The 72,089-nt window shown below is 37.3% G+C and overlaps 1 pseudogene; it reads left to right on the top strand.

Annotated features, from left to right (window-relative positions):
* Positions 1 to 23,871: 23,871 nt before the first annotated feature.
* Positions 23,872 to 67,870, top strand: LOC149177210 (geranylgeranyl pyrophosphate synthase 7, chloroplastic-like; annotated as a pseudogene).
* Positions 67,871 to 72,089: the final 4,219 nt, after the last annotated feature.

Raw genomic sequence — 72,089 nt, 5'->3', positions numbered from 1 at the left:
GTCTATTTTTTAGTTTTTGTTTTCATTGGAAGCAATCAAATCTAGCTAAGCTATAGAGTAAAAAATGAATGAAAATTTGCAAATAAATTTGTAAATTTATGGAAATTGTTGGAATTTGCTGAAAATTGAATGAAAATTGCTGAAAATTTGCGATTGAATCATAAGAAACTATTGTTGCATAAACAAAGTCACTTGAATCACCCATTCCTTCCCTTCTGCGTTGTTTCTCCCTATCCGTTGCAGATAACCTTCTGCGTTGTTTCTCCCTATCCGTTGCAGATAACTCATTCTAATTAGCTCTCTATGTATCAAAATTTGCAGAGGCAGAGGTCGGACAAAATTTGCAGAGGCAGAGGTCGGACAGGTTGTTGCTGTTGCTCATGCTCCACTGTGCAGAAGCGAATGTTCTTGCTCATGTTCCAGATTTCACAGAGGCATAGATTTTGTAGAGGCACAAATCAGAGAGAGCCCAAGAATGTTGATTTTAAGAATGTTCAGTCTTGCTTCTTTCATTTTAAAGCAGGCAATCAAAGTCGGTTGCTCTCATGCATTTGGAAATTTTGACACGGCAGGGAAATTTTGACACCGGAGGGTAGGCATGGTTTGACACGACTTGTCTCCAGACTGTACTTTAATGTGAATTTCAACTTATACTAATACCCAGTACCGGTTGTTTATGAGCTAGCATTTAATTTTATCGACTAATGCTTACATTAGTTCACCAGTGCCAAAATGCCAAGCAACTAGCTAGTTTCAAAATATGTCGAGCAAACATATATGATATGGTTTTTGCCTCCCCGCCTCGGGAAGAGGCCAAATAAGACTCCGAAATAAAATGGAGTGTAAAATACATAAAATATGTCCTGTCCATTAAAAAACTTTGGGTAAAAACAGTTGAACTAATGCTAAGTTCGAAAATTTCGATGCATTGCCCGATGGCAGGGACTAATAAATATCTCCACCCAAAATATATATACATATATATATATATTAAAACGAACCTTTTAAAGAATATCTAAAAACATAAAAGTTCATACATGACCTAAAACGAATTTCATCTCCCAAAAGAATTATTTTAAATATATAGTTTTAGAGATTCTTCATCAACCTCACATTCTGGAATAACTTCTAACAAAACCATTTTTTTTATAAAATAAATTACCACGCCGACCGCTTGCTTGCAGCGGAAAAGGTGTAACTAACAATCGTGGCTCTTGGCTCACATTCATGTTCAGCGAATAATTTGGCTAAAGGTTGGAAAGATAGCTTCTCTCCAAAACTGCTTCTCACGGGTCTCTGTGCAAATAGCACAGCGAGGGTTCTTTTATGGCTGTGGCTCTACGACAATGATGGTTGCAACTCACAAAAGAAATGGTGGTGGATTTGCAAATCAGAAAGGAGTAGCTACATAGTGTAGCAACGGCTCTCGAGGCTACTCACTCTTAGCAGAAAACTTTGGCTCTAACAGCGATGGCTATGGTGACTGTTATCGGAGGTTGCAGACTGCTACTTCAACGGAATATAATAAACAAACTACGGCTGCAATTTACTGTCTTTTCTCTTTGCATTCTTTGGATTTAATACCATTTTAATAAATTGATAGTGGAACCACATAATAACTCAATCACACAATATATGATTAAATATATTGAAGATTTCTAACATTAAATAGGCTAATCTTAACTCATAGATGTATCACTGACACTTTTTAAATTTAGAGTCTATGTAAAGTAGCCGAAACTATATTAAACTTACTCAAAATAACTAACTGATATTTTATGTGTTGTGCTTTACTTCTACGTCTGCTATACCTGCACAAATGATATCGTTGAATGATACGAATGAATAATAAAAAGTGGTTCTAATACGGATGGATGCCTTCATTTCTATCGATTTACAGTTATCCATCCTTCACAAAGGATATCGTTGAATGATACGAATGAATAATAAAAAGTGGTTCTAATACGGATGGATGCCTTCATTTCTATCGATTTACAGTTATCCATTTGAGGGAACAGTTGTGGTAATTTCATTTGGAAGTTTTATAGTGTAGTATGGAAGGTGTAAAGAAGTAGAAGTGCATTATGTTCAATTCAATTCTGAATAAGAACTTAAAAATGGGAAGGAAAATTTGAATTGTTATGGGAGTAAGTTTTTAATTATTTTTATTGTTATAAATTTATAAAAGGAATTGTATGGGACGAAGTTGTAGAAATGATAAATCAAGTTTTATAGAAATATATATTATATAATAATCTCTAGAAACATAACATCAGAATTTTTTTTTAATCATAATTTATTTATGTGTTATAGAGGGGATTGAAAAATAGTACTCCCTATGGACAAGCTAAGAGAAAAACTAATCTTTAATATAAAATAAAAAATAAGGGTGAGGGTTTTATAAGCAACTATGATAAATCTCTTAAAATCATGTCTAAAATTAGAAAATCGATGGCATATGTTTGTTAAATATTATAGAAAGGTTTTCATAGCAAAACTACGTGCCTACAAAAATCAATGTGCAAGGATACATATGAAGAAGGTATGGTACAATTGCATGGAACAACATAAAGGATGGATTTGGGCTATCTTATTATCCACCTTTATTTTATTTTTGGTGAGAATTATATGGGTAAGATCTTGTAGTTCGTAGGACATGTGTGGGTTTTAATGGGATCAGGAGCAAGAAATATTTTCATGTTATATCTAGAACTTAGAGAATATACTCTTTCACCGTATTAACCATTAGAAGTTAAAAAAAAATATGGACTTTATTTGTTGCAATATTACAAAAAGATTTGTATAACATATAAGTACATTGTTACATAAAGTGATGCGCTAAGTACATTATTACCTAAAGTGATACATAAATGATATATGTGTGGCTATTGTAAAATAGAAAGTTAGAACACAAGCAATGGCTTTGGCATTTTTTAATCTTTACTTTTCTATTTTTTGCGAGCATCATATGATGAAAATATTGAAAATTGTAGAGGAGGTATGGAGTAGAATGGATCTAATTGAATGAGCCTATGCTATAATGTGATTAATGGATTTCATGTCAGGAAATAAAAGAGAATATTGATGCGGGAGCATATGACTCAGAGGGGAAGAATCTTCCAAATTATTCCAAAAATCCAAAAAAATTTACAGGCAAGGGAGTGGGGTCCTTTAGCCTGCAATTTCTATGTTTTTTTTAGTTAAAAATTAGAATAAATCTAGCAATAAATCATGCTAATTGTAACAGAGCTTTCAAGCTTTAAATCACCTGTAAAGCATGCTTTTCTTGTATTGGATAAGGACGAGAGTGCCTATCCTTAATTATAAATAAAATGGCAGCAAAGCTCTCATCAGACAGAGGAGAGGGGCGAGTGCCACAATATTGTTTTGAAAATTTGTTCTCTCACTGTCTCTTATCAATGATTCTGTATATGCATGCCTGGACTATGAGATAGATCGTGTTAAATGGTTTTAATTCCTTCCGTTGCAACTACTGTATATAAATTATTGAATCATTTCTTTGCGTTTCTGGTTATGCTGGCTTTGAGTTTCATTAGCGCAGCTGTCTCTGTTTGTATTTAGCTTCTTGCGACTTCCTTAAAGTGACTGTAGTGAATGTTAGAACCTTATAAGCGGAATCCCCTTACCATCGAGGTTCTGAGGCACATTAGTGTAGAAAGGTTTGTTGAAATTGTTACTTATACGCTCAAATTGCAAAGTCTGCCATCCGAAAGGAGTCTTATCACAACAGGGGACGAGTTCCAACCTTGGAGGCGAATTAATATAAACCGTTATACAATTGTATCGCCAGGTCCGGCATTCGGAGGTGGAGAAATTGTTTGGTAAGGCAACCACCGAATAGTGGAACTGCCGAGTCAATTAAACGTAGCTTATAATGGTATCGGTTCCGGATGAACAGAGGAACATCGCTTGAGTAATCGCCGGGCAGCGGAACTAGCGAAAGTTTTAATTATTGAATAATAGTGTATCGGTTCCGCTTAAGAGACCTCTGCTGGAGTGATCGCCGAATCGTATATGTGCGATGAACCAAGCATAAGGAGCGGAGATAGAATTGCTGTGTATTTCGACTTTAACTACAGCAAGCGGTTATATATATTGACTTGGGTTTCGGTCCATGATTTAAGAGCCTTCAGCCGTGGCTAAAGCCAACACATACAACCGGTGTGATATATCTATACAAACGAGTCTAGCATATGGCAATACGTTATGATATCTCTTTATGCGCCTTGTCTTTGGTAAGGTCATTATAACATATGTACTCGAGCCTTGTTAATAATAAACGTGCTATGAATGTATATGTATAAGGTGGATATATGTGTGTTATGCACATAAGTCCTCCAACAACATCTCTTTTAAAAATTCCTTTAAAAGCCACGGGTTGCTGTAAGGCTCGACGGTGAGGTTTTGAAATGAATATATAAGTTTGATGACTGAGGCGCTCAGACCTGAAGAACAGGGAATTGACGAAGGCATAGAAGACCTCGCTGACAGATTTGGAAAATTGACTTTAACACCTGCAACCGTTCCATCATTAGTGGTATCAGAGCCCACAACTGACATTGAATTGAATCTCAGGAGCAGAAGAAGGATGGCTTTCAGAGTTGGAAGAGGACAAGGACGTGGTGGAAGAGGACGACCTGCTGCACATGCTGAATTATTTGAATCAGTGGAGGAGCTGCGAGCTAGAGTGGATGCTTTAACTACAGATCGAAATATAGATGATGGAGATGTCAGTGAGCCTGAAATGGAAGCTGCTGAAGAAGAGGAAGCTGTACAGGTTACTCCTGAGATGAGATTCTTCCAGTCAGTGTTAAAATCCACAGCCAGGCCATGGAACCAATTAGTACCAGTATATCAAGGAGGATTGAATCCAGAAGAATTGATTGACTGGATTAACAGCATGGAGAAATTCTTCGATTACGAAGAAACAGAGGATGAGAAGAAAGTGAAGTTTGCTGTCACCAAATTAAAAGGCCATGCAGCACTTTGGTGGGATGGTGTGCAGGCAGAAAGGAAGAGACTTGGTAAGCAGCCAATCAAGAACTAGAGCCGAATGGTAGCAAAGTTAAGAGGTAAGTTCTTGCCAAGTAATTATCAGCAAACATTGTTTAGACAAATGCAAAATCTTAGACAGAGAGCTTTAACAGTAAAGGAGTATACAGAAGAGTTTTATAAAGTGAGTATAAGAGCTGGAGAAGCCCAAGACACAGATGAGAAGGTGGCTAGATATATGAATGGCCTCAGAATGGACATTCAGGATGAGATAAGCCTGATGTCTCCTAAAACAGTAGAGGAAGCTTATTAGATAGCACTGAAAGCGGAGGAAAAGCTCATAAGGAAGCAGTTTGCCAGAGGGAGAGGGACTTTCAGAGGAAAAGGAAGTCAAGGTGGTAGAGGTAGATCTACAGCACCTACAGAAGGAGCTAGCAGCAGCTCAACCCAGTATGCACCTAGAGAAGGTGATGCAAGAGGCAGAGGAAGTTTTTCCAGAGGAAGAGGAGGCAGAGGAAGAGGCAGAGAAATAAGATGTTACAGGTGTAACAAACTGGGACACAGAGCTTTTGAGTGCCCAGAGAATGCTGACACAAAGCAGAGAAATGCAATTGTTGCTCCAGCTGAAGTAGAAGCACCAGCGGCAGCGGTGGTAGAAGAAGAAAACACACCAGAAAGGGGAGAATCTCTGGTGATAAATAAAGTTTTACTTAAGCCAGTGAAAGAGGTGGCTGCTGAACCGCCGCAAAGGAAAAATTTGTTCAGGACAGTGTGCAAAGTCCAAGGGAAATGTTGCCAGATGATCATTGATAGTGGTAGCACTGATAATTTGGTCTCTACAGAGGTAGTGGAGAAATTGAAGCTGAAGACAATGAAGCATCCAACACCTTATAAGGTGTCATGGTTACAAAAGGGACATCAACTGTTGGTAAGTGAACAGTGTGAAGTGGAATTTCAAGTGGGCAAGTACAAGGATAAAATTGTTTGTGATGTGATGCCTATGGACGTGTGTCACATATTGCTCGGGAGGCCTTGGCAATATGACCGAGGAGCCATGCATGACGGGAAGCGGAACACCTACAAGTTTGGAAAAGATGGTGTTAATCATACATTGTTGCCTTTGCAAGAAGAAGGTGTACCGGGACAGAAGACTGATCCAAAAACTCTGTTGCTTGGGGGGAAAGAATACTTGAAGCAGATTGAAGAAAATGAGGTAAATTTTGCTATGATTTGCAAGCCCAAGGTAATATTAACTTCTACTAAAATTTCTGAATTACCCATTGAAATTCAAGAAATGCTGGAGAATTATTGTGATATTATTGTTGATGATTTGCCTAATGAATTACCGCCAATTCGAAAAATCAGTCATCATATAGACTTGATTCCTGGAGCAAGTCTACCTAACAAAGCCGCATATAGAATGACTCCTACAGAGAATGAGGAAGTTAAGAAACAGGTGCAAGAATTGCTTGACAAGGGGTTGATTAAAGAAAGCCTGAGTCCTTGTGCAGTGCCAACAGTGCTGAGCCCGAAGAAAGATGGAGGCTGGAGAATGTGTACAGATTCAAGAGCCATTAATAAGATCACAATCAGGTACAGATTTCCATTACCCAGAATTGAAGATTTACTGGATTGTTTATCTGGCGCAAAATATTTTTCAAAGTTAGATCTTAAGAGTGGTTATCATCAAATAAGGATAAGAGAAGGGGATGAATGGAAAACTGCTTTTAAGACCAATGAGGGATTATATGAATGGAGAGTGATGCCTTTTGGGCTGTCTAATGCACCAAGTACATTCATGAGGCTTATGAATGAAGTCCTTAAAGAATTCATTGGTAAATTTGTAATCGTATATCTGGATGATATATTAGTCTATAGCAGATCCAAGGAAGAACACTTGAGGCATTTAAATTATGTTCTACAGAAGTTGCAGCAAGAAAAATTATTGTTGAATCTGAAGAAGTGTTTATTTATGAAAGAGGAGCTGGTGTACTTGGGATTTGTTATCTTAGCTGAAGGATTGAAGATGGATCCAGAAAAGATCAAAGCAATTGTGGAGTGGCCTTCACCCAAGAGTATTTTTGAGGTAAGGAGTTTTCATGGTCTTGCCAGTTTTTACAAAAAAATTATTAAGAATTTTAGTAAGATTAATGCACCTATTATTGAGACCATAAAGAAAGATAAACAACCATTCAAGTGGACTGCTGAAGCAGAGAGAAATTTTCAGCTGTTGAAGAGGAAAATAACTGAAAAGCCTGTTTTGGTTCTTCCTGATTTTAACAAAACTTTTCAAGTTAAGTGTGATGCCAGCGCAGAAGAAATTGGAGGAGTTTTGAGCCAAGAAGATAGACCAATAGCTTACTTCAGTGAAAAGCTAAATGAGGCAAAAAGGAAGTATTCTTCTTATGATAAAGAGTTTTATGCAGTTGTACAGGCACTAAAGAAGTGGAGACATTATTTAATGTCAAAGGAATTTATTCTTTACTCAGATAATCATGCATTGCAGTTTATAATGCAGCAGCCAAAACTCAGCTAGAAACATGCTAAATGGGTAGAACATCTTCAAAGTTTTCATTTTGTGTTGAAACATATAACTGGACAGACAAACAAAGTTGCAGATGCCTTAAGTAGGAGGAATATATTGCTGCAAGAAAGTCAAATCCAAGTGTTGGGTTTTGATTTTCTTAAGGAATTATATGAGACCGATTCAGATTTTAAGGAGGCATATGAGGCTTGTAAGAATCCTATTTTGGCGGACAGAAGCAAGTGGCTGGATTATTTTATACAAGATGGACTGTTATTCAAGAAAAATCAGCTGTGCATACCCAACTGTTCAATGAGAGAAAATTTAATCAAAGAGAAGCATAGTGGAGGACTTGCAGGACATTTTGGTAGAGAGAAGACCTTTGAACAGCTCAACAGATTTTACTTCTGGCCGAAAATGAAATCTGAAGTAGAGAAGTATGTAAGGAATTGTAAAGTCTGTCAGTATGCAAAAGGAAGGAGCCAGAACACAGGGTTATATATTCCATTGCCAATTCCAGATAGGCCTTGGGATATGATAAGTATGGATTTTGTGCTAGGATTGCCAAAGACTCAAAGAGGCTATGATTCAATTTTTGTGGTAGTGGACAGATTTTCAAAAATGGCACACTTTATTCCATGTTATAAAACTAGTGATGCTTCTCATATTGCTAACTTGTTTTTTAAAGAGATTGTAAGATTACATGGATTGCCCAAAAGCATTGTTTCAGACAGGGATTCAAAATTTGTTGGACATTTCTGGAGAACGCTATGGAAGAAACTGGGAACTAAATTAAATTTCAGTTCTGCCTATCATCCACAGACTGATGGACAGACTGAGGTGGTGAATAGAAGTTTAGGCAATCTTTTGAGGAGCTTTACTGCAGAGCATCCAAAGCAATGGGATCAAGTGTTACCATAAGTTGAATATGCATACAATGATTCTCCAAACAGGAGCACAGGACAGAGCCCATTCCATATTGTTTATGGAATGCACCCAAGGGGAATATCTGAATTAAGAAATCTGGGAAAAGAAGAAATAAGAAGTGCAGAAGGTGAAGACTTTGCTTCAAGAATGCAGACAATCCATGAGCAGGTGAAACAACAGCTACAGGACAGCAGCATCAAATATAAAACCAGAGCAGACATGAGAAGAAGAGAAATGAATTTTGAAGTTGGAGACTTGGTTTTAGCACACCTTAGAAAGGAGAGATTTCCAAAGGGAGAATATAACAAATTAAAATCCAAGAAAATTGGACCATGCAGAATACTGAGGAAATTCTCTGCAAATGCTTATGAGATTGAATTACCACCTGGTGTGGGAATATCACCAATTTTTAATGTTGCAGACCTGTACAAGTATGAGAATGAAGCTGCAGATGATACAGCACAAGATCAAGAGACTCCAGAGATTGACTGGGTAAAACAGTTACCCACAGCCAAGAATTTACAGCCAGAAAGAATTCTGGACAAGAAATTGTATAAGAAGACAAGAGCACGGGAGTATTTCCAGTATCTGGTAAAATGGAAGGGACAGCCGATTACTGAAGCTACTTGGGTTACAGAAGACATTCTACAGAAATTGGGCAAATCTGTAGATGAACTCATGGACAGGAGCCCATGAAGAATTTTTTCCTCGGGAGTCTGATGCGGGAGCATATGACTCAGAGGGGAAGAATCTTCCAAATTATTCCAAAAATCCAAAACAATTTACAGGCAAGGGAGTGGGGTCCTTTAGCCTGCAATTTCTATGGTTTTTTTAGTTAAAATTAGAATAAATCTAGCAATAAATAATGCTAATTGTAACAGAGCTTTCAAGCTTTAAATCACCTATAAAGCATGCTTTTCTTGTATTGGATAAGGACGAGAGTGCCTATCCTTAATTATAAATAAAAATGGCAGCAAAGCTCTCATCAGACAGAGGAGAGGGGCGAGTGCCACAATATTGTTTTGAAAATTTGTTCTCTCAGTGTCTCTTATCAATGATTCTGTATATGCATGCCTGGACTATGAGATAGATAGCGTTAAATGGTTTTAATTCCTTCCGTTGCAACTACTGTATATAAATTATTGAATCATTTCTTTGCGTTTCTGGTTATGCTGGCTTTGAGTTTCATTAGCGCAGCTGTCTCTGTTTGTATTCAGCTTCTTGCGACTTCCTTAAAGTGACTGTAGTGAATGTTAGAACCTTATAAGCGGAATCCCCTTACCATCGAGGTTCTGAGGCATATTAGTGTAGAAAGGTTTGTTGAAATTGTTACTTATACGCTCAAATTGCAAAGTCTGCCATCCGAAAGGAGTCTTATCGCAACAGGGGACGAGTTCCAACCTTGGAGGCGAATTAATATAAACCGTTATACAATTGTATCGCCAGGTCCGACATTCGGAGGTGGAGAAATTGTTTGGTAAGGCAACCACCGAATAGTGGAACCGCCGAGTCAATTAAACGTAGCTTATAATGGTATCGGTTCCGGATGAACAGAGGAACATCGCTTGAGTAATCGCCGGGCAGCGGAACTAGCGAAAGTTTTAATTACTGAATAATAGTGTATTGGTTCCGCTTAAGAGACCTCTGCTGGAGCGATCGCCGAATCGTACATGTGCGATGAACCAAGCATAAGGAGCGGAGATAGAATTGCTGTGTATTTCAACTTTAACTACAGCAAGTGGTTATATATATTGACTTGGGTTTCGGTCCATGATTTAAGAGCCTTCAGTCGTGGCTAAAGCCAACGCATACAACCGGTGTGATATATCTATACAAACGAGTCTAGCATATGGCAATACGTTATGATATCTCTTTATGCGCCTTGTCTTTGGTAAGGTCATTATAACATATGTACTCGAGCCTTGTTAATAATAAACGTGCTATGAATATATATGTATAAGGTGGATATATGTGTGTTATGCGCATAAGTCCTCCAACGGCATCTCTTTTAAAAATTCCTTTAAAAGCCACGGGTTGCTGTAAGGCTCGACGGTGAGGTTTTGAAATGAATATATAAGTTTGATGACTGAGGCGCTCAGACCTGAAGAACAGGGAATTGACGAAGGCATAGAAGACCTCGCTGACAGATTTGGAAAATTGACTTTAACACCTGCAACCGTTCCATCAAATATTGTGTTACCTCTCTAGCCACACATTGCTAATTTTTCCTAATCCCTTGGTGTTATAGGAATTTCTTCCTAATGCTAAGGTTACAAGCCTCAATAGATTGGACAAATGAAACTCAAGAAATCATCCCAAACAATCAAGCAACAAAGATAAACTATAATCTGAATGTTGTTAGGTGTACTATGAGACTCGATGATTGAATATAACTAGCTTGTCCAATCTATATCTCTCACTCCTCACTCAAGACCCGTGTTAAACACAACAAATAATAGTATACAACAACAAAATAAAATCAAACTTTAAAACAATGTTAGAGAAATCCAAATTTCAATGAATAAATATAATAACACCCAAATGGAGATGAAAAGATGAGTTCCTTATTTATTAAGTACGCAAAAATATAATGAATAATGATCATATGACTCTTCTTGCAGGAAAAATGGAACTCTCCTCTAGATTCCTCGTTCCTAGGCCATCAAATATTTCCATTTACAATATTTCACTTCAAAACAATGTTAGAGATTTTGGGGGCTCAACAAAAGAATAAGTAGATAATGAAAGATAAGGAAACTACTACTTCCTTGTTGAGGGGATGATATAAAATCTAAATTAAGTGGACCTAAGTAAAGGATATTGTTTCTATCATTATGTTGCACATGATAAGAATTAGGTGAGCAAGACAAGATGAAAAAAGTGGTAGAAAAGGTCTTAATCCATTCTCATATACACTATATTGAAATCGTGATCTGAATTTATAATACATCAATGACCATTCTAGTTCTAGATTTCACTGATAAGTTATTACTAGACCATGACAATAACTCATGAAAGATATGCTTTACAACTCATAAAAATTGTAGTGTCACACTTTGTAATTGTCTAGGGACTCACGGTCTAACATTTTCCTCCTCAATCATCATTCTAAATAATTATACCAATAAATTTTGTCATATTTAATCTAAAACTATTGAACTAAGCTTCGATGAAGATATTCATAAAAAGCTACCAATATCTTGAAGTGAACAATTGTTGTTTCTGAACATTCCCAATGAATAATTGAAATGATTGTTGTTAAGAAGGCTAGTTCTTATGATGGAATTCTAAAATTTTGATTAATTTACTTCGAATATTTAAGTTTGATATATTATATTACACACTATTAGGTGCAAGGTGAGAATATTTTCAATAGTTAATTCTAAAAAGGATCAATTTTGTGCATTTACATTCTTTAGGTGGTAGTTTTATTGGTTTACTATTAACCATCTTCCATGGATATTGGTGGATTATGGGTTATCACTAACCAATCTATTTTGCATAATGAGGTTGTTTTTGTATGCCCACTAACTAATTTTATTTGAATAGTGTTTTGGTTTATGGGTTACCACTATCAATATTTACTTGAACAATGTGGTGGATTAGGATGACCACTAACCAACTTTATTTGAATAATGTGGTGGTTTTTTGGTTTACCACTAACCTTCATCACTTGATCAATATAGCCCCCCAATAAAGTTGTAGGAAAGTTTATTATTAATGTGCTCACCCCCCTTAACTTGTGGAGAGTAACAGATTTAAATTTAGAGAATATAATGAATTAAATCTGGGTCATGCCGAAATTAATCTAGAATGCTTACTTAATAGCTTTATTTCTTTTGCATTTTCTCATTTTTCATGGACTTTTACATCTCCCTTGACTAGGCAATAACACTAATGTAGATTCTTCAATTGTATATTCCATGTTTAGGAAATTATCCATCTATAATTAAGTGTGTTTTTAGCATTTTTGTTCTTTCAAAAAAATATGGTAAGTTATTTGTATTTCTTCTTTCAAAGAATTTCTGATAAGTTATTTGTATTCCTGTAATGAATACAAGGATGGCGATCAAAACATTGAATCTCCATGTGGTTGACTCTTTGAAAATGTCGGCATTTGTGTCAGTGATGTTGGACATCTTCAATAAATCCTATGCTCACAAACTGAACCAGTTTGGAGTAATTCAAAATACGTAAGTTATTTACTTTGTCATATCCCAAACCATGTTGATTTATATTTAATGATATCTTTGCACAAGATTGGACAAACACCTTGGAAATATCTTAATGTTGTTCTTTTTCTTCTTCACATTTATTTATGCTCTTATTATTATCATTCTTTGATTTTTATTGTGACTCATCTTCATTCATCAATTCAATATGTGATTCCTTTGGGTCTTTGTATCATAATGAGAATCATATTTTTTGCATGATTTCATTTGTGTCACATGTTTCATCAAACTTTCGTTGCAAATATCCTCTCTATCATTCATTGAATCAATCTTTGCTAATATCTCCCGTGTGTCACAACTTGCATCAACATTCTAGACGAGTTCATCCATATCAAAAATTAGACCAACATTTTATATGATGTCCTCTATGTCACAAATTGTATCTATCTTAGCTGTAGATATATTTTTTGTGAAGGGTGATGATTCCTCTGTAAATTGCTTTGATGATTTATTCAAATTTCTTTACCTCCTCTAAGATGGATGTCTTGAAATATTGTTTGTGTAAACTGGAGCTTAAAAGAGCGTGGTTCTCGGCATGCAACCCAACAATGTCTTGTTGGTATTTCACCAAATCCTTTTTAACTTCTTCACTTCATCTACTAATCATTCTACATTGCGAGTAGTGGCATTAGAGAATCTAGATTCGACAGAAGCTATGACAACTAGGTCCATTATAGCATCAACCATTATGACCCTCTCAATGGTAACTGACATGGGATTCTTTGGATCTCCTGTTAAATGATTTCTCCTTTCTCGATATATCTTGTTCTTGAATTGGTAAAATCTAAAATGAAAGAGATCTAGTACTTTCTCTTCTTCCTCAAAGGTATTGTTTGTTTCACCAATTAGAAGGTGTCCTCTAGTAATTGGAGTAGGAAACTAGTGATCTATGGAGTGTATTATTGTTTTTAACTGCATGTCAGTGTCTTGTTGTTCTTTGTAACAAGTCCTTTAGAAATGAGCTCCTCCTCTAGTTGCTTAGCTAACTCTTCTTTTCTTTCTTCTTCCTCCCTTCTTTTCCTTTGCTCTTCTTGTCTCTTATGCTCTTCATCCTCTTCTTTTGTTTTTCTCTATTCTCCCTATTTATTTTTCTCTTCCTCTCCCCTTTTTCTCTTGGATTCTTCTTCTTTCTTCTTCCTTTCCGCTTCTTGTCTTTTCTTATTTTGCACTTCTTGTTTTTTTCTTTAATTTTTTTCTTTCTTGTTCCTTTCCTCTTCTTCCTATTTAGTTTTTTTGGCTTCTACTTCCACTTGTTTCTTAATGGCCTCCTCTTTCACTTACTTAACTTCTTACTCATCACTTTGTTTCTTTAATATTTATTTTAGCGATTTTTTTCTCATGTTTCTTCTTCCATGAAGCTCTCCTCTATTTTAGATTCATGCCTTCCTATCAATCATCCTTTGAATGTTAAGGGTTGTTTAAAGGTTGATAGGCTATTGGATTTCATGGCTTTGGAGGCATTGAAGAAATTATTTACCTTCTCTTCTTCTTCCTCAATAAATGAAGCATATGCTTGATTGTAATTGACCGCTTTAGAATGTTTGGAGACAATGCCCTTTGGATCACATATGTGAAAACTAAGTTCACCAAACCTAAAGTACTCCAAATCCTTGTCTAACACCTCTGCATCCTTGAAATTTTTAACACAATAGGCTCTAATATTTAAAGGAAATGTGGGACATTTTCTTGTATTTCATAGTTAGCTAGTCACTCTTCTAGCAAGTTAGTATGTTATGGGTGTGGAGGAATTTATGCATCCAATACCCTAATGTACATAATATCTCTCGTGGTGAACCAATATGTAATATCCCACAGGGAGAATATCTTGATCAAAGCCTCATCTCCAACCGAATCCCTCGAACTCATACCTCGTACACAAGGCATCTAGTAATTAAGATGACATGTAGAATTGTGATTTCTCTCCTTCATTAGTATTCTTCGCCCTTTTGATATTTTTCTAGTTTGATGAGGCTAACATATTGGCCTAGTTGAAGATGGTTCCCACTATGGCACATGCATATATCATTGACACCCAACCTTAGTCAAAGAATTATGCATCGTGCTTACCATACAACCTGCAACATATGGCTTCTAGCACATGGTAGACTTTCTTGAGTGATGTTGTCATGTAAATTCCATCACCCTTTTGCTTGAATTTTCTTGGTTCTTGCCACAAATATTTCAAAATATCTTTTTTTTAACTGGGTGAAGTTAGCAAACCACTTGTTGTAGAGGATTGTGTTCTACTTGGGAAGCCTATAATATTATGTTATGTCAAATATTGTGTAACTTGTTATAGGTTCACTTGAGTCACTTCAAACTATGGTGTCATTTTCATCTACATGTTGAAGGATCCATTCAATTGTTTTTGCACATGGAAATATGGTCAAATGGGAAACCACCTTGTGAAATCATGATTCCTTGACCCTCAAATATACATTTTAATCTTCCTCATCCTATGTCACCTTTGCTTCCATCTTGGTAAATAACTTGTATATCTTAGCCCAATTCTGCTTCATTGTTTTATCAGCGTGGAAAGGAGTATTTGTAAATGTGGGTATTTTGATGAAAGGGATTTGCACAACACCCTCGAACCTGCGCTTTGGTAGATATCTCGCAAACTTCTTCCTAGTATATGGGGCCATTTCACTGGTAGATGATGAAATACTGAAGAAATAAAGGTCAACCATAACTAACATTTCAAAGATATTCATGGGCATAGAAAAATGTTAGTCAAACCAATAAGAAAAATAACCCTTTAAAGTTGGACTACAATTTGTAGAGTTAGAGTGTGGTTAGCCTTAATCATAGATTTGGATAGAATAATGTATTTGGCTAAACCGCATATCATAAAGTTAGATTACAGGTGAGTCTCAACTAAGAGATGTAATAACGATTTACAATGAGTGGTAGATTAACCACAGACCACAACATTAGATTTGAGATAAGCTAGTGGCCACAGACTGCAATATGAGATCAAATGTGGGATTCAAATATTATATATGGTAACATTTTGTGGTGAGTGGTAGATTATCCATAGACTGCAAAGATATAGAAAAGGTTAAGCTTTTATGTGATATGTGGTTGCAATATGCAATTTGTGATGAGTAGGGGAAGAGTTGCACTGGTCTAGTGAGGTGGGGTAAGGGGGAGTTAAAGAATTCAAAATTTGAGCACTTATAGGGAAAGGATTGGGTCATTAGTGTAAGAGGTTTGAAATAATATTGTTAATACCATTAGGTTTATATGGTTAAGAGTCGGAGGAAGGCCAAGCATTGGGAAGGTGCAGTGGCGGGGTAACCCAAACGACAAGGAAATAAAAGATAAACCCCAAATACAAACTAAATTATAAGAATGTGGTATTTTCCTATGTCCAACACTAGTAATGGTCACAGTGTGTAGGCATAGAGCATTTTTTGATGGGCTTCTTTGTGCATAGTGATCACAGTTGTAGAGAAAAAGTGTGGTGTGAAAACGAATGTCGAGTACTCTTATATGTAGGATTTTTTCCACACGTGTGGATACAAGGCTCATTAAATGCACTATTGCAAAAAAACTTGTGGTAAGGAAAAATAAAATGTAGTGGAGTCCAGTTACTGTAAGTCAAATAAAATATCTACAAAGTCGCAATTTAGTATGAAGTACTATCAGTTTATTTGTGACGAGTCATTTCTTAGCTACAAATCATAGTTTTTGTAAGTAAACAATTTTGATTTGAAATCTACGGTAGCAATTTGCATTGAAGGGTTCTTTAGATTCCATTATGCAATGCAAGTTGGTGGTGCAGTCAACCATAGAATTTTGCAACAATGATTTATAGGAAAACTTAAAGTGAAAGAAGGAATCATAAGAATATTAGGAGAAATTATGTTTAGGAAAACCCTCTTAATGCATATTCTAAGGAATTCTATATAGGGGCTCAAAATTTTAAGTGTCAAAAATTTGGGGGTTGTTGTAGCTGTTTCAACAGGTTTATACATCTAGCCACCGGATCTAAGAAGAAAGTAATAGTGTTAGTAGAATCATGGCTCCAAGAAATGGATGGCGTGCTTATAATAGTGAATCCCAACATCTTTCCATTGGGTTTGTATGATGTATTAATTGACATGGGCTAGTTGGCAACCCATAGAATGAAAGTGGAATTTTACAAAATATCACTAGAGTGCCTTGATGATGAACACAAACGAAGGACATTGAAAGGGAAGAAAAATCCTATTTTATTCAAACAAAGTTCAACATTACAAGTGAACAAATGTAGTTGGAAGGGGTGTACCCTATTTATAATTTAGGTAGACATTGTTAAAGAGGGCAGCAAAAGCAAACTTGAGGATCACACCAATTTGCAGCGTTGCAATAAAGTATGTTTGGACGTAATACTAGGGTACCACCCAAGGGAGACATCGATTTCTGTACTGAGATAATTTTTGATTCAGTGTGAGTTTATATGAAACCATAAATTAGAGGAAATCTCAGCCTAAATGTGTTCTCTCAAGGAAAAATAATAAAATAAGGGATGAATTTTGGAGGAAAAAGAAGAAAACTAATTTTGTAATTGTATTTTTGGCTTATCTCCTTATAGGTTTACTCAAATTTCAAGAGTATACAGTCATTGGATGTGAAATTAAATTACACATCTAATATGTAGCTATTACGCATACTTTTGAGAAGTCCTACACTGATAAAAAAATGAAAATACATTAAAAAAACATGTTCAACATGTTTTTTTAATGTATCTTCAATTTTTATCCACTTTTTATTAGTGTGGGCCTTGTCAAAAGTATGCATAACATATACTCATTGGATGTGGAATTTAATTCCACATCCAATGATTGTCTACACTTGAAATTTAAGTAAACCTATAAGGAGATCAACCAAATATACAATTAAAAAAATATTTTTTCTTCTTTCCTTCCAAAATATTTACATGTACCTATTTTAAATTTAAAGGATTTTGATTGGTTTCATATTGTGACATGGAAATTACATGAAAATTTCATTTTCACTTTTAGGCTAAAATTTCCTCTAATGTCTCATGAGAACTCCCGAACTAGTAAAATTAAATTTGCAACTAAAGGAAATGTTAGATAAAGGATATATTAGACCTAGTGTATAACTTTGGGGAACACTGGCTCTGATTGTGAACAAGAAGGATATGAATCAATTACCAACAACTGAATAAAGATACAATAAAGAATAAATATACACTCCCCATAATCAATGATTTATTTAACTAGGTAAGAGAAGCCATTGTTATTGCAAGAAATGATTTAATATTTGGCTACCACCAAATCAAGATTAATGATGAATACATCCATAAGACTAAATTTAAGACAAGATATGGCACCATGAGTTTTGGATGGCACTATTTGGATACACAAATGCACCATCCATGTTTATGTGCTTAATGAACAATGTGCTCAGTCAATGCTTCAAAAACTTTGTGCTTGTATTTGCATATGATATTTTAGTTTAATAGAAAACTAAAGAAGAACATGAGGATCACTTTACGACAGTATTATAGTTTCTAAGGAAACACTAGTTATATGCTAAAATCAATAAATCTGAATTGTTTAAGAGACAATTTCAATATTTAGAGCACATGATCTCAAAAGAGGGTGCAGTTGTGAACCTGAGAAGATCAAGGCCATCATGGAGTGGCCCACTCTCATAAATGTCATAAAAGTCCAATCATTTATGGGTTTTTCGAGATACTACTAGAGATTCATTCGATAGTTTTCAATGATTAGACATTCAGTTATAGCCCTATAGAAGAAAGGGCTAAAATTTCAATGAATATCAAACTGTGTGGCCAACTTTGAAGAACTCAAGAAATTTCTCGTGCATGCAGGTATCATGATGATAAATTATCTAGAGAAAGACTTCTTGGTGTGCACATATGCTTGTAAAGAAGGCTTAGGAAAGGTGCTACTGCAAGAATGGAAAATAATACACTATGAATCAAGAAAGTTAAACAAACACAAAAGAAATTATGTCATCCATGACGAAGATCTCATAGTAATTGTGCATGCACTAAAAATTTGGAGACATTATTTGCTTGGAAGGAAATTTGTGTTGATGTAAAAACATGGAGGGATGAAATAGTTTTTTGACTAGCCTAAATTGAATGCAAGAAATGACATATGTTTATCCCTCAATAGTGAATTTGACTTCAAAATCAAGCATATCAGGGGTAAAGAGAACAAGATGGAAGCTGTACTTAGAAAAACTATTCAAGTGCCTCACTTCGAAACTGTGAGCTCTTTAAAATTTAACATCAAGGAAAAGAACAAGGAAGAGTTGGCACAAGATGAACACTTCATGAAGGATATATTTAGATTGCATAGAATACCAAAGAAGATAATCTCATATTGGGATGCCAAATTCACATCAAACTTTTGGTTGCACTACTACAAGACAGAGGATTGAGGAAGAGCATGTGAAGCATTTGGCTTCAGTACTACAACTGCTAAGGGAGAAGAAGCTCTATGCAAAGCTAAGTAAGTGTGACTTCTTTTATGCACATATACACTATTTGGGACATATTTTCGGCAATGAAGGGATATCAGTTGATCCAGAAAAGATTAAGGCCATAATGGGGTGGCCAACACCAAAGAATGTGAATGAGATTATATCCTTCATTTGATTGGTAGGTTATTACAAGAGATTTATCAAAAAGTTCTCTAAGATAGGTCATGCTTTCACATTCTTGCCAACGAAGGGAAATAAATTTGAGTGGACAACGTAGTGTGCAGCAAGTTTTGAGCAACTGAAGCAATTGTTCATGAATGCACCAATGTTGAGGATTGCATACCCTGATAAGTATTTTGTGGTATGGACAGATGCATGCAAGGAAGGGCTTGGTGGAGTATTGATGCAAGAAGGGAAGTATGTTATTTGTCTAGGAAATTCAATGAACATAAGGTAAATTATATGACTAATGATCTAGAGTTGGTTGCCATTATTCATGCATTCAATATGTGGATTCATTAACTCCTTGGAAGAAAATTTAGACTTCTGACAGAACATAGTGGGTTGAGATATTTTTTTGAGCAGCCCAAGCTAAACACAAGACAAGCTAGATGGTTGGCCACACTTAGTGACTTTTATTTTCAAATTAAGTACATCAAAGGCAAAGAGAACAGAGTTGTTGATGCTCTTATTATGAGGAATCAAGTAAATCACTTGGAAGTTGTAAGCTCTTATAAAATGGACCTCGTAGTAAGGGTAAAAAATGTCGGACAACTTGATGAAAAATATTACCAAATGAAAGAAATGTTGTCAAAAGGTGCTGAGGATGAGGAATATCACCTAACTGATGGTGACCTAATCATGTTCAAAAATAGAATTTATGTGATGAATAATGAAGAATTGAAGAGGCTCATAATGAAATAGTTTCATCTCAATCCTTATTCATGCCATCCAAGGTATCAAAAGACCCTTACATCCATTAAAATGTTATATTATTGGCCAAACTTGAAGAAAGAAGTGGTTGATTTTGTGGAAAAATGTATAGAATGCCAACAAGTGAAGGTTGAACGCAAGAATCTAGTAATACTATCGTAGCCTATTTGTATTCCATAATGGAAATGGGAGGTAATTTCTATGGACTTTATCACAGGTTTTCCAAAATCCTCCATGAAGCATGATGCAATCATGGTAGTTATTGATAGATTGAGAAAAGTAGTTCACTTTGTGGCTATAAAATCCACTAATTCATCCAGTGAGGTGGCTCAAATTTTCATATAATAAATTTTGAGGTTACACGTTATCCCCAAGAAAATTATTTCAGAACAAGATGCTAAGCTCACTTCAAGATTTTGGAAGGAACTGTTTGCAAGTTTGGGGACTGAGTTGGCATTTAGCACAACATATAATTCAAAAATGGATGGGAAAAGAGAGAGTAAAAATAATATCCCTGAGGACATGTTAAAGATGTATGTAATGCATCAACCAAAGAAGTGGGAGTAGTACCTACCACTTGTATAGTTTTCATACAACATTGGATGCCAAGAATCCATAAAAATGTGTCCAATTGAGGCATCATATCAGACGAGTTGTAATGTTCCTATCAGGTGGAATGATCTAGTGAATAAGATCCTTGTTGGGCCTCATATGCTCAAGGAAATGGAGCATAAAATTCATATCATCAAGAAAATTTTGAAAGTGGCACGTGATAAGCAGAAAATCTATGCAGGCCAACATACCATGCATAAAGAGTTCCAAGTTGGAGAACATGTTTATTTGAGAATAAAACCCAACAAGAATTCCTTAAGAATTGGGTCACGTGCCAAGTTGGCACCACGGTTTTGTGGGCCTTTTGAGATCATTAAGAGGATTGGACCAGTGGCCTATACGCTGTATTTACCTCCTTAAGTTAAAGTTCGTGATTTTTTCCATGTCTCTTTTCTTAAAAAAATTCTGCAGTATTATAATGTGATTTTTTGGTCTATTCTACAGGTGGAACCAGAGGGAGAGTTTTAGACAGAGCCATTGTGCATTCTATACTAGAGAAGTCTCATGCTCTGAAATCAAGCCTTAGAGAAAGTCAAAGTGTAGTGGAGGAACTTTGGGCCCAAGGAAGCCACTTGGGAAGTGGCTAATGCCATGAAGTATAATTGTCCATTTTTGTTTCTTGGATGAATAAAATGTATATATCATTGAAAATATAATATAGAGTTGTACATATAAAGCTCCATGAAATAGTATGTGCTTTTATTTTTCTCCCTATGTTTCATATGAGCCAAAAAAACACCGAGGGTGGTTTCCCTCAAGGAGGGGTGGGGGGTTTGTGAAAACCCCAACCATGGTTCGCTCATGAAAGATTAAATGTAAATATTTTTACAAGAAAATTAAAAATTGGTTGAGTCAAAAGGACACAGATTCGAGAGTTCATGACGTTCCTTACTTGGGATAGTCCATGCTTCCTTGTGCAAGAAATCAGAAATTACTTTGGCAGCCATTAAAGGATGGTTAGTGTGTTTAATGAACTATTTTTATGAATTAAATGGGACCGCAAGAGAAGTATGCAGACCATGTTGCCTTGGAGAAGACTCACAATTCAGGAAGGACAAAAATTAATGAAGAGTAATGTATTATCAACTAGGACAGTGACAGTCAAACACTACACAGGAGAACGAAAAAGAGGTAGTTTGACCTCATTGAGGTCACACAGATTAACTTGCACACAAATTGACTCACTCAAGGAGACAAAGGAGGATCAGCAATCTATTGAATTTGGGGTAGCATCGGATGTTCTATAAGCCTCAAATTTTGCAGGGAAGCTTGGTCACAGGTACTCCAAAGAACCCAAAAAAGTTTTTTCGAAAATTCCACCCCAAAAGCAATTCTATTAAAATAATTAATATTTATAATGGGGTTCCTAAGTCTAAACTTAGGGAAATTAAAATATTAATGGGCATTAATCTAAGCAGGGGTGAAACTTCTAGAATAAGCCACAAATCAAGCCAAAACAATTTGAGCCTTTTATTATGATTTAATCAGTGTCCTTGATTTTACAACATTAAGAGATAAGAAGGGGCTTGAGGGTCATTTGGAAAACACACAGAAAGATAGAGAAAATTTATTTTCTGAAGTGAGAAGTTCTTAGGAGGAGAAATCGATTGAGGAAACTTCTTGCAATTGAGGGGCAAGGATAACAGCTTCTGAAGAGAGAGATTCTCAGTTGGAGATACATAAATAGAGAGAGACAGTGAGTGATGCAGAAACCTTGACACAAAGGCTCACACAAGGCTAGGAGGGCCACACAAAACCAGTGTAAAGGGAGAGAGAGGATTCTAAAATATGGAGAGGAATTCGATTTTCAGACGCTGAGAGATGGGGTGTGAGACTAGGAGGCAAAAAGAAAACTTCCTGGGCGGCAAATCGACCAGCCAGAGAAATGATGTAGCACCTAGAGAGCTTGATGCTTGGCTTAGGCGGACACTACGCAGAGGCAGCCAGAAAAGTCGGGGGGAAGTTAGTTTAGGGCTAGATCAACCAGGATTTCTGAGTGATAATGTGAGGTAAAAATCACAAAGATTATGCCAGTATTTCTCTCTATAACTAAATAAACCTACCAGGTATTCAGTGATATATTCAGAATTTTTTATTGCTTAATAAATAAAACCCTCAGAGTTGTTGCACCAGTTTTCCCGCATTGGGTTTTTCCGGGAATTTTTATCCAAAAATAACTATGTCCTATGTCGTTCTATTTTCATTGCTTAGTTTCTATGTTTCAGAATCATATTCAATTTGGTGTAGGTTGATCAGTAGTTTACTTCAATGTTTCAAGAAGAAATTTGAAGTAAGCTTGTAATATAATTTACAGTCTTGGAGAAGTAGATTCAGCTGGTTGTAGTAGGACTTTTCACATGGTATTAGAGTTGTTGATGTGAAACATGAAGATCAGATCTAGCACTGAAGCAAGGACTAACTTGGTGCAGTAAGAAGTAGTTTGAATCCCCTGAGTGATTGCGCAGTTCTAGCTAGGAGGGCTATATTTTCACGGGTGTCTCTCTTTGAGTGAGCCGACAGACAGGTAAGACTACCATATTGAAAAATTTCCAAGTAAGAGGGAGCTACATAGAGCCACATGGAGCTAGAGGGACACAGTGTCTACAAGCTGAGTGCAGGGTAGAAAATCCGTCAGAAGGAAGAAGCAAATCGGACAGTAAGGGAATGCTTCCTTAGTGATTTCTTGTTGAGGAAATCAATATTTCTCATTTACTGAGCAACAAAGGAGCAGAATCTTACCAAATCCATCAGGGAGTGCCTAAGGTAGCCTAGGAGCTATGCAATAGGGAGAAAGAGGGAGTTGTTTGATAGCTTTCAGATTATATGGAAACTAGTAGCTTGAGGGATCAGGACAGGTAGGATGGAGCTTCCAATTATGCCATATGGAAGGCTAGAATGACTTTACTTCTAGATGAGCATGCCCTCAAGCCATATGTTGATAATGTGGTAGTTGTCCCGATGGATGCAGATGCTCTAAAAAAGTACAGAGTTGAGATGGCTAAGGCAAAGAGGATGATCTTGGATGGAGTCAAGCATCACGTGTTGTGCCACATTTCGAGTGAAGGGATACCTAAGGATATGTGGGATGCCTTGGCCACATTGTATTAGGGATCTTCCAAGCAGTGGAAGATGTACTTAGAGTAGAAGTTGAGATCTGCTCAGATGCAGAAGGGAGAACGTGTGGATCTGCTCCTCACAAAACTGAAGGAAATTTTCCATGAGCTGTCAACTATGGGACATAAACCTCAGGAGTCAGAGTTACTGAGACCGGCTCTAAATTCTGTCTCAGATGAGTGGCAAATATTTGTCCAAAGTATCTTGGGAAGAGCAGCATTAGCAAATTGGGACGAGAAGTGGGCATCTCTGAAACATGAAGAGATGAGGAGGGACCTGCTTAAGGTCAAACTTGATGGGAGCAACAGTAGTAATTGGTCGAAGCCCAAAGTAGAGGAGAAGGATAACACATCCCTTGCATCGAAGCGTCAGAATTTCAACACCAAGGTGTATACAATGGATACTTATCTAGTTTGGGTGCTTTTTAGTTGTTTCTCTCATCAACTGAGTTGCAGTATGGATGCAGTGTTAGCAGTGGTAGTGCTAGCAACATAGCAGATGCAGCATTTGAGAGGGAGCTGCAGTATAGTTGTAGCAGTGGAAGTGGCAGTGGCAGTGTCAAAGGTAGTAGTACGGTAGCAGCAACAGCGCACTAGTTGGTGGAAAACATGTCAGACATCAACAACACAAAGGACGATGCTTCATAGTCAGAGAAATATGCAGTAGAAATGTATTGCTAGAGCACATTCCTCGCTAAGAAGGAGTGTTGATTTTGGGTAGCATCAGATGTGCTCTAGGCCTAAATTTTTTTAGGGAGGCTTGGGCACAAGTATTCCAAAGAACCCAGGAAGCGTTTCGGGAAATTAAACCCAGAAGGGATTTTATTGAAATAATTAATATTTTTAATGAGGTTCCTAAGTCTAAACTTAGGGAAATTAAAATATTAATGGGTATTAATCTAGTCAGGGGTGAAAATTCTAAAATAAGCCACAAATCAAGCCAAAACAATCTAAGCCTTTGATTATGATTTAATCTAGGCTGTTGGTTATCCAACAGGAAGATATAAGAAGGGGATTGAGGGTCATTTGGAAAACACACAAAAAGATAGAGAAAATCGATTTTCTGAAGTGAGAAGTTCTCAAGAGGAAAAATCAATTGAGAAAATCTCTTCTAGTTGAGGGGCAGGGATAACAGCTTCCAAAGAGAGAGATTCTCAGTCGGAGATACGTAAGCAAAGAGAGGTAGTGAGTGATCCAGAAGCCTTGATGCAAAGGTTGATGCTAGGGCAACACGGCCATTCAGTACTAGCACGGAGCCGAGAGCCAGGGTGTGAGACCGAGAGGCAGAAAGAAAACTTCCTAGGCAATAGATCGACCAGTCAGAGAAGTGACGCAACACCCAGAGAGCTTGATGTTGGGTTGATGCAGACACTGCACACAAGTAGTGCAGAGGCAACCAAAAAAGATGGGGGGAAGTCAGCTTGGGGTTGGATCAACCATGATTTCTCAGTGATTTGTGAGGTAAAACTCACAAAGCTTCTACCAATATTTCTCTCTGTAACTGAATAACCTTGTGAGGTATTTAGTGCTGTATTTAGAATTTTCTACTCCTTAATAAATAAAACCCTCAAAGATGTTGCACCGTTTCCTCGCATTGGGTTTTTTTGAGGACTCTTGTCCAAAAATAATTGTGTCATATGTGTTTCTATTTTCCTTTCTCATTTTCTATGTTTCAGAATCATATTTAATTTCGTGTAGGTTGGTTTAGTACTTTACTTCATTGTTTCAAGAAGAAATCTAAACTACGCTTGTAATATAATTCACGACCTATGACAGGTAGATTTAGCTGGTTGATGAGCCTCATCATTGGGTAATTATATGGGCCTTAATTCACCTCCTAGCTTAGTCAAACCAACTATTCTCACAAATTATTTCATACTTTTGATTATATTCTGTTTATGAGATGAGTTAGAGTTGGATATTTTTCTTTGTGGTGTAATGTGCATTTAACGCCTGATTAAAGGATAAAGGCAAGGAATTTTGGCAAAGACCGTGGTCAAAACTCGAATGGTACAAGGGAGAGGAATTATATGAGGGAAATCCTCCTCATTTACTACCCCTCCCTTCGAATATTCCTCCATCAGCTCGAAGTGCAAATAGCCAAATCATGAGGACTAGAAGGCAGTCGAGCAAGTGAAATTCAAAGCACCATCTTATCTCGAGTTTGGGAGCCAAGCCTCCCTAATTTTAGGGAAGTTGTTGGAGACTTCAGTCGTATAGGTAGAGAGTCCTAGGACCTCAGTGGGATTCAGATTTTTGATTGTAAAACTCTACTTTATTTTCGAGCTGCAAAACTTGTGAAAGTTTTTGATGTAATCCATTGTTTTGATAATAAGAATGAGTTTTGTTTTGAGCGAGCACTAAGTTAACTCAGAGGGCTGAATCTCTTGGGTTAGGGCCCAACCCTAGTAGTTAAGGCTCCTCTTTATTGTACATATATGCTAGCGTAGATTCATGGTTTAATCATTTGTTTGCTTAAGTAGATACATTTCCATTACAGTAGTGTAGCATAGATTAGTTTTATTTTAGTTTGCTTCCATTTGTGCCTTCTTTCAATTAGCAGGTTAGCCAGGAGTTCTTGCATGAAGTTTGTTGTCTTGATTCAATACGAGGTTCATTTCATTATCATATTTTTCCATCACTTTTTGCTCATATTCTCATTTCCTTCAGTATGAAATGCTTAAGCAGAAGCTAATAAAACACGTCTTGATCAGACTATACCCGTAGATTTCCTTATCGTCTGATCCACAACAAACCTGACCAATCACCATCCGATTCATTTCAACGCTTGACTTTATGTGCTCCAGATCTCCACTGTCGATCTGTCTAGCTTGATCCAACGGCTATCGTGAATTCTTCCACCTACTTTATGCACTCCAAATCTCCACTGTCGATCTATCGTGCCCTCGATCCAACGACTATCATGTCATCTCGCATGAATTATTGCACGACTGATACCCGACCGAGAGCATGTGAGAAAAGTGGTTTTCCCGTGCCATGTGTCATTCACTTAGGCTAATCACGTAAAAATTAGAAATACAGCTTACAGCTCTTAGGGCTAGCGAGATACTACTTACCATGTTTATTCATTTCCACGTTTGACTTTAGGCACTCCACATCTCCATAGTCGATCTGCCTCACTTGATCCAATGGCTATCGCGTCACCCAATCGCTAACTAGCTTGGCTGAATCTCCACTGTTGATCAATCCGACATGATCCAATGCCTATTGCGCAATCTCGCGCGAATTCTTGCACAATCGATATTAGCACGAGAGCACGTGAGAAAATTGGTTTCCTCATGCTACGTGTCACTTAGGCTAATCGTGCAAAATTTAGGAATTCCATTTACAGCTTTGAGGGTGCTCGAGAAACGGCTTACCAGCTACGAAGACCGCTCCATCATTTTGCACGTTCTTTTCCTTCTGTCACGACGTGACTTGATGTGATCCATCCTTCTATTGACTTCATCTTCCGTGATAATATCTTCGCCATTCATCTCCCATTAATATTGTTCATACATCTATTGACTTAACCTCCCGTGATAAGATCTTTGCCGCTTCTCTTCCATTAGTCTTGTTTGTCTATCTATTCACTTAATCCCATGTGATAAGATCTTCGCCGCTTATCTTCTGTTAGTCTTGTTCATCCATCTATTCACTTAATCTCCTGCAATATAATCTCTGTTGCTCGTCTTCCGTTTATACTGTTCGTTGATCTAAGTGATCCAACGGTTCCCATGCACTGTTGCTTCATTATGTCCTCCTTTCACTCATTTCGATCTTCGCTTTCTCTTCCACTTAACTCCTTGCATGCTTGATTTCACCAAAAAAACCAAAAATGTGAATACAGATTTAGTTTAGTTTCCTTTCTTACACATTAGTTTGGTTTGATGCTCTTTACTTCTATAACTTAGATAGCAGCATTAGGTTAGTGTTGATTTAGCAATTTTGCTTAGCATAGCTATTTAAATGGTTAATTAGGATATGGTGAGATATTAGCATTACATGTTGTTTTCTTCATTATTGCAGTAGAGTAGCTCTATTAGAATAGATTTTCTCTTCTTCCGTCAAAGAATCAAGCTTATTCTGACTCTATGGAAGTCTGGCTTGGAACCCCCGGGGTCTCTCGCTAGATGAACAAGTGACAATAGGAAAAACCTTCACTTCTACTTGTGCATATAGAACTGTCACCTCCAAGTTTGTACAAACCCCGGGTTGATAAGTAAAGATGGTAGCCCAGGAATTGCAACATCCTTACTGTAATACTGGCACTCATCACTGGTTACAGTAGGATTCCTGAGATTGTTAGATCTAGGAATTTTCACACAATCAACAACAGAAAAGGAAGAAAAATTTCAGAAGAGAAGGGAAGACAAGGACTAGCTTTTGTTAGCATGACTAGCATGATGAAGGTTTCTCCTTGGTGAGGAAAAATTCCTCTTGAGCCCCTGTAAATCGAGAGGGTGGATATGGTTTTCTATGGATTCCCTTGATGGTGTGGGTAGAGGATTGTGTCCTTGGATTCTTGGAGGGAGGACCTCTAAAGAATTTCTTATGGTGATTTTATAGTGGGTTATGGATTCCCTAGAATGGGTGGAATCATTGCGTTTAAGGTGGAGACTTGCTTCTCTAGATCCCCTTGACACTCTTATGGAGGAGGTAGTTGGCCTCTACATTCCATTTGTGTGCTTGGGTGGATAAGAAGCCTCTAGATTCCTTGTGTGTCTCGGATGGAGATAGCAGGCCTTTGGATTCCATGTATGCATTGATTGACTTCTATTAAAAAGTTGGAAGGTGGAGGCAATTGGCCTCTGGATTCCCTATATATCATCGGACTGTTGAGGGGCTGGTGGGTGGAGGAAGGAGGTCCTCTAGTGTCCTTGTTTCAACTGAAAGTGATTATTTTGATCCCTTAAGGAAGCCCCATAGTCTTTGGAATATGTCTCGGGGGTGATAGTTGTAAGTAAGTTTGGTTGCAGTTGCCTAATATTGGGTGGAGAGTCCTTCTCCCAGACTTAGTTGCCCACATATATCTCTCTCATCCAATATCAGTACCTGCACCTATAATATGTGTTATGGATTGTATTTGTATATGTATGAACTATTAATATTAATATGCATTGATTTCTTGAAATATGCATTATTTACAGTGGTAACGAGGAAAGAATGACATTATATTAACAAGTCATAAGAGTGTGATGTGGTCTTCAAAGGCATGTATATATGTATATATATATATATATATATATATATATATATATATATATATATATATATATATATATATATATATATATATATATATATATATATATATATATATATATATATATATATATATATATATATATATATATATATATATATATATATATATATATATATATATATATATATATATATAGATATAGATATAGATATAGATATAGATATAGATATATTATGTGTGTGTGTGTGTGTATACATATATAACAGTGTTGAAGGCACTGAGTGGTTATAATTATAGAATAGTGTGATAAGCACAGATAAATTCATTTTAACCTCGATGGAATTTAGTTTGCATTAATTGTTAAGTGGAAATAATGAGGGATCTAAGAAAAGTGGGTATGCGGAGGAAAACCCAATGATAACTAAGCCAAAACAGTCCTTTTGTAATCATGCTCTGTGTAAGAGTATATATATATATATATATATATATATATATATATATATATATATATATATATATATATATATATATATATATATATATAGATAGATATATATATATATATATATATATATATATATATATATATATATATATATGATGTCCCCTCTTGATGGCATGTATTTTTTGACAGTGGGAGCTAGTGAGGCCGGATGACCGGATGTTGGTGCCCAGACAACGTGTCTGACCAGTTAGAGAAATGGAGGTCATTTTCATTATGCACTAGTTAACATCTAAGCATGTCCCCTTTGCACTTTCATTGATCTGGAGCATGGGGTGATGAGGACCGTACATGTTATAGTTAAATAATCAATTTTTAGGCGCACCAACAGAATGTGGTGTTGGGAGGGGCCACCGTAGATTGGACGATGGAGATTCATCGCTCGTTGATCCTATGGGGTGCACGATCCCTACAATGTGATACCAGTAGGAGAGGAACCCTCGCGTATGTCATCAATATAAATTTCAAGATCGACAACCTAGTCCTTGGTGCACTCCCACCCCTTAAGAGGTCAATAGGGAGAAGCACCCCCACACACGTTATGGATATTTCACTTGAGATCCTAGCCGTCAGATCTGTTAATGGATGGTGAGGTCTATAGGATGGAGCATCATGGGAAAATTTTATTGGCACCAGAGTTTAGTGGATGATGGAAGGGTCTGAGGCACCGACAGCGATGTGGAAGAAGGATATTGATGCCTGTGGATGGGGACAAAATGACATGTCCTAGTGTTTCCCACCTGGGAGGCACGACATAGGGTTCAATATGAAAGGGTGGTTCTTATTAGGCATGGGGAGACGTGGCACTGCTATCTCATTTCCAACCGAAAACAAGAGAGTGCAGAGGATGGTCCACAACCTCCACATGGCCCAAAGGTTTGGAGAAAAGAAATTAAGAGAACATCAGGACAATAGGACAGGGGTGATGTGGCATATGGGTGTTAGTGGGACCCAAGTGTGGGATTGATGATGCAATTCTATTGTTTGAGGGAGGGGATTGGGAGAATGGGCCCCATTTTTGTCATTATGTGCCACTAGAGGTTTCTTTAGAATAAAAAACTACCTCTGGGGGTTTCCTTTAGCATATTTGGGAAAAGGGTTTTGACCCTCAAGAATAACGATGATTCGTCGATATGGAGATCACTGTATTCTTTTATAGCCCATTCCTAGGGGTGACCTCCCTCATAAACTCCTCGCACATTACCCTATTTGAATCATTGTGTGATGGCTCTATTGTTGAATGTGTGAAAGATGTACCTCGAAGACCTGCTCACCTTTTATGTGAGCAGGGACCATCAAGCCAATTGACATGGCTATTTCCTATCGGCACTATGGGTATACATGTGGCATGGGGGAGACTACAGGCATAGCGCCCTCCAATAGAATAGTTAGGAAAACTACAAATATATATATGTATGAGATTATAGATATATATGTAGGTTTATAACGTTATATAAATAATAATGGATGTCAAGACCATAGTAAAGACTCCATAAACAAAATAAAGATGTATATGGAAGAATTTGATGATAAAATAAAGTGAAGCAATGAATAGTTGAGTCGGATTCTTAGGTGCAAGTGGGGAACCATAAGATTAAGTGAATAAGGTAACACCCTTGAAGGGGGATTGACAAGTAAAATCAATGTAAAAGAAAACAAATATTATTAGTATCCCATTATTATGACAGTATAAGAGGAGTTAGATTAGCAGTAGCAGCCACCCCAATGGGGTAAGTTGGGTGTGGTTGTTACACTGAGAGGAGGTGAATCGATTCAATTTTAGAAGATCAAGAGGTCAGCAGCATGAAAGCGATTTGTTTCACTGAAATATGAAGAGGTCAACGTGATGGTAATAAATTTCTGGGAAAAACAAGAAAAGGAAATTCTTTCTTTTTTGCATTCAGGATTTTCCTTTTGCCTCTCAACTCTTTGACATTTGGCTGTTAGACTGTAAGCATTGGTCAGTTGTTGCATAATTTTCATAGAACATGATTGGTTGTTGTGGGAGTCAAGAATGTGTCTAGTTACTGTGTGTGATGTTGATGTGTAACAACGTAGGAAATTCAAGCGCTTCGAGGGAGCTATTCTGTAATCTGAGTTTTTGTTTGTAACAACACATTTTGAATTAATAAAAGATACTTGAATCCCTTCCCATGCTTGTACTCTATAATTTAATCTTGAATTAATTAATTTAGTAACCAACTCGAATGGACTAGGTTGTGCGATTTGTCACAACAATCTATATTTTGTAGGCATTGTGAAAGCTATAGAACTTGGACTACATAAAAAAGAATTAAGTTGAGGCATCAAATGAAAAAAAAGTTAAAGCTTGCATACATTATGAATGCTTACTAATCACCTCATTACATATGAAGGGCTTAACTCTTAAGTGTTACATTTGTAGATGTCATTGTAAGTTACATGGGTCTCATCACTTTTTTATCCATGAAGTTATAAAGCCCTTCATCATTAAGGCCTTCAATAATTATCATTACTATTGTGAATGCAAATGGTTGATCCTTCACCCACAAGAAAATGATGTGTGGAAACTTTTATTGGAATCGCATTATTTCATACTCTATGAAATTCTTTAAAGGACTTGGTTATTGTTATTAAACTTGGAAATAATCTTTTATGCTTCCTGCATCCCCAGGTTGACGAATAAATATTGCATATAATTAGAGACAATGATTGTAATAATAGTGCGAATATTTCCCAGGTTGAAACATATGTTCCATCACTTCTAAATGAGGAAATGTTTTTCATCTTTTTCGTGAGGCCTAAACTACCACATGAATACAAATATCTATGAAAGTAGCAAGGATTGTGTACTCATTTCCATGATCATGACAAAAGAAGAAAATGCAGACAATTATTTAATATCTTCCATATTACTAAACTTGTAAATCCAAATTTTGGTGTCAAAAGTCTCAATGATATGAAGATATTTATTTTTGAATTAATCTCAAAGTCGGTGTTCATGCATCTAGACATCGTGATTCCATGTGATGTTTGTAATCTATTTTTTGTAGCTTTGAAAAACATCAAAAGAATGTTCACTATGAAATTTGGTTGATGAACCGTTTTACATAGCTAAGAAATTTCCCCTTTTGTACATTTTTACCATGGTAAACTAATATCTAATGAATGTATTTTGCATGTAGGAATTGTACCAAAATAGGACACCTATTCAAATTGAAATGAGAATGAGGAAGAGTGTGCAAAACAAAAAGTATACAAATTATTCTAATTTTCCTCAACATGATAATGTCATTTATATTATCACCCAAAAATGATTCAACCCTACCAAATCCGTAGGTTCACCAAAATACACCTCAAATATTATGGGAACCTTACACTCCACTCACCCCACTTCATTTCACCTCCTTGATCTAAGGAAACACATGCCAAAGTTTCATTCTCAAAAGTCATAACACACCTTATAATCATAAAAACTATGTTTTTCTTGAAAAAGTCACCACTAAAACTTACTTTAGCCTTGAAAAATTCACGTTCAATTTTTGCAGAGGGATTTTTTTTACTATTTTCATAATATGCAATTTTCTAGGGAGTTAAAAAAACTTAAAGTGGACATATTTATACCCTTAAATTAGTTGGTAAACTTTATCTGGTTAAATAATCAATACTAACGATGACCATGTTAAGGGGATTTAATGGCTCCTTTTCTTATAAAATCCAAGATCTCTCTCCATTTTTTATCATCCATCCACCAAACTAAGTACATGTTACCAAAATTTCCCTATAACAACTGCATCCACTTGATAGCATTTAGGATCATACAAGTATTTACAACCATAGGAGGAGATAGACCACACACCTAGGAAGTAAATAACCCTCCCAGGGAAGGGGTTTTTAAGATACTTTCTTTAGCGATCTTCTTCATAGGTGATATTGCACTATTGTTTCTTTTCGGTATAGACTTGAATTTTCATTCCTTTCAATTTTTTTACTCATTTCATATCTATAGTTTGTTTCTAATAATCCTTTTTAGAGATGTTGGTTTCACACTATATGTACTATATGAGACTTATTTAATAGAGATCATCTCAACACATAGTGACCAAAATATCTACTCAATGAGGTTTAGGTAAGGATTTATCACAAGCATTGGTGGAGACATTACTAAAAATAAATATGGAAAAACTTGATTTTTGAATATAATTATGACATTGTTTCTATGATCACCTATTTCTATAAAAGGAGACTTAATGTAGAATTAAAATACATACAAGAATGTTCGGTTGGATGGAATTTAGCCACTAAAGGTTTCTTGAGTATAAAAAGAGCATGTGTTCCTTCCTTAGTATATATTTGAGCCTATTTATTGTTGCATATATATAAACCATTAATAATAACATTTTATTGTGAACTATTCGACCAAAACTATGATAATATGTTGAAACATCAAGGATTGATGAAAAAAATATTGTTTGAATAAGAACAAGTGGTGTCCAGACAACCTCGTTATAAATTGGCATTAACCATTAAACAAAGACGTAACATTCAAAAACATCATGCTTCTCATCATTTGACAAGTTGTGGTTGTTGTTTCTCATGAAAGAAGTCATTTAATATATAATAAATATTTATATCCATCTAACCCAATGCAGCTAGTGAAAAATAATCACCCGTGGTGGTCGAATTTGGTTAGGCTATTGCAAAAAATATACACAAGTAATTATAAAATTATTTTCTTTACCCTTTATGAAAATTTTCAAATAATTTGACCTTGGTGTTATTTAATTAATTTTATTAGTTTCTCTAAAAATTCTAATTTAGGCACTCAACCAAGTCTATAAATTATGTTAACATATACCTAATAACATCATATTTTAATAAACATTTGAGTCTTATAACTACTTAGGTTAACAAAGTAGTCACGAAAATATGTAACTATGAGATAGGCCACTATCCTTAAATTACTTTCAAGAGCTTAATATTCCTTCAAATAAAGACACGCATTTTTAGAAAACAAAATTAATAATATGTTAATAATGAACACATTCGAATGAAAGTAGAAATGAAATCCATAAAAATATTTACTAAAAAATTATAAATTCCATGACTTATGTTGTTATAAAAAACAAAACACAGTCCTTCAAATACAAGTTAACGTGTGAATAAGGTTTTTTACATAGAAATTTTAAATATATATATATATATATATATAATACATATTATCACCAAAAAATTGTTCTCCTTTATAAAAGAGATAGGTTCACCTAAATGCAACTCAAATAGCATGGGAGCCTTTCATTCCACTAACCCCACTTCATTCCACCTCCACTTAATCTAAGGAAACACATGTCAAAGTGTCATTCTCAAAATGGCCTAGAAATTTATAACCCTAAATCTTATGTTTCCCTTGCAAAAGTCACCCCCAAAAGTTATGATGCTCTTGCACAAATCACCCTCAAATGATGTAAGGTCCCATAAAACCCTAAGGTTTATTAATTTTGTATGGGGTTGTTTAGAAAAGTAAAACAATTTAAGGTGACCATATCTAAAACCTAAAATTAATTTCTAAAATTTGTTTGGTAAAATAAGAATGATTTATTATGACAAAATCATGGGGATTTAATGAATATTTTTCTTATAAAAACCACGAGATCCCTCCATTTTTACCGTCCATCCACCAAAGTAAGCACATGTTGCCAAAATTGCCTCAGATAAAACTCAATTCACTTGATAGCATCTTAACATCACCCAAGCTATTTATAACGACATGAATGGATATAACACATACCTAGGGAGCAATGAACCCTCCTATGGAGGGGATTTCAAATCCACCTCCTTTAGAAATATTCTTCATAGATGATATTTCACTATTGTTTCCTTCAGTTGTAGAATTGACTTTACATTCCTTTCTATTTGTTTACGCATTACGTCTTTATGGTTTGTTTCTATTAACCCTTCTCACAATTTTTCGTTTCACATTATATGTATCACATGAGCCTTATTACTCCCTACCTTCAGCAATGTAGGGACTATAGCGGTCGATCATTGTTGACCAAACATTAAACTATTTTGACTGAACAATGTATTGGATGTTTTAACCAATGCTTGAGCAAAAATATTATATTAAACCATTTTTTATTCAAAGTTTTAGTTTCCACCTCTTATTGCCGAGGAAACTGTATAATTTTATTAAACATAGGATAATTTGTTTCACTTTCAATTCGACGTTGGTTTAATGCTAAGCTGTAGTTAGCATTACCTAGAAAACGTTTAATGCTTTGTGCTCTCCACTACAAATTTATCCAAATATGTATGGAAATCAACTGCTCCAAAGCCCCCACATTATACTTTATGGCATGTTTCATTCCTTCTATGTTTTAATTTGATTGATGTTTAACACCATCGTGGAAAGCACCCAGAGCCTCTCGTAATTGGTGGGAATGTTGATTTCTAGAAACGACCAAAGCTGAGCGTCGAATAGCTAGAACATCGACTCGCAAGGCCCTAACTAACGACCATGAATATCAAAGGATAACACTGCTCGCATGCCAGTCGATCCTGTCATCCATCACAGGGCTTTGGGGCTCCAATTTCATAGGATTGTGTTCATGGAAAACAACAAATCCTCCCCGAACATGAAAATATGTACCTTTCAAAAATTCTTCCATAGAAATTGCCACAAAACTCTAGCTGATAAGAAAATTCAAATGAAGACCATCATCTATAAAAGCTTGAAAACCCACCAGACCTTGCATAGAATTCATGAGTCTATGAGTTTAAAATTGGCCACAAAACGTTTAAGGGCCATAGAACTTAATGAGATTTGAAGTAGTTCCCTAAGGTTTTGCAAAATTATGTTGCCACCAAATTTTTAACTACCATTAGAGAGAAAATTACAAACAATTGTGTGAGATAGAAGAAAATAATTGCAGCTCAAGGAATAGTGAAGGGCTATAGTGAGCACACATTGATTCTATGTCCATTGATTTAGGTAGTGGAGGCAGTCAGAATAAATACAAATACCAATACATCATATGCCCCCACTACATGGAGGGAGTAGATCTTACCCTTGGACAATTTGTAAATCCAATTTTACTTCCCTATTAAGTTTGACATTGTGTAAAGTTTAGGTTCTAAACCCTACTCTTCAAATTCTTTCAATTGCAAAATTTGACTGGTAAGCTTGTGCTTTATTATTCAATACTAATTATACATTTTCTCAATACTAACTATATATTTTATCTATAAATTTCTGAATGTTTCGATGCGATTGAATATTTTTGTCCATTTTCTCCCTCAAGTTCTGAATATTTTTTATTTTTCTTACACTGGGGTAGAGAGACCCTAAATACTCTCTGAATTTTCAGAACAGACTCACTAAAATAACTGAAATTCTAATGGGGTTTCCACTAAAGGAAGAAAAATTATTGTTGTTTAGAGACTCACCAGCATAATCAACTATAAGTTACCGCTTTCCACGATCCACACCTGTAGTGGCCCCTCCATCTAAAATGGCAGAAGATCTACCTCAGCCATCGAACTAGGAGTCTCTTCCCCTTTTCCTCTAAATAATGAAATGTGCATACTATTCCTTTGAATAATGAAATGTGCATACCACTATAGCAAGGTGAAACAACTCAATCTAGCCTTTCGAGGCATGAGAGTTAGTGTCTTGCCATCCTATTTCTTTTCGCATTGGCCACACCCTCACACAATATTTCAGTTACGTTCTAGGCGAGATGTTGCTTCTAATCTATCAATGTCTAGTCCTAGTTCAATGTCTAGTTCTAGTTCTCAATCAGTGTCTAGTTCTGGTTCATAGGCTACTAAGTATGAACTAAATTTTTGTAACTCAATATGTTGTTCCTGTTATAGGTGGGGCTATCTCTATTATCGCATCTATTTTCTCTATCGTCGGTAAAGGTACATCAATGACAATCTCACAGAAAAGGTAGATCGGTCACCATCTCACAGGCAAGGGTGTAGGTATGAGGATATGTAATTCCATTGCAAAATAAAGGGTATGGCATGACCAAACCAAAGTTGTTGTAGTTCCATATGAAGTTGATGACTTTGCTCAAAAACCATTGGCTAATTATGTTGCAAAAGCAACTATAGAGGGGCTAATTCTGCTGCGAAAACACGTTTGTAAAAGGGGAATGTGGGCTTCATGCAAGCCCTAGGCATGCTTACCCAACAATTTTTGTTATTAGGGATTCCATTTGTCTATTTTTTTCATTTCTTTGATTTAGGATAGCTATGTTGTCCTATACCCATGTTTGAAGTTGATTGATGCCACATATTTATGTAATGTTATTTTAATATTATTTAATTTAAATTTCAATCATTATCTAAATTTTAAAAACTATACCCAAACCAAGTTTCTACTCCACCATGTTGGTTCCTGCAATCTCTCTAAATCTTTTCAGGAATTTCATTGTCAGCCCCAAGCATCCTAGGCTTTTCATCCTCCTCACGTAACAATAGATTCAGCAGAAGCAACAATGGTTATTGTGGCTTCAATAGCAGATCCATATGCAGTAGTTGATCCACCTGCATTATCTAAGCATCTTTCCCAATGTACCTTCCATTTAGATAGCCATCAATTGCTATGGTTTTCCCGCTCGACCGATTCCTAGTGGTCTTGATTTCATTCTTTCAGAAATTGAGGTTCGCGATAGCAAAGGAGTTCGCCCGGTTCACCCTATCTATTTGGTTTAAGCTTGTTCTTCAACACAGACAAATGAATATATGCTTGTTGGTGTTTCTTTTAGCAGAGAGCCTTGAACCCAATTAATGGAATAAAACAAAAATCCCCATTCCTATTGTAGAGCACAACAAAAATCTTTGGCTCCTTAGACTGCCATTCCCCTCTTATTTATTTTAGCAGAGAGCCTTGAACCGAGTTAGTTTCTCATTTTCAGTCTAACAGATCAAAAGATCCCCAACAACCTCCCGTTCCAAACCATTTAATTTTCATTACATCAGAGTCGTGTTTTCATTGTCTTTGACTTATCCTAGATTTAAATTTACAGTAGCTCGAATTTCTAAATTTACACAAATTACGTTACACTTGCTCGAATTTCGAAATTTACACAAATTACTTATAAAATGTTTTCATGAGAAATCATGTAATTTTTTAAATTTAATATAAAACAAATTAAATTAAAAAATATATTAAATAGAAAATATACATTATATTGAAAATTTAAAATTAAAAGAATATATATTTTTCTCCCAATCTACAAAAAAAAAAATGAATTATAACTATAACATGTTCATTTTTTTATTAAATATAACATGTTATTTTTTTTTGTTCTTCACTACTACTAGCTAGACTTGGTAACATGTTCCTTTTTTTATTCTTCATTACTACTAGCTAGACTTGGTAATATCTTACTTGACTATTTTTATAACTCACTCTAGCTTAGTACAAGGCTCAAGACTAGTAAGAGTAATGCAAACCAATCCTGGTAATTTCACTACTTACCTTTATGCGCTAATAAGTCAATTTAATACTAGAATTGTGTTGGAATCATAAAGCAAGCTTACACCAAGTTGCTCGTAATCTAGCAAGGACCACGAATTATTTAAGTTTCATAAGCATGACGTGAATCTAATATTAGTGGCTATATACTAAGTAATTCCTTGTTGATCTCTAGAATAAGCATGTAATGCGAGTTGATATTCAAAGAATATCAAACCTATGTGTTGTTCTATTCCTTTATAAGTTTGTGTCTCTATTCACTAAGGTATTTGTGGCCTTCAATGTATGAAATAATGCATTGATTACAACGGTTTTTTTAATGTAATTATTGTGAGTGTTTTTCTCAAATTCACTCGTCTAGTATTGATCATTTTCTTATGGCATTCTCTCTGGTCGATGTCCAATTTCTCCTTTGACTTGGCCGGTAGGGTTTCTCCTTTGACATGACCGCAGGGACTACCACTGCTTTAACACTAGTTTAATAAAGATAACCTCAATACTTGGAAACCTATAAATATACCTAACACAATCATTCATTGACACATTATTAGAAATAAATATGCAAATAGTTTAACGATGAACATGATTATGATATTATTTTTATGGCCATTGATCATTATAAAAGGAGACTTACTATAAAATAAAAACACACTAAGAATGTTTTTAATAGGCAAAATATCCCATTTTAAGGTTTCTTGAGCATATAGAGTATGTGTTCCTTCCATAATATATGTTTGACCCTATTTTTGTTGTGTCTAGATCCCAACATCAATTAATACTTTTTGTTATCAGCTCTTCCATCAAAACTCTAATACTATGCTAAAAAGATATTTGTTATATCAAAGATCAGTGAAAACATGATTATTTGAACCAGAACAAGCTTTATATAAACACACTCATTAAAAATGGACATCAACCATTAAACTCATAAACATAACATGCTAAAACATCATGCTTCTAACTATTTGACAATTTGTGATTGTCATTTGTGATTGTGATGATGTCCCTTTATATGTAAGAATCTTATTAATATTCTTAAAATTCAATTCACCTATTTTAAAAATAATCATCCCTTATGACCATAGTTTAGTAAGGTATTCAGTAAAATAGTTAAAATTAAAAAAAAAAAAAAAAAACCGATAATTAGTATAATTGCTTTTATATATATCGCATTGAGAGATAAAAATATATATCAATGAGAAAGGCTACTCCCCTTAATCAATTTGTAAAGCTTAAAATTCCCAAAAATAAAAACATGCACTCTTAAAAAAATAAAATGAATGATATGTTTAAGATGGACACATCCCAATGCAAATACAAATGAAATTTATAAAATATTGACTCAAAAAAAATCCAAATTCCATGACTATTTGCCGCTATCGGATGCATAACTCAATATTTCAAATATAAATTAATGTGTAGATAATATTTATTTCCTAAAAATTTTAAATTATTGTTCAAATATAAATAGTTTTAAAAAAGTTTAAATTATAATATAATATGGTATATAGTTAAAATTATTAATACGGTATAATGAATATAAGATATTATATAGGTAAAAATAACATTTTCATATATATAAATAATTTTTTTATATATAATAGTAATAATATTTTATTTTATTTTTAAATTGTTGAGCTATTAATGTTTAGACATATTTATTGATAAGCTAGGTCATTAATTCTAAATATTATAATAAAATTTATTTATCTATAAAAATATCTATGTTAAAATTTACCGTTATATCTTTATAAAATGGCCATATAGTAAAAAACTTTGTTACATAACTCTATATATATATATTACCTATTCAATTTTAACATATTTTCATGCTTATTATAAATTGATATTTCCTAATGAAAACTTGCAATATAAATATAAATACAAATATAAATAAATATATATATAAAAGTTTTCGTTTTTATTTTTGGGAATTTGATGAACCTTAAAGTGCATTTCGTATATTACTTCCAATTTATCATTGTCCAATTTCTCCAGGTGAGAAATGCTATCAACAACCTCGTCTGCTAGTTTCTCCGCGTGAAAAATGGCGGTATCTATTTCTTCGTCGTTTGCGAATGACGAAGGGCATTCAAAGATAAATTTTCATTCTCCAATTTCTCCTTTTGTAGAAATGGAATCTACAACCTTTGTCGTTTCTGAAGGCAATTCGATCCCAATCACCTTTATCTGTAAATCTCACATAACAACGAGAAGTACGCAACTCAATCATTCATCATTTTCTGCAGATTAAGTAGATCTAAAGTTAAGGTATGTGTGCATTTTCTGTGTAGGATCCAAATTATCTCTTGCTTCATATGTTATACTCTGCAAGAACTTGCAAGGAAGTTCGTTTTTCGGACATCATTCTATGTTGTAACGAGGGTAGGTTTATGTTGATTGTTGATTTTCCTAATATCATTTTGTTTGAATTTAGATATTATTTTGTTTTACTGTGGAATATTCAGAGAATTAGAAATCTACATAAGCTTAAAGTTATAAAGTTATTATAGTGCATTTTTATGTCTGGTTGATTCTTCAAATATTTTACAGTGAGACGGACATGGACTAGATGAACTAGTTAATTATTTGACTACGTCTTTGTCAGTTTTATTGCGGAATATTCAGATTCGTAGTCAGTTATTTGACTAGGCCTATGTCGTCTTATTGCGGAATATTCGCAGAATCAGATTGTTGGGAAATATCAGATCGCTGGTTCTCCAATATTCCGGACATGGACGGATAGCTAATTATTTAACTACCGTTATGTCAGCCTTATTGCGGAATATTAAGAGGCGCAGTCAATTATTTGATTAAATCTATGTCTATCTTATTGGGGAATATTCAAAGAATCAGATTGTTGGGAAATATCACATGGCTGATTTTCTGAATATTCCACAATAAGATGAACATGGGCACATGAGCTCAGTCAAATAGTTAATTTTTTTAATATTTCGTAATAAGACAATATGGGCAAATGAGCTCAGTCAAATAATTGACCGCGTCCATGTCCTTCTGATTGCAAAATATTTGTAAAATCAGCAATCGACATAAAATATCTCTATAATAGAGGGTATCTACTACTTGCATACATATATATATTTTAAATTTCTGTACTTTTGCTACTGTATGTAGACACAGGAACTAATAAACATAGCAACTACATCGCTTAAAGTCTTGTGGTAGCTAGCTTCCATGGCCTACATTCTCAAAATGTTGCTTTTCAAGAACGTAATCTGAAGAGAAATTGCATTCCATCGAAACATTTCCATAGAGTTTCTACCCCATTTGGGGTTTCTAATGGTGGCCATTTGAAGAAAGAATTAGTGTACTCATCCATACATGGGGCATCATCATCCAGATTGTCAAACACAATTTTCCGGTCAGTTAATCTGCCTGATGAAAGCAATAAGGTCGTTGAATTTGATTTCAATAACTACATGCGTTCAAAGGCAATGGCAGTGAATGAAGCATTCGATAAGGTTATCCCACTTAGTTATCCAGAGAAAATCTAAGAATCCATTAAGTATACCCTTCTAGCAGGAATCCATTAGGTATACTCTTCTAGCAAGAGGGAAATGGGTTCATCCTGTTCTATGCTTTGTAGCGTGTGAGCTTGTGGGAGGGACCGAGGAGCTCTCTATGCCAACTACATGTTCAATGGAGATGATCATTACAATGGTTGTTATTCTTGATGACTTGTTTTGTGATTTGCAGCTTGTGAGCTTGTGGGAGGGACGGAGGAGCTCATTATGCCAATTGCATGTTCAATGGAGATGATCAATTGATCTAGGAGGCTCTAGAGAGACACACAAGACAAAGATGGCTCAAAAAACAAAGTGTTCAGATTATGCTCAAACTAAGACCAGAGCGTAGATCTCGTCGTCTTGATCGTGGAGGTGTGAACGGTTCGTCAATTCGAGACAAGATAATGAAGTTATCGCGAAAAGAAGGTTGCTTTGTTCCTTAAGAAAATGAGGTATTTTCCTTTAAAAATGGGTTTTCTCATAAAAATGGACTTAAAGCCATTATAAGGCAAATTGCAATCGGAGGCAGGGGAGAGCCAATATCGGTGCTATACAGGCAGCGATCGGCAATATCGATGGTTGAAAATTAGCGATGGAGTGTCAGATCGGCGAATCGGGTCAGCAAAACCCAGAGGCCAAGGATGAGGAACCCTGGATATCAGCAAATGCGATTAGCAATCACTGATATCGGAGATCAGAACGATGAGTGTCGGAAGATGCCGAAAGGAAGGACCCCGGGCCGCAGCGATCGGCAATCTGCGATCCCAATTTGCAATATAGCGTGGACCCGATTGATTCATAGGTCTGAATTTATAAAATTTGAAATCCAAACTTTCAGATTTTTCAATGTTTTTCAGTGTTTTTCGGGTTTTTTGTATTATCGCTTTAAAACAATAAAAATGCTATTTTTTAAAGGTTGTTGCACCCGTCGATTATTTTATACCAACAGCTTCTATTCTTAAGCAACAAACCTCCAATTTTGAAGCAGCCTTGTCCCAAACGTGTTATAAAACATGATGGGTGGCAGAGCGGCGAGGTTGAAGGAGGAAGAGAGAACTTGCATGCCAAAGAGTGCCTGAGAGCCCGAAAGCCCGTGCTAGAGCGCTGAGAGCATGGATGTAGAGAGCCAATAGCGGTGAAAGGCTGCGTAATAGAGGACGAGAGTAGTATAATAGAGAGCCCAAGAGGTTGCGTGGAGAGGCTGCGTGGAGAGAGGCCCGAGAGCCTAAATACGCAGAGAAGCATGAAGCCAGAGCAGCACTTCAAATCCACAGAGCCACAGATCTACAGATAAGCATGGAAGTGAAAGGGTGCTTGAAGTTCTGACAGATCGCAAAGCTTTAGTGAAGTAAGCCAGAGTGCTACAAAGCGAAATAGCCAGCAAGCTGCAAGAAAGTCCAGAGCAGTTATTCTTTTATGATCGATTCTTCTTCGTGTGTGGTTGATTCATTTTATGATCAATTCTCTTTCATTGATTCTTCTTTAATCGATTCTCCTTACAATCGATGCTGTGAAATCGATGTTTAAGCAAGTTTCAGCACTTTGACAGTGTGATTCAGATGTCCACATTCTTATCCGAGCAGCCATCTTCTTTCATCGATGCCTTGAGATCGATGGTTTGAGCAGCTTCAGCAGTGAAACATCCACTTCTTCAGATGGCCCGTGGTGTGAGGTAAATGGTTATTGTCCATGTACTTCTTCTTTTACATTATGCTGCATGGATCCTTGATTGATATTGATGTAGGATCTTCTTTATTACATGTTGTCATGATTCCTAACTCTTCATGTTATGCGGAATCTTCTATATGATATACTTGCTATCATAACTCTTTATGTTATGCTTTGAGATCGCTTGTTGTATGTTGTTGGGATACACTTGTTGTTGTCATGCATGTGTTTTGCTTTGACATCCCTTTTGTGCCATGTTGGCGGGATGCTCACCATGCATTTTGTGACATACTGATAGGAGTTTGATTGAGAATTCCAGTTGTGGGATATCTCTTAGAGCCACTCCTCTGTGAGGGCGTTTTTCCTTGTATGATCAAGACATCATCTCCTATGTACATCAATTTTATTGACAGCACATAATGCAGCGGCCTACACCATCTTGACACTAGGGCCCGAAAATGTAGTCCCTCCTGGACGAACTCCATTATCAACGCTTATGTTTTCATGTGATGATGATTGTTATGTTCATCTTCTTTTCCGCATGAAACTATATTTGTTAATGTTCTTTTAAAATGCAATTTTAACACATCACGAAAGTAAAAGGTCTTCGAAGGGTCCTTCTTCACACCATAACCTGGATCAAGTGGTATCAGAGCAGGTCTTTATGTTGATGTGAATTGCAGCATGAACAATGGAATGTGTAATGACAGAGGATGAAAGAGCGATGTGCGAGACCATACTCGACATCTCCAAGAAAGTGGAAATTGTGTATGAAACTCTACAGAAAGAAATAGAGGAAAAGGAGCGATTACAGCTTCAGTTGAAAGCCACAGAAGAGGCCATGGAAGAACTGAAGCAAAACAGACATAATCTTCAAACAGAAAATGATGAATTGAAGATGCATCTACATGAAGAGAAAGAGGAGAAGAAGAGTTTGCTACTACAGCTGCAACCAAATGACGAGGCCTTGGAAAATCTGCAGCGAGACCCATGTGAGGTAAAAAGTAGTTCTCCATCTTCATGTATGTTCCGTGATGATGATTTCGCTATGTTTGAAAATCATACGACAAGAATTGGCTCCAAAATGTTGAAGAGAATGGGGTATGAAGGAAATGGCTTGGGTGTTAATGGCCAAGGCATTGTCAACCCCATCAAAGTAGAGGAATTACCCCATCAGGCAGGACTTGGGTATGTCAGGAAAGAAGTTGGGGAATGTGATCCACCAACAACAAATGATGAGCAACCCTCATCAGTTCTTTCCAAATCGAAAGATAAGGTAAAAGATGTTGATTTCCTTTGCATTTCATCTTCTCATAGTATGATGTTTGTGGAGATTTGGAGATCCTGATTACAGGGACAAATATGAGGCTCCTTACAAAGATAAGGCACGAGGAGAAAGAACTTGGTGCTAACAACCAAGGCATCACTCAACCTTTGGAGGTTGTGCATGAGCATTGATTTGTAGGCTCGAGATACACTAAAGGAGAGTGCTCAAAGGTGTCAGATTCATCTGAGACATCGTCGAGGAAAGAGAATTATGGGAAAATATCCCCATCATCCCATGGCAGTTTCCATTGCAGGGAGAGAGCTGAGACAAGCTCTCATCGCCATGCTGACATCATAAACAGCAAAGGAAGGTATAACCATTTTTTATCTTCAAATGTTCATTTATTTTATGATTACGTTGTTAATAATGAACAAAGATTAAGGCATCAAAAAACATGTACCTTTTTTGGTTTACCTAACCATACCTTTTCTAAGTGTTGGAAAAGAATGGCAGCACTCATGAGGAGTGAAAAACCCTATCGACAGCATGAAAAGAAACAGGTTAATCAGATATGGAGGAAGAAAACCTACTGCAGTCATTCCGACAGAAATGGCCATCAAGGAGCCACTTTCTGGAAGCTCCATCCAGAGCAGCACCTTAAAGACAAAGCATCGGTGCATGAACCAAGTAAAGCAATTGTTCGACAAGCAAACCCACCTCAAGGAAGTGACCCATTCACAAAGATAAGTGAGAAATGGTTTCTAGACATGTTATCATTTCATGGTCATTCTTTTGTAAATCACATGTTGAATTTTAAAATGTAAACGTGATGATGTATTTCCATCACGTAGTGAGCAACAATGATGATTGGTCATGTTTTGAGTCGTATTTTGAGTTGCATGTTAAAAATCTGAAAGTGATGTTATGTTTCATCACTTGTCACACATTAGTGTTTGGCCTTATGAATGTAAATCATGTGTTGCAGTGATGATGTGTTTTCCATCACTTTTTTAAGCAACCATGATGGGTTGGCCTTATTGTCATAGCTGGAATATTATGTCCATCTTGATGTAAACTTGACCACTGAGTATGTGTTATAAAATCGTGGCAAGTATGGGACGTTTGGGTCTTTAGTTGGGTCATGTTATTCAAAGCATGTAATTGTAAACCATGTACTACAGGTGGCAGAAGTAGCAGGAGTTGGCTCGTCGCTTAAGGGTCCTGTCACACGGAATAAGTTGATCTTGTGGACAAGATAGACCTTCCTAGAATTCAAAGAAGACCTAATGACAAGCAAACCAACCAGACACTATCTTTCTCTAAATATGCTTTGATAAACAATAGCAAACAAGTGTTTTTAGGGCCTACCTTAGGTCCAACGCAAGCTTGTGGATGCCTTCGCTCCTTTGATCCAAATGAGCTCCTTTTCGCGAATCTGCAAACACAAACAAGGCAAACAAATTAAATAGCACCTGAAAAGCCAATTGCATAAAACATATTTAACATGAAAGTCAAGGAGTCCATGAAACAAATAACATAAGATACTTGTTGAGAAAAATGAGTTTGATTGTATTAATTCAAAAGAAGAAGAACTTTACAACCTTTGCCTTGACGGTGTACAAGCTCCTCCCAGGGTCCAGCAAGAAGTCTCCTCTACTTTGACAAGTTTCACTCAATCCCCAATGAAGCCAAAAAGATGTGTGATCTCTCCTCTTAAGCTCAACTAGGAAGTCTTGATTTCACCAGCATTTACCCTCAAAAATGTTCAGCTTCTAACCTCTCCAGCAACCAGCCCAATGCCTGTATTTATAGTGCAATGGAGGGAGGTTACTAGGTCCTCCTTCAAAGGGATAAAGCCCTCCTTCAAAGGGATAGCTCCTCTCATCAAGGGATTAGCTCCTTCTCTTTTGGGATGCATGAACCACCTCAGAGCGAACAATCCATGTCAAAATTCCTTCTAGAAACCTCCAGAATTAACCCAAAGTGAGTTTCTTAAGATAAAACTTGCGCCTTTTGACTTTCACAGGGGTTCGCACCTACACCGTTAGGGACAGAGCAGGCAGGTCCGCAGGTTTTGTACACAGAAGGTGCGGGACCGCAGGTGACCATGAGAGAAAGTGCGGAACCAGAGTTACATTGATTTTTAATGTCTTTCTCTCATTTCCAAAGCTTGATTTGAAACGCTGAGGTCTGAGACTTGCTTAGGAGGATAGTACAAGTGATGATAGACCCATACTGACTGCAAATAATCATGGTGACGATATTTTTGTGTAACAGATTGCCCCCTAAAGTGCGAAGTTTGTAGTAGATGAGGATTTCTTATCATTTAGGAAGAGTGAAGTACTTTATCATTTTGAGGATCATCTTGTGGAGAGCCCGGTTGGAACCTGTAAAAACATTCAATGCAAAATATATATATGAGATCATATCATTGCTGAGGTAGGCATTCCCATACTCAGATCAAAACTGACTAGAAAAACTAACTACTGCTCTGATACAGGAACGATATTGTAAAACATCACAAGTATAGACTCATGTGGACACAGTATGGACGCAGCCATCTGTTTATGAATAGTCCATTATATAATGAATACAAAATTCCTCGCAGCCTGGATTGTGGAAACTATATCTAGGGTCTTCATTTCTACTTCCCGAAACAGTACGATTCTATCCATGCGAATGAATGTGTTGATGTCGAACATGGTAGAAACCACTTGATTACCAGTCAATGATGTAAACTATTAACAAGTGTGAGAGAAACCACCAATGATGTCAATGGCTCTCAAAGTACCCAGTACAATCCATGAGATGCGAATAAATGTGTTGATGTCGAACATGTCACGGAATCCTTTGATTGAAAGTCAATGATGTAAACTGTCGTCAAAGGCGAGAAACCTGCCATTGAGGCATGCACACTTCAAGGTACTGACGATTCCTAGATCATCTTTCTAGATAATGAGCTGATGTCGATAGAAAGCAATCCGTCGTAGGCAAGCCCACAACACGAAATCATAGATCAAGTTGAAGAAATTTAGTTGCAAGGACTGACTCAGGGATGGTCAAGATGGATGATAGATATTTTGTAGATGAATGGCTTATTGGCAATGACCTCTTGAACACATAACGACATGACAGATGGCTTGGTGACAACTGACCCAAAGTTAATACCCAGAAACCGGCTGAAGACTTTCAATGTGATTTGATCAACTGTTAGGCAAAGGATTTCCCAACCCAGGTGAATGAAAGTGTCGTATTCAAGAGTGGTTACAAAGTATGACAAACAGGCTCATTTTTCTCTCTTTTCCCCCACCATTTCTGGCAAGTACCTCTTTATTTTTGACAAGCTTGAGGAGGATAACATTTGCTTGATTATAAGCTCATCCTTCGGATGAGTCCAACTTAGTTTAAATTCGAACCCTAAGAAGGAGTGGTTCGTTCCTGTTTGTAATTGAACAGGTCCTTTACTGTGAAATTTTAACGAGTCCAGTATAGGAGAAACTCGGCGTTTTTCAATTTTAGAGAGTCTGAAAAAACTTAAGAAGACTCCAGGGTTGACCCTTTTCGTAAATTTGTGTCTCCCAAGCCCGAAAAAGTATAAAATAATACTTGAGAGAACCGCTTGATCTTTTACGACCAAGGAGTACTTTTCGTTATTAGTGCCCTTGACCCAAAAAAGTAAAAAAGCGATCAATGACACATCGTTTTATAACCAATATCGAATTTGAAACGACAAAAATCCGGCAATCTTTTCATGTTCTTACGGTCGGAAAAGAACTGTAAGTGGACCGTCTTTTAATTCTGTTTTAATGAGTTTAAAAGAAACACTCGGCAATCTTTTCATGTTTTAGGAGTCAAAAAAGAGCTTAACGATGACTCTAAATGTCTTTTCGTCAAAAATGATAGATTTCGCCTGAATAATCCTTTATTCTGCACAAAAACACAAACATTACTCATACCTATTTGAAATGGATAAAAATGTCGCAAAATACCTTTTCAAAGTGAAACATAAACAAATTTGCAATTTATTTACTCAAAAAACTTATAAAAAGGGTCTTTGTCAATTCATTTTTACCGTTTGAGTTTGGGTGAGAAAATAGTGCTTTTGCTTAGAAAACTTCCCGTGAAGATTGCAGAAAATCCAACCGTCGGAATCGAATGTCGTCTTCTCCAGCTAATCCACATCATCCCACTCTTCATTTTTAACCGTTTAATTTTTTGTTTTAGTCCTTTATTTCATTTTTGGGAGGGCTTTTAGGCGCAAAACCCGCGCGCGGGGGCCCGCAGGTTTACCATTACGGGCCTGCGGACCCTGACTTTTTCTCCATTGGGAAAAAGCTCGGGGTCCGCACCTTCCGTGTAGACAAAGTGCGGTCCCACGCACTGTGTCTAACCTGTAGGGTGCGGTCCCCGCCGCAAGGGTTTTGAACCCAAAAATTCTCAAAAATGGAGCACACAAAATATTTTCTAGCATTTTAATTTGTCTTTATACTTGATGCAGAGAGTACATAATGCTAGATTGGCATGAACAAGAGCATGAGGACGTGGATGCTGCCGCATGGAATCATCAGCCTTCACTTGATGCTTTGAGGGCGTGCAGATTGTACAAATTCTGGGCCATTCCTGGCATGAGGGCTCAGGTGGATTTCTTACAGTGGCTGGTTGACAGATGGAGCATACAGGACCAGTGCTTTTTCATCGGCGACCACCAGCTCGAAATCGAGCCGGCGGACATTTATTTCTTGACTGGTTTGCCTAAGAGAGGCGAAGACTTGACTCTGCACGGGACTAGGCCAGGTGGCCAGTCTGTCGATAGCCTCCGGCTAGAGTACTGCAACAGCCAGGCTAGAGACAAAGGGATAGACATAAAGATGACATCCCTTCCTGAACTCATGGTGATTGCATTCACTGTCACCAGACTCTGCGGAGCTGCCGCATTACATATTGCCACCAGATCTCAGATGCGTATGGCAGTTGATTGCTTTCGAGGCACCATCTTCAACTGGTGCGATGTCGTGTTGGCCAATGTGAAAGGCCAACTGACCAGGGCCAAGAATGGACGACTAAAGACCTTTGGTTATGGGGCTTTGGTCATGAGTTTTGGCCTGGAGAGGGTTTCTATGCTGATCCCACAACACCTTACTGTTGGAGGTGGGCTTCCTCGAGAGCCCAAACTGATGCGATGGGTCGCAGTCATGGCCCGTCACCCGGACGAGAGGACAGAGGTTGCTCGATTCAAACCTGAGTATTTCCAATGGCTGGAAAACCAGGTCTTTTCTTTTCAGTACTTCCCTTACGCTGGGATAGATTTTCGTGGTGACCCAGACATGGTTCTTCCACCAGGAGAGCAGTGGGACGAGTCAGGTAAAATCCTTTTCAACATTTTTCCTATTTTAATTTTTTTTTATTTTTCCATCGTCTCAAAATTGATAGTAAAAAATTTCAAATGCAGATGTGGGTCCACAGCAACCAGCTGCTCTCCGGCCTTTCGAGAGGAGGCAACCAGTTGCACCCGCGCCAGCCCCACAGGACGAATCAGCAGAGGTTTTGGCCAAGTTGGAGGGTCATCTCGAGCGCTTGATAGGAGATATTCCTGAGACCACTATAGACGACATTCTTCGTCGACTTCAGCGTTATGTGATTGGAGTCTCGGGACCTTTTAGGAGGTTCCTTTGCAAGGTGGCCCGTACAGTGGTTTCTTATAGAGATCATCACCAGTGATAGGATGATCGCCTATTGTGGGCACATATGACATTTTTATTTTTGTACTTATCATTTTTGCCGATCATAAGGTGTTTTTCAACCTATGATCGAGGACGATGTATTTTTTGACACACTCCTATATATATATATATATCACTATTACCGGCTTATCTTGTAAATCATGTTATGGAATGGTTTTAAATTTACATGTATGATTATTGCAAATGTCTATTTAACATTCGAGAAGTAATTGCATCTGCTAATGTATTTAAAGACCTTGGAATATGCTAATATTCAATATAATCAAATTCACGTTCCAAGAGATGCACTCTCAAAAATAATCTTAATAACACTGGATTTCTAATGGCATACACTCTATTAAGCTATAATACGACGAGTTCAGAATCTAACCTCACTATCAAACTCCGAATCCCAAATGAAATAGATTCAGACAATAACTCAATCACTGCACTATACTCGGCAATGTTGTTCGTTGTTTGACCGAGGCTTACCCCATGCATAGATACTAACTCGTCAGAGGGCGAATAGATAACCCAAGCTGCGGAAGAGATGTTCCGTGTATTACGACAAGCACCATCAGCGAAACCAATGTATGTTTGGAGAGGCATCGACATCTGCAATATCAAGAGTAAAACCAAGATAAGCAGGAATAATGACAAAAAAACACTCTCTAAGCTAAGCACACTGTTTAAACTAAAACACACCAGCTAGAAAGAAAAACTATCCTGACTAAATCTCCATACCTATTCTTTTAAGCATAATACCTCTTCAAGTAAAGGCCATTTCTGGGTTTACCCAAAGAGTCCCCATCAAAGTCTACCAATTCATAAGCCCCTTTGGCTAGCTTTCGCTTGACAACATAGGGACCATGCCACATAGGAACGAATTTTTCAGCGCCTAATTTATCATTAGCTTGATCATAAACTAAGACTAGATCTCCTTCCGAAAAATTTCAAGGGGTCACATTTCGATCATACTGAGCTTTCATGCGTTTTGCGTGACTCTCGATCGCCAATGCAGCATCACGTCGATTCTCATCTAATTGAGCCAAGTATAACAAACACTTTTCCTCTTCGGAAGTGGCTGGAAGTAACTCGATGGCCATTTGCAGTGACGGGATTTCGCATTCAATGGGTAACACAGCTTCCAAACCATAGACTAGTTGGAAAGGAGTGAACCCTGTTGATGTTTTTACTGAAGTTCGGTATGCCCAAAGCGCTGAAAATAGCATGTTGTGCCAATTCGACCGATGAATCCCAATGATTCGTCGGATCATGATAACTAAAACTTTGTTGATGGATTCAACCAGACCATTTGCTTGTGGATAATAAGGGATTGAACTATTGTGACGTAAACCAAGATGGCCTGTAAGTTCGGTCATCATAACGTTTCGAAAATGGCGCCCATGATTAGTGATTATCGCTTGCGGGACACCAAACCTAGAAATTATATGATTGAACACAAAAATTGCAGCTGTCTTGCCGTCTGCCTCAAATGTAGGCATCACCTCGACCCACTTAGTAAAATAATCTACCGCAAGGATGATATACGCATGCCCCCCGGCCGAGTGAGGGTTACATGTAATAAAATCGATACCCCATTTGGCAAAAGGACCAACGGAAATTATAGGGTGGAGAGGAGCAGGTGGAGCGTGCATCTTACGATCAAAAATCTGGCAGTTGTGGCATTTTCGGACCGCCGTAATACAATCTTTAAATAAAGACGGCCAGAAGTAGCTAGCGCGCAATATCTTTTGGGCTGTGGCATACCCAGACATATGACCGCCACACGTTCCAGAGTGACAGTCATTTAGAACCCTTTCAGCTTCCTCATGAGTTAAGCAACGTCGAAAAGCAGAGTCCGCCCCACGGCGATAAAGAGTATCTCCAATAATCCTGAATTGTTGCGACTGGAATCGAATTTTCCGACGTTCTAACCTTGAAATTTCTAGCCGAAAGGATTGGGTCTGGAGATAAACGATGATATCCCCATACCACAGATCTAAAGTGCTGATTAGAAACAAGGATTCGTTCGCAATGGGTTCCTCCACCACAGTTTCCGTGTCAGCATGCGGGAAGTCACACATTAACTCCGCAAAAACTAAAGATTTCTTAGACTTAGATTTCTCAAATTCCAAGTCGAACTCTTGCAGGATAATGATCCATTTAGAGTACTTGCCCCCTAGCAATTGCTTGGTCAAAATGTAGATCATAGGGTTGCAATCCGAAATTACTGTAGTTTTACGTAGTAAAATGTAGTGATGAAAACGTTGGACAGCTTGAACAGCTGCCAATGCCAATTTCTCCACATGTGAGTATTTTAGCTCAGTTGGATTTAAGGTTCGACTAAGGTAATATATCACATGTTCAGTTCCTGATTCATCTTCCTGAACTAAGACCATTCCAATGGTGGAATGAGAGGCGGCGAGATACAAGAAGTCATCCTGGTTGTAGTTGGGAGGATGCAACAACGGTGCATGGTTCAACGCGTGTTTGAGTGCAACAAAAGATTTCTGAGCTATCTCGTCCCAATAGAATGGAGTATTCTGTTTCAACAACCGGGTAAAACCCTTTGTAACCTTGGCGTAGTTAGGAATGAATCGTCGTAAAAAGTTTGCTTTCCCCTGCAAACTTTGGAGTTGGCGAAGACTTGAAGGAGGAGGCAATTTGATGATAGCTTCGACCTTCGAGGGATCAACGCGAATGCCAGCTTTCGAAACTACAAACCCCAGCAATTGACCCGTTTCTATACAGAAGACACATTTGTGTGGGTTCAACCGAATTCGATAATGCCTACACCTCATAAAGATTGCTCGTAAATGGACGAGGTGATCAGCTCGATGTAATGAATGAGCAGGCAAGTCATCGAGATAGGGTTGCACAATGTGCTTGATGTCATGAAGCGCATAAGACATCACCCTTTGAAAAGTTGCTCCGGCATTCTTAAGCCCAAAAGGTAACTTGCAATAAGCAAATGTCCCCCAGGGACAAATGAAAGCCGTTTTTGGTTGATCGGCAGGTAGAATGTTGATTTGATTGTATCTGGAAAAACCGTCCATAAAGGAAAATATTTCGCTGCCGGCACAATCATCAATGATTTGATCGACATAGGGAGTTGGGTAATTGTCCTTTGGACAGGCTCGATTAATATCCCTATAGTCGATGCATATTCTTATTGTTCCCTGCTTTTTGTTAACTGGAACAATATTCGATACCCAATCCGTTAATGGAATCGGATAAATGAAACCTGCTTTAATTGCAGCAGCTTTTCGTGGGTGAATCTGACGCAAACGTTGCCGGACGGGTTTAGCGTCTGGGTAAGTCTTGATCTCATGAACAACAATTGCAGGATCAATTCCTGGCATTTCCTCATAGGACCAGGCAAACACGTCACGGAATTCTTGAAATAGGGCCTTATATAGTTGAATTTCGTCATCTGTACACAAGGCACCTATATGAATGTTCTCAACAATTCCGAGCTTAACCGAAATGTCAATAGGAATAGTTTGAGAGATGTTTCCCAAATTTAACTCTGAATCGGGATGTTTCATTGGATTCTGAGGTTCCTTGACATATTCAGTTGTAAAAATTGATGAGAAATCATTTTCAAAACGATCATCCTCAGGTAAAAACGAAGATCTGTGATGGAGATCTTCCCATGGTAAATCATCTACACATAGGATTTCATGAATTTCCTCATTAGAGTGAACAAGTTCAGAAAACGTGGTTAAATCCGAGGTTGATGTGAAAAGTGATTCCTCACGGACCACATTCATTAAGTCATTTTCGGTTGAACATGGGTCGGCAAAAGACTGCACGGCTTCATAGGCAATTTCATATGGACTCAAAGGCATGGTATTACCAAATGAGTCTATCTCAGATTCAGAAGGAATGATCCAAGGATCATCATAAACAATGGTGTCTGATGTAATCATATGAATGGTTGCAAATGCAGATGATGCGTTGATCGGAGGAAAAGGAAAAGTTCCCAGTAAACCGGCGTCTTTAACTAATCCTACTCCAACATCCTTATATGGGATAGTCGTTTTACCAACATGCTGAATACTCTCCGAAGAGGCTGGGTCGGATGAAAAGTAAGCCAGCTGGTCTATTGTTACGATCTTTCCATTCTGTGGAAACTTTATTACTCGAAAGACCGATGAAACGACCGCTGTCATAGCGTAAGACCAACTTCGACCCAAGAGAAGGTTGTAGTCTAGAGGGGCATCAACCACCTCCACATCTAGACTAACGGCTTTTCCTTCAACCCCCATAGGCAAATCCTGTAGAATGCCAAAAGGATGAAACCCACGGCCATCAAAGGCCTTTAGAATTGTCGGGGATTGATTTAGCGAAGGAGAGCCAAGCGATCTCCAACACTGTATCGACATAATACACGTTGAGGCTCCCTCATCAATTACAGTCCGATGAATAGGCCTATTTTTTACTATCACTGGAATCTGGAAAGCCATTTGATGAGGCAAACGCGGTGTACTATTTTCTAGATCGAAGATCATTAGGTTCGGGTCCTGAACATCAACAGCTCCTATAGCCGACAAAAGTAATTTACGTTGTGCTGGGCATGATTGCAGCACTTCCAAAGCCGACATTGCTGAGGGTGAAACAGCTAAATCCTCAACAATGTTATAATTCTAAGCCGCTCTCTCATGTGGATTGAAAGCTGACTTTCGAAGTATACCCTTGGCGGGCGGTTTGATTACCAAGTCTGGATTAGGTTTCTCGATCTATAGTGGATCGGAACTGGGAGCTGAGGTTGATGGATTAGAATGAGAAGATTCTACTTCTTTACCATCAACAGGACTCTTACTACAGTAATCTTGCGATCGAGTCACAATCCTAACATGGGACATCTTTAGTATGGGTTCTTCATTGGCACTCGAGGATGAACCTATCATCTTACTGTCTTGAGCCGGAAAAGGATCCTTCAAAACAACAGGAGTTTGGGAACCCTTGACAATTTTTGCAACCTCTGCACGATGAGGGCAGTCTCTTGTAAAATGTTCATCGTCACAAATGAGACAAGGATAACGAGGTTTGCGCTTTTCATCATTGGATTCTGCCTTTTCAGGTTTCTCCTTTGAACTTTTGTCCGTTTTATTCTTCTTCTTTCCTTTCTTCTTCCCACCGGATTTTGATTTGGCTGTAGATGACTCTACAACATGAATATCGGCGGAAATCTCTGCAGAAGAATCTCCTGTTGGGGAATCAGGCAAGGTTATAATGGGAGAAGAATTCTTGGAAGACTTCTTCTTACTTTTAGTGTTAACCGTGCCAATCATACCATCGGCGGCATGAGATCCCGAAGGAGCTACAACGATTTAATTTTGCTTGGGAAGATCGGGGATTTTTTCGTGTAACGTACTTGACTGAGTATAGACCAAGTCAAGGTACTGTGCTTGAGCAATGACTTGCTCCTCAGTAACAACTCCGGCTTTAGCAACATCTTCAGTGATCTTTGGCAACAAAGATTTTACAAACCACTCAGCCAAGATTTGATCCGGAATAAATACCTTCACTAAACGACGTCGACGTCTCCACTCATGAATATGATCTGAAATGTAAGTGGATGTCGATTGTTTTAGCGAAGTTAACAATTCCGTGCCATTGTCATATCGGACTGGCAATTGAAAATGAGTCAAAAACGAGGTAGCTAACTAACTAAAATTATAAAAAGTGCCTCGCGGTAACTCAATGTACCACTTGACCGCGAGACCAATTAGAGTGCGCTGGAAAATTCTAAGACAGATTGAATCATCTGTAATGGAGTTCGACGCACACCAGAGGTGGTAAGTCAACACATGGTTCGACAGGTCCTCTCCTGATTTACCTTCGAACTTGGGAATGTCACTGGGCAACTTATTCGGCATTGGCGGCCAAAACGGAAGATAATTAATGGGATCGTTCGTTAGACGCGACAAGTCAGGTAAGTCTAAAGTTGCGATAAATGGTAACTGCCGATTAGGATCCCTAAAACTCTAGGTCATGAGACCAGCCCCAGAAGGAGGATATCCAGGATAACTAGGAATGGGAATGGTGTTCGAGATATTGTATCCTCCCGGAAAACCAGGATTAACCGGACCGTACTGGGGTTGTTGAGGTTGTTGATAAGTGTACCCAGGGTACGGTTGATACTGATAAACTGGCTGCTGCACAGCAGGACCGAATTGGTACTGTCCCTGGTACGGTTGATAGGTGAATTGTGGTTGACTTGTGACAACCGTACTTAAACCAGGTTGTCCTACAGGCATCTGAACCGAAGTTTGAATCGTAGATCCAGACGGTGGTAAAGATGTTTGAGGAGTAGATACAGGAACAGTAGAAACCGGAGCTGTCGATACTCCAAAAGTAGGTGGGGTAGATTGAACGGATGTTGCGGCAGTTGTAATAGTCGTTTGAGGCGGAGTACGAGGTGTACTAGGCCCAGGCTGAGAAACTACCGAAGGTACAAAAGTTTGAATGTTAGACTGGACTGGTTGATAGGGTGTACCAGAAACTAAGGGTTGTCCAGTTTGAGATGACAACTGTACACTTGGCTACAACACCTGTTGGGTTTGCGATGGATCCCACACTATATTCATTCCGGGGTACTGACCCATAACTGGGTGAGAATACTGAGGACCATAACTGGGTTGAGGGTAGGATTGATAATTGAAAGGTACTTTTCCCGTTCCTTGAACAAACGTTTGACCTTGGGGTGGTTGGAAACCTTGGTTCGAGTATTGACCTTGGGGTTGATACCCTTGAGGCACATACTGATACTGGGGTTGACCTTGAGGTATAAATTGATACTGGGGTTGACCTTGGGGTACATATTGAGTCTGGGGTTGACCTTGAGGAACGTACTGTCCCATAGGTATGTACTGTCCTTGAGGTTGCCCCCCAGATGCAAATTGTGTACCTTGAGGTTGCCCCCAGGCATTAATTGAGGCTGCCCCCCAGGCGGTAACTGGCCACCTTGAGGTTGAGGATTGGGAATAGAACCTGACATCATAAGAATGTCTTCTACGCTCAATGGCTTAGTACCATTGCTTCCAGTTAATAACCCTTGATCAATGGGTTGAGGAGATGCTCCCGAAAAAGTACCAGAAAGTGACTGATACCCGGAGGGAACAGAAGGACCGCCGTACAAAAAATATTCGGGTGATTGAGTAAACATAGATGACTGTCCTGCCATATTGACAGGAGTATAAAAACCTCTAGGTGTTGGGTGATAAGGAGCACGAGGTGGTGAAAAACTTAACCCTGAGTTTTCTAGAAAATTAGTCAAAGAAAGATACCAAGAACTACTCCTAGGTGGACTGTAAAAAATTGATTCACGCTCCCTTAGTTCAATAACAGGTTGATTTTCAGGGATAGGGATGCCTACTTCTTCTTCCGGAGCAAGTTCTTCAATAGCAATAAGTCCAGAAGGAAGATCTTGGGTGATTACTCTTTCTACCCTAGGTGAACCAGGACCACTAGAAGTTGGAGGAACAAACCCCGATGTCAGAGTAGCAGCAAATTCACTTTCAGGCTCGAATATTTCAGGTTCCTCACCTATATCACTAGTAGATGAAAAGCTACCAGCAATTTCGGAAACAGACACTGACTGTGGATTATAATCTGCTACTAACGGTTGAAAATCAGGATGTACTATCAAAGAAGATTCTCCTTCCTCCGGTGACCCAACTCTACTGTCTCTAGGAGTTACGAGGACTTTTAAGCCTTCAAGCTGGCTTGGTACTTCCTCAGGAGGTTGGCCCTGAAGTCTACGGGACTTCCTCAGTAACTCAGCCACGTTTACAAACTCAAGAGACTGGCCCCGAAGTCTACGGGACTGCCTTGGTAATTCAGCCACAGTTAAAATCTTTAAACTACTTCACACGCAAACAAAGTAAAATCTCAATGAAAAGCACCTAAAGTCTCTAAAGAACCAAACAAATTTGAATCACACGCCTAAAGAATCTAGGAGATCAAACACACACAAACAGTAACTTTCCGGACTGAAAACACTAGTTGGTGATGAAATCCAACATCGCAGAGTTCAATACAGAAATGGCGGTTGGAACAGTTACCCCGGCAACCTGCTTAATGAATATACTGGCACAAGTTCCTCCACTTAACCGTCTCGAGTGAAGAGAACCCCCCAGAAAATCCAAGTGAGTCTAGCCGACGTCTGCTCCAGGTACAGTGGGATCATCCCACCACTGTCACCTCAGGAAGAGTCCTAAAGAATATGGCCACTAAGGTTACCAACTGAGACAAATACACCTGGGGGAACAGTCTACGATCCGATACGCACGCAAGGGAAGAGTAGCAAGCTCAATCCCCTTGAAGGCTCCTTGACATAATCCAAGGTTTACCAACAAGTGACCCCAGGCTCCTCGACAATGGTTAATCTGAGGTTTACCGTTTTTAATACGTGAATATCTGGCGTCGTTCCCAATGAGGAAGGATTGATTCCCACACTGGTTCGGACATGATCTCGTGCTTCTCCTTTAAGAGGAGCTTTCCCAGAGCATAAATGTAACAATTGGATTTCTTCCCTACCACAAGATACAACTACTTGTTTGTTTTTACTGTCTTGGAGAGTTAATTACTCTCCTACTCCAAGACACTAGCCTAAGCTAAGTTGGTGTATCAGAGCCCTAGAAATAAAAATGTTACTAGGTGAATTTTACTTTAAGCGTTAATTTTAGTGGTTTTTGTTTAAGTCCAAAGGTGCGGAGATGAAACTCGTGGTATGAAGACTCGACTCAAAATCACTAAAAATGCACCTAAGATGATCTAAACAATCTTTTTCTCTTCGATGAACTTCTAAACTAAGAAAGAGTTTGAGAATGCAAATACTTTGTAAACACAAATCTTTCTCAATTAAACAAATTAAAAGAAGAGCTTTTCCTTTCCAAAGCACTCAAAATGAGACAACTAGTTATTTCACAAAAATTTCCCTTTTCGTTTCAAAGCACTCAATCACTACAAAAACAAACTTTTTGTTTTCTAAAGAGATTTTTATATTTTTATAAAACACTCAAAACTAATGAAAATGACTAACTTTGAGATCTACAAACTATAAAAACCTATTTGAAGTCAAAGCCTACTAAAAGTCACTTTTATGGATGTTTTACATAGCTAGATGTAAGCTAAGGACTAATTTATGCAGAATCAAAAATCAGTCCAGAACAACCAATTTTGTTTTCTTTTTGAAAATGGAAATCCAAACTTTTAAATACAAGCTTTTCGAAGTTTTGTAAAGAGAAAACTCAAAGCGGATTCCTCAAACAAGGGGAGATTTCATAAATGGTCAGACTCATAAGAAGGCTGGTAGACACTAAGGTGATCTGAAGTCCCTACAACTTCTAAGCTCAGAGCCACTACACAACCAAAATGAAAAACAAACCCAACAAGCAAAACTCCTAGGAATTTCACCTAAAACCCTAACACTAACGAAATCAATCCAAGGAAAGCTTCTGACAAGTTATATGCAGGTCTGGGCAGTGGATAAAAATTTTTAAACACAAACTAAGCTGACTAACAGAGGAAATCTTAGGGTTTTCAAAATTTTGACAGGGTCCGCAGGCCCACAGTTGGCACAGGTGCGGTCCCGCTCTGTGCTAAAAGCCAAGCTGCGGGTAAGTACACACTGTGTCAAACGGCTAGGGTGCGGTCCTCTCCCAAAGCTATGAAAAATGAAAAATAACCCTGGATCTACAAACTCTACCCAATTTTACACATAACAAGCCAAAAACAGAAACAAAAATAGAGTTTCTCAGGTCAAAGTAAAAACAAGGAAAACAATCAAGTCCCCAGCGGAGTCGCCATTTTGTCACACAGAATAAGTCGATCTTGCGAACAAGATAGACCTTCCTAGAATCCAAAGAAGACCTAATGACAAGCAAACCAACTAGACACTATCTTTCTCTAAATATGCTTTGATAAACAATAGCAAACAAGTGTTTTTAGGGCCTACCTTAGGTCCAACGCAAGCTTGTGGATGCCTTCGCTCCTTTGATCCAAATGAGCTCCTTTTCGTGAATCTGCAAACACAAACAAGGCAAACAAATTAAATAGCACCTGAAAAGCCAATTGCATAAAACATATTTAAGATGAAAGTCAAGGAGTCCATGAAACAAATAACATAAGATACTTGTTGAGAAAAATGAGTTTGATTGTATTAATTCAAAAGAAGAAGAACTTTACAACCTTTGCCTTGATGCTGTACAAGCTCCTCCCAGGGTCCAGCAAGAAGTCTCCTCTACTTTGACAAGTTTCACTCACTCCCCAATGAATCCAAAAAGATGTGTGATCTCTCCTCTTAAGCTCAACTAGGAAGTCTTGATTTCACCAGCATTTACCCTCAAAAATGTTCAGCTTCTAACCTCTCCAGCAACCAGCCCAATGCCTGTATTTATAGTGCAATGGAGGGAGGTTACTAGGTCCTCCTTCAAAGGGATAAAGCCCTCCTTCAAAGGGATAGCTCCTCTCATCAAGGGATTAGCTCCTTCTCTTTTGGGATGCATGAACCACCTCAGAGCGAACAATCCACATCAAAATTCCTTCTAGAAACCTCTAGAATTAACCCAAAGTGAGTTTTTTAAGATAAAACTTGCGCCTTTTGACTTTCACAGGGGTCCGCACTTACATTGTTAGGGACAGAGCGGGCAGGTCCGCAGTTTTTGTACACAGAAGGTGCGGGACCGCAGGTGACCATGAGAGAAAGTGCGGAACCCGAGTTACATTGATTTTTAATGTCTTTCTCTCATTTCCAAAGCTTGATTTGAAGAGCTGAGGTCTGAGACTTGCTTAGGAGGACAGTACAAGTGATGATAGACCCATACTGACTGCAAATAATCATGGTGACGATATTTTTGTGTAACAGGTCCGAAGAACAAAGGTGAAAGAGATGGGAGCGAGACCTTTTTAGGATGCTTATGATGCAGAGAGGGTACAGAGAGAGTTGCAGATTACCTTTTATGATTTTGGAGGACCAAAAGCTCGTCAGTGGGTAGGATTGATCTAGGAGGCTCTAGAGAAACACACAAGACAAATATGGCTCAAAAATCAAAGTGCTCAGATTATGCTCAAACCAAAACCGAAGCATAGATCTTGTTTTCCTGATCATGCAGGTGCAAACGGTTTGTCAATCCAAGACCGGATGATGAAGTTATCACGAAAAGAAGGTTGCTTTGTTCCTTAAGAAAATGAGGCATTTTCCTTTAAAAATTGTTTTTTCTCATAAAAATGGACTTAAAGCCTTTATAAGGAAAATCACAATCAGATGCAGGCGAGGATCGATATCGGTGCTATACAGGTAATGATCGGCAATATCAACGCTTGCAAATCGACAATGGAGTGTCGAATCAGAAGATTGAGTCAGCGAAACCTAAAGGCCGAGGACTAGGACCCCTGGATATTAGTGAATGCAATTAGTGATCATCGATATCGATGATCAGAATGATCGACATCGGCGATCGAAATGATCGACATCGGCGATCAATGTTGGAAGATGCCAAAGGAAGGACTCCGAGCCACAGCAATCGACGATCTGTGATCCTGACTTGCGATACAAAGTGAACCCGATCGATTCATAGGTCCGATTTTATAAAATTTGAAATCCAAACTTTCGGATTTTTCAATGTTTTTCAGTGTTTTTCGGGTTTTTGTATTATCGCTTTAAAACAATAAAAAGGCTATTTTTTAAAGGGTGTTGCGCTCATCAATTGTTCTATACAAACAACTTCTATTCTTAAGCAACAAACCTCTGATTTTGAAGCATCCTTGTCCCAAACGTGTTATAAAACATGATGGGTGATAGAGAGCTGAGGCCGAAGGAGGAAGAGAGAGCCTGCATGCCAGAGAGTGCCCGAGAGCCCGAGAGCCTGTGCTAGAGTGCCAAGAGTATGGATGCAGAGAGCTGAGAGTAGCGAAAGACTGCGTAACGGAGGATGAGAGCACTATAACAGAGAGCCCGAGAGATTACGTGGAAAGGCTGTATGGAGAGAGGCCTGAGACTCTGAATACGTAGAGAAGCATGAAGTCAGAGTAGCACTTCAAATCCACAGAGCCGCAGAGCTACAGAGAAGCATGGAAGCTAGAGGGCGCTTGAAGTTCTGACAAATTGTAGAGCTGCAGTGACATAAGCTAGAGTGCTACAGAGCCAAATAGCCAACGAGCTGCGAGAAAGTCTAGAGCAGTTATTCTTTTATGATCGATTCTTCTTTTTGGATTAATTATGTTTCTTTTGATCAATTCTTCTTCTTTTTGGATCGATTCTTCTTCGTGTGTGGTTGATTCATTTTATGATCAATTCTCTTTCATTGATTCCTCTTTGATCGATTCTCCTTACAATCGATGTTTAAGTAAGTTTCAGCACTTTAACAGTCTGATTCAGATGTCGACATTCTTGTTTGGGCAGCCATCTTCTTTCATCGATGCCTTGAGATTGATGGTGTGAGCAGCTCAGCAGTGAGACATGCACTTCCTCAGATGGCCCGTGGTGTGAGGTATATGGTTATTGTCCATGTACTTCTTCTTTTACATTATGCTGCATGGATCCTTGATTGATATTGATGTAGGATCTTCTTTATTACATGTTGTCATGATTCCTAACTCTTCATGTTATGCAGAATCTTCTACATGATGTACTTGCTGTGATAACTCTTTATGTTATGCTTTGAGATCCCTTGTTGTATGTTGCTGGGATACTCTTGTTGTTATCATGCATGTGTTTTGCTTTGACATTCCTTTTGTGCCATGTTGGCGGGATGCTCACCATGCATCTTTTTGTGTCATACTGATAGGAGTTTGATTGAGAATTCTGGTTGTGGAATATCTCTTAGAGCCACTCCTGCATGAGGGCGTTTTTCCTTATATGATTTAGACATCATCTCTTGTGTACATCACTTTTATTGACAGCACATAATGCAGCGACCTACACCATCTTGAAACCAGGGCCTAGAGAAGTAGTCCCTCCTGGACGAACTCCGTTATCAACGCTTATGTTTTCATGTGCTGATGATTGTTATGTTCATCTTCTTTTCCACATGTCGCTGTATTTGTTAATGTTCTTTTGAAATACAATTTTAACAGATCATGATAATAAAAGGTCTTGGAAGGGTCCTTCTTCACACCCAGACCTGGATCATCAATATAATGACTATTATTCTTGATGACTTGCCTTGCATGGACGGTGATGAATTACAGTGAGGTAAGCCTGCAACCCATCGGGTCTTCGGCGAAGACACTGCTATTCTCACAGCGGGTGCAGTTCTCTCATTTTCATTTGAGCACATTGCAACCTCCACAAGAAAATTTGTCTGGAGTAATCGCATTTTGAGGGTGGTATCTGAAATGGCTAGAGCGGTTGGCCCTCAAGGGCTGATGGGTGCCCAGACTGTCGATCTTATGAGTGAAATTCTTCTGTTGACCTTGACACTATGGAATGCATTCATATGCAAAAGATTGCGCTACTCTTGGAGTGCTCGTCTGTGTGTGGGGCCATCAACGATGATGCCACAGAGGATGAGATTACGAGAATTAGAAGGTTTAGCCGTTCCGTGGGGCTTCTGTATCAGATAGTGGATGACGAGAATCTAATCTCAATTATATATTAGGTGTCAAAATCGTCTTTCTAAGCGTCCCAATTCAGTTTCAGTTAAGTCTAGTTTAAGTCGTGTTTAACTTCAGTCATTTGGTTTCCAATGTAATCTTATTTAAGTTATTTGTAATATTGAGAAGAGTAAGCACAGAAAGTCTTTTGCTCCACATTTTGTTCTCTTCAATTTATGTCATGGTATCAGATCTCAAGTTGTGTAAGACTCATAGAGAGAAACAGAGAGGAGAAATGTTTGCATAAGACTCTGTGAGAGAGCAGTAAAGTGAGTGAAGAAAAAGAGTAAGACTCTTTGAGAGAGCAACAAAAGTGAGTGAAGAGAAAGCGTAAATTTCTTTGAGAAAGAAGCCAAAATTTGAAAAAGACTATGAAAAAATAGCAAAACAAAATTGAAGAAATTTTTTTTGAGAGATTAACGCTTTCCATGCCTTAAAACCAGTGCCTTAGTAACTCCACTAACATTGAGCAGTCAAAGGAACAAATGCGTTAATCGAGGTTTCCTTGCACTAATTTTCAATTGGCACAGGTTAGTTGAGCATGAACAATGCACTAGAGCACTAACGCTACCCTTCAAAATCGATAGAAGAGTTAGAACACGGTTTTTCCTCATTCCACAAAGTGCTACTACTAGTGATATTAAAAAAAATGAATGTTCATGATGCACGAAGCTGAAAAAGTCAAGGGATTGCGATTCGCTGGAAAAGTCAAGGTAATGGCGGCTGTGTTATAGCTTTCCAGCAATACTAACCACCAAATAGGAAACGGGGACTTCTTTTTTATTTAAAAAAAAGAGTGGTTTAGAGAGTTATTTTTTATGAAGAGGCATGAGATTCTTCCAAACAAAAAAGGTTTACGTGATTACTTAAAAGGGCTTTGAGCGTATTATTTTAAAAGTTCTCATGTATTTGGTTTTTAAAGGGCTTCCACAGGTGAATATTTTGTTGCTTATATAATGTGGTGGTATTGTTAAAGGAGCCATGGATTTTTTTAAGAAAATATATATATTGAAGTTTATTTTAAAAAGGGATATAATTTTTATTAAGGCTTATTTAAAAGAGATTTTTTTAAGTCTTGAAAAGGAAATTAAAGAGAAAAGAAGGAGTATTGTTCCAACCGGTTTTGGACAATTTTTATTTATTTATGAAAGCTAAGTTGTGTAGCAGAGGAGTGTGTCACTATGTTTGAAGTTTGATTTCTTTGTTGAGTCACATTTTGTCAGCGATCAAATGGGAAAAGCCAAGAGGCTAAGAAAGTGAAAATGAGAACAAGAGATGTTTGAGATAGTTTTAGATCAGGAAGTGAAGAGACAAAATGATTCCTTTTCGTTTTATTGCATAAAAGAATATGTCGATGACAGCATTCTTCCTGTGATTTAAGAATCCAAGACAGCCAAGGATGCTTGGGATACTCTTGAGAGATGTTTTGGTGCGAGGGGGAGCATTGAAATTGAAGATGGAGGTGGATTTACATCAATAGATCTACATCGAGATGAAAGGATTGTTGAATCCCACTATGCGCAGTCACACGTGGATGATGTTTGTGAAGAAGTCACAGAAGAAAGAGAGAAGGAGCACATAGATGCTCACAAACCCCACTGTGCACAATCACAAGTGGACAAAAATTTGGTGATTCCAATGACACATCTTGTTGATTACAATATGATGATTCTAGTAATGGATTTTGCTGATGAGAATTCAATGAATCCAGCAACAAAGCTTGTTGATGAAGGTTTGGTGAATCAAGCAATAGAGCTTGCCGATGACAATCAAACTTCCATTGTAGCAGTCGATACTATGGTGAATCCAGTAATCAATATTGCTGATGTAAATTTTGATGAAGAATTACTGGCTAATGGTGATTTTTTGTAGGTGATGCAACAGAAACATCATATTGACATGATGTTATTTGGTGAGATAGTTTAAGGCAACCTATTTGCAATAGCATAGGTTAGTACAAAAATAGAGGAAGAGGCAAAGAAGGAAGTCCACGAAGAGAAAACAGAGATAAAGGCAGAAGCAGAGTCGGAAGTGCAACAACTAGAAGTACAAAAGGAAAAAGCTCTCATTACAAAGTGGAAAGAACAGAACTAGTGTGGTTTTGCAGATGTTTATTAAACTTACTATTGATTTTTAGTGTCCAGGTACACATAATGATTTTGAAGAACAGTTAAATTTTCTTGAAGCATGGCTTGCAACACCATGTCTAGATGAAGTCTGCATAGACGCTGCAAAAATGATCCTTGAAGAGAGCTTGGATGATGAACAAATTAATGAAATTTTTAGGTATTGGAGTCCTGAAGAAATATTATTTTATTATAATCTTATGTTGCAGCAGATTGATGATGAAAAGAACACTACAAAAGATAATATGTGGCAACAGCCCACATACAAGTCAGTTTTTTAAGAAGTCCAGGGTATGCTTAGCGAGCCTAGAAGAATGGAAGACCTGCATGAGCGAATGAAGAAAGTGAGGTTTGAAGGATACAACAAAGATAAAAAGTTGAAACAATTTAGAGGTTATAGGATCTAGAAAAAGAGAAGAATAAAAGTTGAAGTCAATTTTTAAATTGTAAACCTAGCTGAGACAAAGACGAGCAGGTATATTAATTGAATTTCTTATGTGGTTGTAATTAAGGGGGAGTGTTGGAGAATCTAATCCCAACCACATGTTAGGTGTCAAAATCGTCCCTCCAAGTGTCCCAGTTCAGTTTCAGCTAAGTCCAGCTTAAGTCGAGTTTAACTCCAGTCATTTATGATTGATCTTTCCAATGTAATCTTATTTAAGTGATTTGTAATATTGAGAGGAGTAAGCAGAGAAATTCCTTTGCTCCACATTTTTTTATCTTCAATTTATGTCAATACATGATCTCACAAATTCGTCCGAGGAATTAGGAAAGAGTGTAGGAAGGTATTTCGTTAGTGATATGGCCACTTATTCCAAGCTCATCGGTTTGGAGAAAACAAAGGAGTTAACCATTGAATTGTTGAAGAGCTAATGACAAGTTATCTTGCTTTGATCCAAGAAAATTTGCACCTTTGTTGGGTTTTGCAGATTACGTTGCACTTACACATAAGTGAAAAAACCTAGTAAAATTGTTGTAGTGTATGATGTTGTGCTTTGTATTACACGTGTTTCTGCTATCTGTTGTACCTGTATTGTTGCTTTTACATTTGATATGTCTTCAAAAATAATATCATTAAGGCGAGAGGCTCATTCAAATCATATCGTTGAGCCGAGAGGCTTATTGTAGAGCCTAGTATGATGTGTAACTCTATCTGTTACTTTTACATTTGCTATGTCTTCACAAATCATTCTACAACCCAGTATGATGTGTAATTCTACAGCCCAATATGATGTGTAACTCCGTTCGTCCCTCATCAAAGTTGAAATTTTGTTCATGTCCGGAAAAATAAAAATAAAAAGTAACTATACAAAACATTTAAATAATGCTGGCTCATAAATAAATTTGCACATGAGGAAATTGGAACCCTCTCTACTCATGTTAGATTCATATTTAAGATGGATCTATGCTTGTAGTTATAAGTTTGGATCTCCTTCAATCATGTGAATGAACAATCAAGTGGTTCCATTTTGGACCAACGTGTAGATTTATATCAGTTTACAACTATTATTTCAGAGTATTTATAGTGTAGTATGGATGTGTAACTAGGTCAGTTTTTCATAGTACAGTTTCGAGATAAAATTGAATTACCATTTCACAATAGTTCTAGTGTGAGTGCATTGAAAAAGTGAAATATGGATACAATCTTTTGTAAGAGAGTTCGAGGAACAACACATATGGAAATATTGGATATGATTAGATGGATCATTTCTAACATTTTGTTCGAACTTGGGAATGTTCCAGGGAGGTTTCGTAGCCATGGTTGGTAAGTTTCGATCATGATGTTGAATATAATTAACAAGCCAGCTCAAATTAGGTAAATTTAAGCTAGCCATGATTGAGAGAAATGACCAAGTAACAACATTTCTAATAGGTGCTCCTGTATTACCTCATAAACGGGGACCCACATTATTGCCAATTTTAGTGTAGGCATTTCCTCTATTGTTGCGTCCCTAATTAGGACCAATGTTTCTGCTAGTTTTTACACCAGCCATTTTTGTGGTTTGGCATTCAAAGGTTTCAAAAGTAGAGGAATAATTGGATGACTCAAAGGAGCTATAGTCTGAAAGTAGACTAGGGCATGGGGGCTTCCCTGGGGTAGCAATACCATACCATGTGGGTTCATATTGGGGGATATATATTGAGGAAAAAATGGCATAATATATTGAGGGATATATAGGTGATAATGGGTTTTTACATTGGCGGCTATAAAAAATGGAGCTCAAATTAAATTAAAAAATATAAAAGGGTATAAAAAGTGTTAATGAAAAAATGGATACCTACAATATCTAGTAGAAGTAGGGGTTTTTAAATTGGGAACGTGTATTGGGTTCATATTGGTTGGGGGTTAAATAATGTGATTTTTAGGGATATTTTCCAATATGTATTCAAATTAGGGGTATTGATTAATTTGCCATGCACACACGTGATAGGCTCATTGAGTGAAGCCCCCGTGGACTAGGGGGAGGAACTATGTCTCATTTAGTCGGTGAAGAAGTGTTTCTAAAGGAAACTAGGGATGAGGACCATGTATTATCCTCGATTGGTGCCTAGCAAGTGCAATGGTGTTCAGAAAAAGATGGATGCCTTGATTTTTGTTGGTTTACAACTATTCCTTCAATGAAATGTTGTCATGCCTACTTTCGGAGTATTTGTGGTGATCAGTGTAATAAGGAACATGGGTCAAAATTGAAGTTGTCAATATTTATTTAGTCTATCATAGAAGTGTAGAAAATTATTTTCCATGTAGATGAAAATTAAATTAACCAGCGTACCCTAGGAAGGGAACATCATAGAGGAAGAGGTTAAATTTTGATTATGGTTAAATTTTTTATTATATATAAATGTATTGAATGCAAAATAATTTTGTTTAGAAACTCTATACTAAAATCTACAAAGTTCTTGACTATGGCACAAGTGGCATGTGACATCTTGTTTGTCTATATATCAAAGGCTATAATAAACTTGAGACATTTCTAGTAGTTGAAAGAGATGTGAGTTGTCAATATTTTAGAGGAAGATTATAAGTTTTACCCATAAGTAACCTTTGTTAATGATTCTAAGTCAAAATCACACATACACTTTAATCAATAGTATTGTAGACAATGCAAAGAGGCAACCAATCATATAAATTTAACAATGCATAACAGTGTTATTTATGAGATGTACTCTAGTGTTTGTGTTTAGTCTTTACCAAGTTTAAGGTTTCAATTTTATGGAATGAATTTGCAAGAATTAAAAATTTTCAGTGTTATTTATGAGGTATATACATGTTGTTTGTATAACTTTTAATCTCCAGGTTTAAATTTTATAAGAATAAAAATGGACTGTTGGTTGATTTTCAGATTTTGAAATATTTTTGAAAATTGCAATCTATATAAAATTACTTATTAAAAATATGAGTTTTATTTTTCAATTTAAATAACAATAATAATTTGCATTAAAGATATGTATAAATCTTTATTTAAGTTTTTTAAGACATTCAAAATGAAAAAAAATGAAAAAAATAGTTTTATTCAACAAATTATATAATTTCTATACAGGATTGAATGCAAAATTGATATTCAACTAAAAAGAAAAAACTTAAAGCAGTTAAACTAGCAAACAGTTGATTATATATATATATATATATATATATATATATATATGATAAGATACTTTCTCAGACATATAACTCTGATGAGATACCTTCTCACACATAATCTGGTTCTTTATACATTAACCTTCTATCACACCTTAAATTTAAGCCCAATCTATCTGGACAACAACACCTACGTCAGGGATTAAATATTCACTACTCGACACTAGATGACAAAACTCTGCCAACCAAAAGGGTTGCAATCTTGAATGCTGGGTGCACCAAAATGGGTCTAGAAAACCCCTTGGCAGTCAGGGCTGTTGTAAGAGGCAGCAGTCTGCCCTTCGTACAGGAACTTGTATCCTCCCTTCAGATTGGCATCGATGTTAGAACACCCACATGCGCCGTAACAAGTTTGGTTGCCCTCGCAGTGAAAGAACTGGCACTTGACAGCTCCGCCAAGTCTAAAACAAGGCATACCAACACACAAACCAGGTATATAAGGCGCTTAGTTTCCATGAAATAAGAGATGTGAATGAGCTGTGTGTTTCTGAGACCAGGGCATATAGGCGACAGTAAGCAATATTAGCCTTCAAAGGGTGAATGATCGCAAGATTTATATCAGATTTCTCTCTAGATATTTTGATTTTTGTTGGCATGGCTGGCAAGTGTGGATCATGATGTTGAAGATAATTAACAAGGTAGCTCAAATTAGGTAAATTTAAGCTAGCCATGAATGGGAGAAATGACCAAGTAACAACATTTCTAATAAGTGCTCCTGTATTACCTCCAAAATAGGGACCCACATTATTGCCAGTTTTATTGTAGGCATTTCCTCTATTGTTACCTCCCTAATTAGGACCAACGTTTCTGCTAGTTTTTACACCAGCCATGATTGTGGTTTGGAGTTCAAAGGTTTCAAAAGTAGAGGAAGAGTGGGATGACCCAAAGGAGTTAAAGTCTGAAGGTGGACTAGAGTATGGGGTTTTATTGCGGAGCAATACCATACCATGTAGGTTCATATTGGGGGATATGTAATGAGGAAAAAATGGCATAATATATTGGGGGATATATAGGTGATAATGGATTTTTACATTGGTTGGTATAAAAAATGGAGCTCAATAAATGAAAAAAATATAAAAAGGTATAAAAAATATTAATGAAAAAATAGATACCTACAATATCTAGTAGAAGTAGCTGATTTTTAAATTGGGAGGTGTATTGGCTTCATATTTGTAGGGGGTTAAATAATGTGATATTTAAGGGTATTTTCCCATATGTAGTCAAATTAGGGGTATTGTTTAATATTCCACGCACATACGTGATAGTTGAAAGGCTCATTGAGTGAAGCCCCCGTGGACTAGGGAGAGGAACTCTAACTCATTTAGGCGATGAAGTAGAGTTTCTAAAGGAAACTAGGTATGAGGACCATGTATTATCCTGAATTGGTGCCTAGCGGGTACAATGGTGTTCAGAAAAACATGGATGCCTTGATTTTTGTCGGTTGACAGAGATTCTTTCAACGAAATGTTGTCATGCCTACTTTCGGAGTATTTGTGATGATCAGTGTAGTAAGGAACATGGGTCAAAATTGAAG

Source organism: Pinus tabuliformis, chromosome 4_1, assembly GCF_031772625.1.
Source record: "Pinus tabuliformis cultivar Carrire ecotype Pingquan chromosome 4_1, CPIR1, whole genome shotgun sequence".
In the NCBI taxonomy this organism is placed as follows: Eukaryota; Viridiplantae; Streptophyta; class Pinopsida; order Pinales; family Pinaceae; genus Pinus; species Pinus tabuliformis.
Note: the sequence above shows the minus strand (reverse complement) of the source record. Positions and strands in the feature narration are given on the sequence as shown.